At 38.5% G+C, this 54,908-nt stretch overlaps 6 protein-coding genes, 1 long non-coding RNA gene and 2 pseudogenes across 13 annotated transcripts; 4 read left to right on the plus strand and 5 right to left on the minus strand.

Annotated features, from left to right (window-relative positions):
- The first annotated feature begins 268 nt into the window (after positions 1–268).
- Positions 269–1,602, plus strand: LOC131321901 (photosystem II reaction center W protein, chloroplastic). The gene is made up of 2 exons (XM_058352917.1): positions 269–481; positions 1,151–1,602. The coding sequence occupies exons 1-2, from the start codon at positions 397–399 to the stop codon at positions 1,462–1,464; spliced, it is 399 nt and encodes a 132-aa protein (XP_058208900.1). The 5' UTR covers positions 269–396; the 3' UTR covers positions 1,465–1,602.
- A 3,980-nt stretch (positions 1,603–5,582) lies between these two features.
- On the plus strand, positions 5,583–11,272 carry LOC131321911 (glutathione reductase, chloroplastic). Its single transcript, XM_058352929.1, has 11 exons — positions 5,583–6,002; positions 7,539–7,764; positions 7,887–8,165; positions 8,259–8,435; positions 8,983–9,036; positions 9,153–9,301; positions 9,572–9,635; positions 9,713–9,883; positions 10,008–10,145; positions 10,501–10,563; positions 10,856–11,272. Exons 1-10 carry the CDS (start codon positions 5,620–5,622, stop codon positions 10,537–10,539), a joined length of 1,680 nt encoding a protein of 559 aa, XP_058208912.1. The 5' UTR covers positions 5,583–5,619; the 3' UTR covers positions 10,540–10,563; positions 10,856–11,272.
- A 594-nt stretch (positions 11,273–11,866) lies between these two features.
- Positions 11,867–14,668, minus strand: LOC131321915 (U3 small nucleolar RNA-associated protein 18 homolog; annotated as a pseudogene).
- Positions 13,923–18,281, minus strand: LOC131332234 (phospholipase A1-Igamma1, chloroplastic-like; annotated as a pseudogene).
- Positions 18,282–23,604: 5,323 nt separating this feature from the next.
- On the minus strand, positions 23,605–27,771 carry LOC131321924 (phospholipase A1-Igamma1, chloroplastic-like). Its single transcript, XM_058352952.1, has 2 exons — positions 26,287–27,771; positions 23,605–24,042 (listed from the first exon to the last, which is right to left on the minus strand). The coding sequence occupies exons 1-2, from the start codon at positions 27,666–27,668 to the stop codon at positions 23,811–23,813; spliced, it is 1,614 nt and encodes a 537-aa protein (XP_058208935.1). The 5' UTR covers positions 27,669–27,771; the 3' UTR covers positions 23,605–23,810.
- Positions 27,772–33,545: 5,774 nt separating this feature from the next.
- LOC131321928 (F-box/LRR-repeat protein 17) lies at positions 33,546–38,765 on the plus strand. 2 transcript variants are annotated; one of them, XM_058352968.1, is made up of 11 exons: positions 33,546–34,183; positions 34,698–34,799; positions 35,493–35,637; positions 35,752–35,936; positions 36,091–36,195; positions 36,470–36,567; positions 36,682–36,899; positions 36,985–37,051; positions 37,148–37,233; positions 37,492–37,590; positions 38,359–38,765. In XM_058352968.1, exons 1-11 carry the CDS (start codon positions 33,603–33,605, stop codon positions 38,422–38,424), a joined length of 1,752 nt encoding a protein of 583 aa, XP_058208951.1. In that variant the 5' UTR covers positions 33,546–33,602; the 3' UTR covers positions 38,425–38,765. The 2 variants fall into 2 exon arrangements, with proteins under 2 accessions (XP_058208951.1, XP_058208959.1); XM_058352976.1 differs by lacking the exon at positions 36,091–36,195.
- An 872-nt stretch (positions 38,766–39,637) lies between these two features.
- LOC131321937 (putative uridine kinase C227.14) lies at positions 39,638–46,831 on the plus strand. Of its 6 annotated transcripts, XM_058353005.1 has the most exons (13): positions 39,682–39,809; positions 40,034–40,155; positions 40,324–40,454; positions 40,642–40,685; positions 41,194–41,271; positions 41,858–42,050; positions 42,543–42,573; positions 42,659–42,717; positions 42,881–42,954; positions 44,030–44,116; positions 46,111–46,172; positions 46,268–46,296; positions 46,449–46,831. In XM_058353005.1, the coding sequence occupies exons 2-13, from the start codon at positions 40,059–40,061 to the stop codon at positions 46,533–46,535; spliced, it is 972 nt and encodes a 323-aa protein (XP_058208988.1). In that variant the 5' UTR covers positions 39,682–39,809; positions 40,034–40,058; the 3' UTR covers positions 46,536–46,831. The 6 variants fall into 6 exon arrangements, with proteins under 6 accessions (XP_058208980.1, XP_058209005.1, XP_058208970.1 ...); XM_058352997.1 differs by lacking the exon at positions 40,034–40,155 and having other exon boundaries at positions 39,638–39,809; positions 40,327–40,454; positions 43,964–44,116; XM_058353022.1 differs by lacking the exon at positions 40,034–40,155 and having other exon boundaries at positions 39,638–39,809; positions 40,327–40,454.
- Positions 44,289–45,470, minus strand: LOC131321978 (uncharacterized). Its single transcript, XR_009198669.1, has 3 exons — positions 44,671–45,470; positions 44,457–44,526; positions 44,289–44,420 (listed from the first exon to the last, which is right to left on the minus strand). It is a non-coding gene; the product is annotated as an uncharacterized LOC131321978 (long non-coding RNA).
- Positions 46,832–48,306: 1,475 nt separating the features above from the next.
- On the minus strand, positions 48,307–50,686 carry LOC131321970 (auxin-responsive protein IAA16-like). Its single transcript, XM_058353041.1, has 5 exons — positions 50,219–50,686; positions 49,667–49,896; positions 49,011–49,137; positions 48,506–48,567; positions 48,307–48,408 (listed from the first exon to the last, which is right to left on the minus strand). The coding sequence occupies exons 1-5, from the start codon at positions 50,491–50,493 to the stop codon at positions 48,371–48,373; spliced, it is 732 nt and encodes a 243-aa protein (XP_058209024.1). The 5' UTR covers positions 50,494–50,686; the 3' UTR covers positions 48,307–48,370.
- Positions 50,687–54,908: the final 4,222 nt, after the last annotated feature.

Consider the following 54,908-nt stretch of genomic DNA (forward strand, 5'->3'; position numbering starts at 1 on the left):
ATTGTGTACTTGCAACAGGCCTTAGACACATAATCATTCGACTTACCGTTTCCATTTTCAATCATCACTATCGCGAATTTTAGTAATTTTTGATGTTCTTGCTCTCACCAACGCATAAATTGATTATCGCAGTGGTCCCACAACCCAAACAGTCCTCCCCTTGGCCTCGGGGAGAAATCCTAGTTACAAACGATTCTACGCCACGTGGAGGAAATTGGTTGGTTCCCCACAGATGAGGTACTCTCTAGCCTATCCACGCTGTGTGGTGTACTGGATAGATTTGGATCCACAAATTCCAAAACTCCCCTTCAAATATGAAACTGACTGTTTCCAATTGCTTCAACTTTTTTCCCGGTTTAGCAGAGCAAAAACCCATTTGATTTCTTAATCAATCCAATGGCTACCATCACTGCCTGCAGTGCTCCTTCCACATCGTTTGCCCACAAGAGAATCGTAGCATCCCCTGCCTCCTCTGTTCTTGGTAAGAATCTCTTGTGTCATGATTTTACAGTGTTCAGATATGAGTGGCTGTAATGGTTTTTTTCCCTCCTTATTGTTTGATTGGAGATAAAATTGTTGGGTTTTGGATGCTTTGTTTGGTTTGGTTTGGTTTGTCACTTTGTGGACTATGCCGGGTTTAACCGCAGTGTTTATCTACCCAATTAGGCCAGGTTTCGCTAGGAGAAATAAATATTTATTAACAAATAAGTATTTATTAAAGATGATGGATTGTGAGAAAATGACCTGTTTCGTAGAATAAGGAATAAGTACTTAAAAAATAAAAACCTTAGCGGGACGCGGCGGCGTGCTAGAGAATCATGTAAATCTGTACTCTTTATAGTTTACTATGAGTAATAGCTATGTATTTTGTACTCTATTTCCTAGTTGATGTACCCGGTTTGAGAACCATGTAAGTTTTTCTTTCGTGCTTTCTTTGTTCTTTGCTTGATTTTTTAGATTTCACGCATGGCGTTTGGGTTGAATCCGCTACAAAAATAACGTTGGGAAAGTGAGGAAAAAGAGGGGAAAATGCATTTTATGACTCAATTGGAGTAGGAAGAAAATTTCAACGAAAGTTTTGGAAACCTTAAAAGTTATGACAACATTTCTTGCTAATCAGACGACTGTAACTAAATCTAAATGTTTACAGGGTTGCCGTCAATCCCTAAGAAGGGGGTAGTGAGATGTTCGATGGAGCAAATGCCTGCTGCGAAGGAGGCTATCAGCTCGAAGGCGGGGATGGGTGCCTCATTGCTAGCTGCAGCTTGTGCTGCAACCATGTCGAGCCCGGCCATGGCTTTGGTAGATGAGAGAATGAGCACGGAAGGCATGGGGCTTCCCCTTGGCTTCAGCAACAACCTTCTGTTTTGGCTCCTTTTGGGCGTGTTCGGATTGATCTGGGCGTTCTACGTAATCTATACTTCCTCCCTTGATGAGGATGAGGAGTCTGGTTTGTCTCTTTGAATTAGAAAGAAGGGTTTCACTGTCAATTGGCATTGTTGTGGATTTTGTTGAAAACATGTGGGATTGCACTCCCTTGTTTGTAATAACACTATCTTTAGTTCTGTATTTGTGTGTGTAATTCTAATATACACTTTACTACTCCTAGTTGTCCATGCTGTGATTTGCCTTGAATTTGGCTTGTCTACAGTCTAGTTGTGGACCGCAAATGTGCGGTCCAAGTGATCGCAGCCGTCGGATGAAATTTTTGAGGGTTCAGATTTGTTTTCAATTTATGACCGGTAATGAACGGTAATGACCGGTAATAAATTCAACAAATCCGTTGATTTTCATGATAAGCGGTTCAGATAGAATTGCATGCCCTTCTCTACAGTCGACTGCAGAGAACCGGGTTCTTTGCCTTTAAATTATGTTAAAGAGTAATCACACCAACTAAGGTCATATTTGACTGAACATACAATTAGGGAAGGAATGTATAATTCTGGTGGTCTTGACTTGGAATTTAGGAGTTTGCTCGCTCTTAAGATTTTAGGTTCAATTCTCCTTGCCAACAACTCTTGGGGTCAACCCCCCGTAAGCGTGTGAAATTTGAGGTGCGCGCAAACTGGTTCGGAACACTGTGCATTACAGAAAAAATTTGTACTCCGTATAAGTCTGTAATGGGGTATAGGCTATTCTGATTCTGCTCCCCACTTCTACTGGAACCACTTTTGCTAAATTTTCCTCTGCCTACTAAACAGTAAAGATCAGTTCATCAGGTTATCATTTGTCTGCCTGTAAGGTTATCCTATGTGAGAATTTCCGAAATTACATAGTACTTCTTTTTAACTTCCCGAAGCATTTTGTCGCTTACTACGCCGTTTCCTCATCTCTGGGGGCTTAGTTATCCAACAGGAATTCTACCAGGAAGCAATACCTAGACGACCTGTTGAATCACTTTTGTGTAGAAGTAGAACATTCCAGTGATTGACTGGACCCGACGTTGAATTACACTCGTCGTTGTTTCAGCTTTCGAACATTTGCGACTTTGCTGGTAGCAATCTATTGGTGAGTTCAACAGAAAAAGAGTATCACAGCATCTAACACTATACTAGTATATTAGGTGTCCTCTGGGCTCTGATTACTGGTGAAGAACCAACAGAAGCGAAAGAGCCCAGGAATGAACCTGCTCTAGCTGATTCTGAATCATATTTGTTATTTTTCAAAAAAGTTAAGGAACTCAACTTCCGGACACGATTGCGTTCGGAGTCGTCCGACATGCGTGAGCCCCCGTGCATCGAACGGCTTTGCATGCAATTGTGCCCAGAGTAGCGTTTCAAAGTTGTGCGTAGTTCTGAGGTGAAGCATAATTTTGAAGGAATACAAAGAAGATATGCAGTCGGCTATAATATGAAACAGTGGACTAGATTGCTGAGACTTTTCTTGCCTCGTGGATTGCTTAAAATGTGGCGTCGTATGATTTCCAATTGTATCCAGTTAGGCCTTTCAATGGGCCGGATCCGACAAGACCCAAATCCTATAAGACTCAAATCCGATAGTTATAATCTGGATCTGAATATGAAAAATCTGGATCCGATCCGAAACTTTTTCACTTCAAAAATTTTAGCAAAAAAAATTTTCCAAAAAAAAAATTTTAAAAAATTAAAATGAAAAGAAAAAAATAAAAATACAACTTCTTAGACATTTTTTTTTCAAAATAAAAAATTTACTGTTTTTTTTTAAAAAATTAAAAAAAATAAAGTTCGGATTCGGATCAATAACGGATTTAATCTGATCCGAATCCGATCTGTATTTGGATTACCGGATTCGGATTATCGGATCAACGTTACCGGATTCGGATCCGGATTCGGATTTTTCAAATCGGATCCGATCCATTGACAGGCTTACATCCAGTAATCTAATCCATTAATCAAACAAAGTACTTGGACTGGATTAAAACCCGAATTTTCAGCATGGAAAACAATAGAAGATATTTAAGTTATTTTGCTTTTTGCTTGTTTATTTATTCAAAAAATAAAAAAATAAAGATCATTTTTATTTCAGAAAATGGAATTAATCACGGCCTATAAATAGGATGATAAATGAGCCCAAGAGCCGAGTTTAAGTTTGGTTTGAAAATTTAACGAACTTAAAAAATATTCAAGCTTATTTTGTCCATGAGACAAACCAATTTCAAACTAGCTTCAATCAAGCCAAACATAAGTTGATATCGAGTAACTTGGCTTTGTGGCTATCATAATCCAAACAAGCTGAGTAACAACTTGTTTGGGCTTTGGTTTAGAAGCCTTGAAAAATGCGCAAATTTTGCTTGTTTATCTAACAAACTGATCATAAACAAGCATTTAACAAGCAAACACGAGCTCGAACTCAACTAATTCGATTTGCTTAGAAGTCTTATCTATATCGAATCATATATTCCTTGAGAGAAACTTATTCACAGCTCCATGCAATCTTGAATTGCACTTGGCCGTATCGAATTATTTTATTGGCCGCATCGAATTACTCTCTTGGTCGCATCGAATTACACTTGGCCGCGCCTAATTGCACTTGGCCACTCCTAATTGCACTTGGCCACATCGAATTGTACTTGGCCGCTTCGATGCCCTTAGCTGCTACGAATTGCTCTTGGACGCGTCGAATTGCACTTGGCTGCATTGTCGCAATTCGATGCGGCCAAGTGCAATTCGACGCGGCCAAGAGCAATTTGATGCGGCCAAGTGCAATTCGACGCGGCTAAGAGCAATTTGATGCGGCCAAGTACAATCCGACGAGGCCAAGTGCAATTAGACACGGCCAAGAGTTATTCGATGCGGCCAAGAGTAATTCGTGGCGGTCAAGTGCAATTCGATGGGGCCAAGTGCAATTCGATGCGGCCGAGAGTAATTCGTAGTGGCCAATTGTAATTCGATGCGACCAAAATTAATTTATCTTTAGCTTATCTCACTTGTTATAATAACTTGGATGCCCTCAACCTTAAAAATAAAGATCCTTTTTATTTCAGAAAATGGAATTAATCACGGCCTATAAATAAGATGATAAATGAGCCCAAGAGCCGAATTTAAGTTTGGTTTGAAAATTTAACGAACTTAAAAAATATTCAAGCTTATTTTGTCCGTGAGACAAACCAATTTCAAACTAGCTTCAATCAAGTCGAACACGAGTTGATATCGAGTAACTTAGCGTTGTAGTTATCATAAACCAAACAAGCTAAGTAACAACTTGTTTGGGCTTTGGTTTAGAAGCCTTGAAAAACGCTCAAATTTTGCTTGTTTATCTAACAAAACTGATCATAAACAAGCATTTAACAAGCAAACACGAGCTCGAACTCAACTAATTCGATTTGCTTAGAAGTCTTATCTATATCGAATCATATATTCCTTGAGAGAAACTTATTCACAGCTCCGTGCAATTAATCTTGAATTGCACTTGACCGCATCGAATTATTCTTGGCCGCTCTGAATTGTATTTGGCCGCGCCTAATTGCACTTGGCCGCATCGAATTGTACTTGGCCGCATCGAATTGCACTCGGCCAAATTGAATTGCACTTGGGCGCGTCGAATTGCACTTAGCCGCATCGAATTGCACTTGGCCGCGTTGAATTGCTCTTGGCCGCGCAATTTGATGTGGCCAAGAGCAATTCGACGCGGTCAAGTGCAATTAGATGCGGCTAAGGGCAATTCGTAGCGGTCAAGTGCAATTCGATGCGGCCAAATGCAATTCGACGCGGCCAAATGCAATTCCATTCGGCCGAGTGCAATTCGATGCGGCCAAAATTAATTTATCTTTAACTTATCTCACTTATTGTAATGACTTGGATGCCCTCAATCTTAAATATCCCTCTAATTTAGAATTTGGATTTGGCTTTTTAGTTGTTTGTTTGCGGAAGATTGAGCAGTGGTGCCCGTACCTATATAGAAGGGCAATTCGACGCGGTTCAGAGCAATTCGATGCGGCCAGCATTTCGATAATTAATAGTTCAAATTTATAAAAAACTTTTATAGCGAAGAGCTAAATTCTTTCAGCGAATAATTTTTTTTTAAAATCATTCAAAATACTTATGGACGCACTGAGCCAGTAAAGTGTATATTCACCCGCCGTAGGAAAGTTTTTCTCTATTTATATTCGCGAAGATTGACCAGAAACAAAAAAGGCAAAAAATGGCGACCTCTCTGAGCGCACCAAAGCTCACCACTTTCTCCTCTTCCCAAACCCTCCAATCACTCTGTAAACGCCTCCCTGTCTCTCTCTCTCCTCTCTTTCTCTCTCCTCACTCCACCGCCTCCTCTCCTCTCCTCCACTCCAAAGCCCGTATCGTTCTCTCTCCCCACCGCCCCCACCACCGTCGCTTCGCCGTTCGAGCGGCAGAGTCCGACAACGGGGCGGAGCCTCGCCAATACGACTTCGACCTCTTCACGATTGGCGCCGGAAGCGGCGGCGTTAGGGCTTCCCGTTTCGCCGCCTCTTACGGCGCTAAAGTTGCCATATGTGAGCTCCCTTTCGCCACCATATCCTCCGAAACCACCGGAGGCCTTGGTGGAACGTAAGTTTACTGACTTTGGTGTGTTTTTGTTAGTTTTGTTGCCTTACTGTCTAGGTGTATCATTTTAGGCTTTGTAGAAGAAAGTAAATTAAGTTGGGTCAATTGCAGGGGCGGCTGCAAAATTTTAGCTCAGCAGCCATAAAAATGTTTGAAAGAATTTTGTATACAAAAATTATAAAGTCAAGATATTTACTTTGGTTGGAGATTTATTGGGCTAGGTTATTTTGTTTTGTTGAATAATATTATCTACTTACTCAAAAATATTAATTTAAGTGAATTTTCATTTACTCTTGCTTCGTATGAATGTTGCAGACAGTAGCAAATCGAATTATTATATAAACCTACATAAAATTTAAGGGCATTTTTTGAACTCACGGGGTTTGCTAGGACCCGTGATACCAGAATAGAGCCGCCCCTGCTCAATTGATTGTTGGAGAGGAAAAATTAAAATCTTTATTCCCTTGCAGTTTTTAGTGTCCTTTTTACAGAAAACTTTTAGGAAATTGTTTTCTAAAACCAACATCCATCATTTTTGTGTCGTATTTCTAGCAGAAACGGTTTTTGATGTATGAAGAATCTTTTTCACTTCTTCCCGAAAAATGAATTCCATAGGAATAAATTCTCAAAAAACAAGTTTCGAGAACGCTAACCAGACACCGTTTTTTCCCCCAAGAATGGGCCTAGAAAAGTAATTCTGAAAACAGCAGGGCCTATGGTTGGTTTTAGTAATTGCAAATTCAATGGTTGGTTGTAAGAATTTTCAACTGATGGTTCTTTTTGAGTTCATTGTGTGATTCTGTTTGGAAGCATAAGTTAACTGAAAAGTGTTACTCCAAGTATTTGTATTGTCATGTTGATCCCGAAAAAGTAGATAACAAGAACATCAAAATGAAATTGCTCTGATACATTTGCCCATGTGCAAGTTTTAGAAGAACCTATAGGTCATTGGACGGTACTGAATTGTGTCTGGAAGCATAGGTATGTTTAAATTACTCCAATTCCATGTGAGTACTGAATTACTGACTGGTGTTTTTATGCCAGGCATTAGAGACTTGATTTTCCTTGTCTGTGAAGTAATTTGTTGGTTGTAATGGATGCTTTTTTACATTTAGAGCCAGTTCTCAGTTGTTAAAAAGAATGTTGAATTTGCAATATAGTGGGTTAGGTTGACGAGGAAGGCATGGATGTGTTTCAGGAGGCAAATGAATGTCAAAATGCATGCTGAGATTGGTATGGGGACCTTGCTTGAATAGTTTTACGGGTAATGGATGTTGGGATTTTGTCAAGCATGGATTCACACAAGCAATCCTGATTAAAACTATTCTTTTTTGTATGGTTACTAGTGTTGTTAAAGATGTTTGAAAAGCACGCCTGCAAGTTACTTTGCATCAATTCTAGTAACTGTTCTAAAGAGGCATAGGTTTATATTTTGTACACGTTATATGCATTACAAAACTTCAGCTTTCCATGTTCAACACTGAGATTATCTGCGAGTTGGTAAACAAGGGTTTTATTTTCTGATATAATGGCATGAAGGTGTGTGCTTCGTGGATGTGTACCTAAGAAACTACTTGTGTATGCATCCAAATTTTCTCACGAATTTGAAGAGAGTCATGGTTTTGGATGGAAATATGATGCTGAACCCAAACACGATTGGAGCACCCTGATGGCTAATAAGAATGCCGAGTTGCAGCGCCTAATTGGTATCTACGAGAACATTCTCAAAAATGCTGGTGTCACTTTAATTGAAGGGCGTGGAAAGGTTGGATGTTGTGTTGCCATTTTATCACTTCGACATAGTTTGGGATATAAATGTCATGGATGTGTATTCATATTCAAAACCTTGTTTACTGATGCCAACAATTTACATGACTCCATATACAGATTGTGGATCCACATACAGTGGATGTAGATGGAAAGCTCTACTCGGCAAGGTACATTCTAATTGCAGTAGGGGGACGCCCCTTCATTCCTGAAATTCCCGGACGTGAGTATGCGATAGATTCAGATGCAGCCCTTGATTTGCCTTCCAAGCCTGAAAAAGTTGCGATAGTTGGGGGAGGTTACATTGCACTCGAGTTTGCTGGGATTTTCAATGGATTGACAAGTGAGGCCCATGTATTCATACGACAGAAAAAGGTTTTGAGAGGTTTCGATGAGGAGGTGAGGAATAACAACCTACGTGAGTGTCTTTGTTTAGTACTTAATCAGTCGATAGTTTCCCCTCATGCACACAACTTTCTTTTATTCATGTAGGTCAGAGATTTTGTTGCAGAACAGATGTCTCTAAGAGGGATCGAGGTCCATCCAGAGGAGTCACCTCAGGCTATCCTTAAATCGGCAGATGGTTCATTGACTTTGAAGACTAGTAAAGGGGCCGTTGAAGGTTTCTCTCATGTCATGTTCGCTACGGGCCGCAAACCTAATACAAAGGTTTGATTTTTAAACTTTGGTTGGTTTTTGTTTCTACAGGCTTCTGTGAGTTTGTCACTTTACCAAATGTAGAGTTCCAAGAGCCATGGTCTTGGTTCCTCTATTATACTCCCTTGGTCCCCTACGAAACTACTTGCAAGTTTTAAACTTAAAAATAATGTATTTACTAAAATAATTTTTTTTTTTTTTTGCTCCATTCAAAAGATCTCATTGAGATCTATTAAAGAAGATCCATATTACACAAAAAATTATTTCGGTAAGTATATTATTTTTAAGCTTAAAAATTGCACGTAGTTTTGTAGAGGACTAAAATTACGGGACAGAGGGAGTAAATATTTTCCCTCTCTTTCTTCCCTATCAAGCAATGGACACTTTTCATATCTTGATTTTGTGCCCAGAAAAGGGTAACTTATCTAACATGAAGTTAATCTACCCTTTTGAAAGACATTTGTTTTAGGGCTTAAATGATTTATATGCTAAAACATGTATGCGCTGGACCCATGTTGGATTATTGATACATGAACTGATGAACTAAATTCGATTGCAGAATTTGGGATTGGAGAAGGTAGGGGTAAAAATGACCAAGGATGGAGCGGTAGAGGTAGCTTCTTTGGGTTTTTAGATGTCTCTTTTACTTTTTTATCTTTATGTCTCTATCTCTCTTATACTCCAACATGATGCCTTCAATCATTCGTTGTCTTTTCTACTTTTGTTCAGGTTGATGAATACTCCCGTACATCTGTTCCGTCCATTTTAGCTGTTGGAGATGTCACAAATAGAATAAATCTAACTCCAGTTGCTTTGATGGAGGGAGTGGCAGTGGCAAAAACTCTCTTTGGGAATGAACCTACAAAACCTGATTATAGGTACTGGTACTCTATGAGTCTGCATGTCTTGTCATAAATTAGTTGATAGCTTCAAGAAGGTGAAACAATCTCCCAATTGAGCCTTCGTAAATCCATTCTAGTAGTTTATGCATCAGTTAGTTGCTTAAAGGATTGGAGGACCATATGAGAACTCTCAAACTGTGTATTACATTCCCCTTGAGTTTCTAATGAGAAAGTTGAGTTGACTGTCTACTAAATAATGGTGATGAACAATAGCTTTCTGACCATGTTATCTGCCTTTTTTATTAGGGCTGTCCCATCTGCTGTGTTTTCCCAGCCACCTATTGGACAAGTTGGAATTTCAGAAGAACAGGTGTTGCATGTTGTGAAATGTAGATGCAACATGTCCAGTTTGCCTTTTGGTGCTCATCATTTCAAGGATTTTTGCAGGCTGTAAAAGAATATGGCGATGTTGATGTCTTCACAGCAAACTTCAGGCCCTTAAAGGCTACTCTTTCTGGGCTCCCAGACCGGATTCTCATGAAACTTATCGTATGTGCAAAGACTAGAAAAGTTCTTGGGTTGCACATGTGTGGAGAAGATTCACCAGAAATTGTGCAGGTTTTGTCCCTTCTGCGTTCAGTTTTTTGCTTCCATTGGGGGAAAAAAAATTCAGTGGTCATCTGAAATTGGTAGTTCGAGGCTTCATGCTTTCAATTGATCAGATTTGTTTATTGAATTTCAGGGATTTGCAGTTGCTGTGAAAGCTGGCTTGACAAAAGATGATTTTGATGTCACAGTGGGTATCCATCCTACAGCAGCAGAGGAACTTGTCACTATGAGGACTCCTACGCGGAAGATTCGAAGCAGCTCTCTACTGGAGGTCGTCTACTAAGAAATTAGACATATATTCTGACTAAAATTTAAATATATGTTTACATGAACATATTCATTTGATTTCTCATCTGCCAAACATATTTATGGCTTTATGCTGTTCTTTTCCTGCTAGTATTCTTACTGCTCTGCCTCTCTGACCCAAAGAAAAACACAACCCTTGGGGCACAAGTTGATTCACAAGCTTGTTAGTGTACATTGTACATGAATAGATTGATAATCCATATGGAATACAGCCTGAAAATGTGACGAGGACTATATTCTTAGTTAATTCTCGCACATAACTGTTCATTGTCTTTCGTGCTCACATTTTTATTGATTGGGCAACAATCAAACAATTGCAGGGTAAGGATTCTGAGGTTAAAGCTGCAGCTGGAGTTTAGCATCTTTCCACAGGCCATTATTAGGTGAGAACAGTCGCATAACTTCTATTTATACCCTTCATTACGATTATACTTTGTTACTGTTTCCCTTTTGTTTAAACTGTTCAAACACTGGGTAAAGATCTGCTCTGGTGGTTTCTTGAGGAGTTCATTTTGCCTGACATGATTCCTATAGAGCATTTTTGTTCTCTTATTTGCTTAAATAACTGAATCTTATAATGGTGGGGTAGGAACAGTGTAACGTCTGAAGCTCTATTATTCATTTACTAAACTTACTATAGACTTTCAGAAATTTTGATTCTACAATGTTTTGCAGGATGACTTTCTCCGGAAATTGAAGGTGGAATCCTGTTGAGAGTTGAATGGTTTACAAAAACTTGGATGTGGACCTGCAGCAGCAATGGAAGGAGCGTGAAGAGAATGGTATATGGATGAGGTCGTTGATGATCCTCATTGAAGATAGATCCCTTTAGTCTGTTTCTTCAACATGGTGTGATATTGCGGCAGTTTGAAAGCCGATGATATACATAATACATAATGCGAACTTTTAACCTTCCCTCTTTTACCCCCATACTAGTTGTGCAGGCCCTACAAGCAACGGATAAATTATTTCAATGTAAGAGTGATCATGGAGATTTTTCTCTATGTCAATTTGCTTCGAGAGAAATGATTTTCTTGTTTTCTATGTACATAACGATATTGCTATGATATTTCGTAATTTTGTTTGCTCCAATTGAGACTTGGGTGTGAATTTGTGTGGCGGCAGTTGATGTTTGTTTTGTCACATAACATTTCAATGTGGCCGCTCCATCTTCATCCATGGACTGCAATTTTATGGTTGTGGTACTGAACGTTGCTTGCTGCAGCAAGTTTTATTCCTAAGTTCTGTTGGGGGCCAATTTGCCAGTAAATTCCCCTTTAGTGCTGCATTTGGATGGACCCAAAAAGGACAATTGGGATTCAAGGGAAACATAGATCAGCAACAGAAAATGGAGGGAACTCAATTAAACAGCAAGGAACACACAGTAAGTTGGTAGGCTTTGGAAGAACACGCACTGTACAAAGGACAAAAAAAAATAATAATTTAAAGGGCACAAGACTCTGGACAATGACAAACGCAAAACTTCAATATTGGGTGGGACCATTAAATATTGTTAACTACTACGATTCTTAAAGAAATTTTAAACTTAGGTAGGGCGGTGCCCGATCTCATCTACCCCTCGTAGGTATTTGCCGTTAGAGTGCATTGAGAGCAGAAAATATCAAAAGCTGTTGGTACCAAATCAAAACTCTTAAAACAACCAAAACTAGTTTGATGCTCAAATGGAAGCTCATCAACCACCCATCATACAGCAAAATTACCAGACCCCTGTGAAAGAACCCACCAGGGCAGACACAGAGTTCTTTTAACATACAGAAATCAAAACTGTGGCGCGAGAAGGCAGGTTGAAACCCAATTTCCTCCGCTCAAAACTCAGATACAGGACTACAGAAAGTTGACGGAAAAGACTTAAAACAAAATAAGCAACCAGTGCTCTTCTGTGTTATGCATGTTGGTAGTGATGCAACTTGTATAACCCCACTTTTCCAGCAGCATCTCCCAGGGCCATGAAGCCTCCACCAGGACTAAAATCCGAACAGCGTGGATAATGCAGGTTCTGATTTGGAGGAGGCCGGTTAGAGAAAACGGTAAACGATGGTATGTGAATCAGCTTTAGACTATTCTTCTTCATTGTTGAACAGATAGCCAAAATCTGAACATCGTTATTGAATTTCATAAAATCCACCTTAGTGGTTAGATTATCAATAGTTTTGATTGGTTTCCTCTTTCCACCCAAAAACTCTTCTCTGTTGTAAATATTCACAATCCCGCTGTCTGAACCAGATGCAAACAAACTTCCACTTGGATTAGTACAAAGAGATGTACCAGTTAAGCAACCTTCGTCAATGGCCTTGTGGAAGCAAGCCCTAGTTCTCAAATCCCAGTGGTAAACATGCCCGTCGCCACCAGAGCTAAGCAAATGTTGCCCATCATTGGCGAAAGCTAATGATCGAGCGGTTCCATTCATTTTAAGTGTTCCAATTAGATCCTTTGTTTTTGTTGAAACTAACAAGATATACCCTTCATTACCCACAAAGGCAATTGTATTAGAATCCGGCGAAACCTCAAAAACTTCCAAGCTCTTCTCCTCCCTCCCAGTTAAGGGGCCAATCTTATCTACAGTTGCTTTCACTAGATCCAGACAGTAGCAGAACTTTCTTCTCCCTGCTGCTATTGCTTGAGATCCATCAGGTAAGAAACACGCCTTCCAAATAAGCAAATCCTCGAGGAAAATGCTATGTATTTCGGTGTTCCTTTTCCCATCTATCTGAAAAAATCTCAGCTTTTTATCTAGACCCCCGGTAAGAAGTAACTGAGCGTTTCTATGGAACTGAACTGAATTTATTGGACCACTAGAACGATCTTCTGCATTTGCATCAACTAAGCTTGAGTACCCAAGAAGTCGTGGCAACAACTTTGCAGTGCTTTTCACAACAAGGTCTTAGTAGATCGAAGAATGTCGTCGACACCTTCAACATTCTTATAACCCTGTGTCAAAACTGCTTCATTTTCATATTCAGGGTCGTCTTCATCAGAGCTGTAATTCCTTGACCTTGAATCCAGTTGGGCCCACTCTGTCCCCGGGTTCAGCTTCGCGTGCTGAGCCCTTAATCTGGAGACGTAGGGGGAACCAGGGACGACACTTTCATCTTCTTCCTTCCGCAGTTTCCTCAATCTGTTGACTTTAGCTATATCCATACTGGTCTTTTCCTCCTCCTCATCCACCCATACAGGTTTCCTTTGGTCAGTTCCTTCCTCATCATCACTACTTTGACTGAGACCTGCATCATCTTCATAAACACAGAGTACGCTATTCGCAGGCCTTATCTGTAAAGAAGAACGCAGAGCTTTCGTCAATTCCATACCTCAATTCCTCATCATCTTCCTTCCCAAACTCAACCGGGGAGTACAGAGAACCAAACAAATAGTTTTCCAACTTCTTCATTTCTTTTTCCTGCTCAATTTCCAACTGCTTGTCCTCCTCTTCATTGCGCTTTTCCTTTCTCTTCTTGACTTTGTAAGTATCTGCCTCATCCTCTTTTCGATCTCCAACCTCCTGGTCACCTTCCAGTACTTAAGGCTGGTCAGAAACCTTCCTTTTGATCTTCTCAATTTGGACTTTAGGAAGCGCATTTTGAGAAATCAAACTCATCTTTTCGTAATATGTTTATTTCTGCAGAAATCAAACAGTAGGCAATTTCAGTCACTCAGAACATTGACAGGCAGGACAACAATCCTCACGTTTGGAAAATAACGAAGAATCTAACAAATTGATTCTCAATCATGACCATCCATGCACAAAACAATGTGCAAACCAACTCATAAATCCTGGTTCTTCAACCAGCACAGTTAGTTCCAATTCCACTAAGACATAAAAGCCAAAAAAGGTGTAAAAATACGGGCAATTGATCAGAAATACAGAACACACTACCAGCAATTGGATAAATTATCACCATTCTAACAATTCGTTTAATGTTTATGGAAATAGCTCGATTTATGGCAAAATCAATTCACGACGATGCGTACTGAACAGTTACATAAAATTAGCTGGCCCCACCCAAAACAGGTGTGCCTTCCGTCCCAAAATGATAGTCTCATACGATAAAACATGCAATGTTTGGGTAACAAAATAAAGTACTCATGTGCATGATTTTTCGAGTTTCTCCGCATGAAATTAAAGATCACGATTAGTTCTCTAATTTGGTGCAAAAAGTTCAAAAAATAATGAACGGTACTTTATTTTTTGATCTGCAAATTGCACATATTTCGTTCAAAATGGGATGGAGGGTAGTACTAAAGTCAATTTTTTGGGAATTTCAAAAAAGGAAACGTATCTCGAGCCGTAGACCATGAAACCACACGAACTTACTGAAAGACCTCTGTAGTTCAATTCGTATTGAACAAAATCCCTATTAGAAAAATGAGCCGAGAAAAAAAAGCAAACCAACAACGCGAAAGAAGAACATATAAGAAATTCATTAAACTTCAACAAAAGAAATTTCACTATCCCACCAATATCACTAAATAGTAAATACCAGCGTATACATGTTTCAAACGCAAATGAAGGTACCCGACAGCGGTGGTCGGCGGCCGACGGTCGACGTTAGAGTAGTTGATAGTGGCGTAGGTTGGAGGCGGGGCAGAGAGAGAAGAACTAGAACATCGAAATTACGTAGAAACCCCCTTATCTATATTGCCCTTTCTCACTTAACCATCCTCATCTAAAAATCCCTCAACGAACCCCTTCAACTATGAAAGCTTTCAGTTTAATTTTAAAAAAAAAAAAACTATGAAAAGTTTCGAGGCTTAAAATGTCCTTGTACGTTTACCAAAATGTCCTTGGCATTTGGGAGGGGTAGAAACCAAACATAGGCATATCTCCTTGTAACGAGGCTTTTCTTCTGGCATCATATCATCATCACTCAAGACAACGCTGTCGTCCTATTTTTAAGTTGAGATTCGGCATTGCTTCATCTTCCAAGGTCTACTCTCACTCATGACCACAAATGTACTCCGTCACTCTATTGGTTGGTGAGACTTAGAATATTAAAAAAAAAAATTCATATAGTGGGAAAAAAAAATTCACTTCTAATTTGTATCAACCAAAGAAATTTAACAAAATCATAAAATATTTTTCCATTTCACCCTTTTGGTTGGGTTGTTCATCATATAGGTTAGACGAAACTTTACCTTGGAATTTTAAAATGGTTCTCAACTGCAGCTAGGCTTAATTTTTGGGTCAGTATGTATTAGAAATTATAGGTCAACTTGGTGGCGGATAGAAGTGGAGGCATGTATCAAATTTTATTTATGAGTGTATAAGATTGGTCAACTGAATGTAACAAAGGACGTTAAGCCAAGAAAATTACATATATAATCTCGACTTGTGCATAGTTTTGTGAAAGTATATATGTATGAGTTTAATGAAAAATATCGAATAGGTCAGTAAACAAATTGGCTTAACAATACTTTTAAAGAAAGATAAAATCTTCAATCAAGATTAAAACAACTCAGGCTTTACTCAATTCATTAATGGTCCTAATAACAACGTTGCATTCATTTATCTAATTAGGATGCATAAACCTCAAGTCATTCAATTTCTTAGCCTTCTTATTGGAAACAATTGTAATGATAAATTCTTCTGCATATATACAAGTTGTTCCTCAATTTCATTTGCTTAAGACATGTACTAGTACTCCGACCCTCCCCATTAAGGACAAGAGAGAAAAACACTAGTTTGGGCCGTTGAGGACCGTCTCAGGTCCCCTCTACTCAAAGTGTTTGAACCTATGTTATTGTGTAGTGTCAGTCGTAAGATGTACAAAAGACTCTTTTCGAGAAGGGATTATTGTGTAATCTTGCGGTTGACGTTACACGGAAACATAGGTACATACACACATCTTTTTCGGTACAAAATATTTGAGCTCGTTAAGGAGGTATCCAACGACCATCCTTGTTTTTTACATCCCTTTGTCCTTATCTTGCCTCCATTTTGGTGGAATCATGTAGTCGTCCTCGAGAGATTCAGAGTAATTGTTCGTGAGAAAGTCGCAGCTCTTGTTCACCAGTGCAACGTCCCTCCCACTTGATAGTTTAAATCCAAGCCCTCTGCCATGGTACCTGCATGTAAATAGTTACCAGTTGAGAAATGCAAATCAAATACTGTATACTAATGAAGAAAAGTTCTGGAGCTAAGACTTTTTTTTTTGGTCGTCCAAAAATATTTTTAGTAGTTCAAAATTAAAATAAACTCTTCCCAAGAAGAGACTACTCTTCCTGGTAGAGCCTTTTCTAAGGATCATTGATTGCTGAGATGAACGATTGGGATGACACCCAGGCACTTCAGGATCCCTCGGATGGCTAAATGATGATGTTTCCAACACTACCCTTAGAGTCCTGCTAGAGGGACCGACCGGTCCCCTACCGAAATTGTTCTGACGGACGCGCCGGGCTGTCTCCGGCCACCAGACGGCTGATCCGAGCCATCCAAAAATTATATATAAAAAAAAATAAGGGGGCTCACGCGGGAATCAGCAGCATCCGATGTGTGTAGGGTGCTTGATCCAAACACCCTAATTTTCGTGTAGGCCCCCTCATTTTTTTTTTTTTAGAATTTTTGGACGGTTTGGATCGGCCGTCCGGTTGCCGGAGAAGTTCCGGTACAACCGTCGGTACGATTTTGGTAGGGGACCGGTCAGTCCCTATAGCTTTATGGCTACACTTATGCTTCTACTTCTGGAAATGGATCTTCTACTATTCGCTCATTAAGGTTTTTGACGTGATTAAAAAAATAGTGTAATTTTTTATGTGATTAAAAAAGCATTACATTACTGGATCAAAACTCATTTTTATTGTGTTCTAAAAAGATACATTAAGTATCAAATACTAACCGATCAATAAGAATTTTGACGTGATAGGAATTATTTAATGAGGTCTAAAAGTCGAACACTCTCTATCATTGACTGAAATTTGTTTAGAAAAGGACAAACAAATCGGACTGGAACGTCTAATCCCTCGAAGGGGCTTCAGAGAACCCAATACCTCTATTTTTGTGGTGTGAAGGTTACATGTATCTAACCAACCAAACAAAAATAACGACAAGCCTATGAGTACATACATCGCGTATATTTTGGACCCGAGTTCTACAAAATGATCCGAGCTATGCTCATTTTATTCAAAATAGTTTATTTAAAATTCCTGTAAAAATACCTCTATTTTTGTGGTGCAAAGGTGAAATGTAACTAACCAACCAAACAAAATACTAATGAATCGGGATGTGACAAACCCGTCAAGCAAGTGAAGGTAAGCCTCCAAGTTATGCCTGGTACCCTCGTACCTGCCGCGTTTTAAAAACGGCGACTTCTCGTTATCCAACGCCAGCTCAACTCCAACGTGCCAGAAGCACCACGGCAACCACTCCACCGCCTTCAACACCGGCGGCGGCGGCAAGCCCTCGTTGAGAATCAACCCCGGCGATTTTGGCACCACGTCGGGAGCATTCACCAACCTCAAAACCTTCAACCCCACCGTCTCCGCCCTCTCTTTAAACCTCACGTTCCCGACCCGAGGACCCGTAAACGAATAAACACAAATGGGCGCGGCCCGGCGCGGCCCGACCTTCGTGCCTCACATTTGTGCCCGTTTCAAGGATCTCGTACCCGCTTACTATGCCAACGCGCCGCCCAAACTGTGTCCCGTTATCGTGACGCTCATTTCCTCGTCAGGGTACATTTGCATTAACCGTTTTACCTTGGTTAAAATCTGCTCCCTCGCCGAGTATTTACAAAAACGGCACCCCTCGTTTTTATCCGTATATAGATCCCGGAACCCTGATACGATCTTGACGAGATTTTGTCGTCGAGTGGATCCGGCGGAGCAAGTCCTTGAAATCCTCTGCCAGTTCGAGTCGGGTCTTGGTGCCCCGCCACGCGATGGTGATGTCGCGGCGTCCTAGAACTGCGGATTTCTCGTCGTCTGAAACAGCGACGTACCCTATCCCGTAGGTGTTTTCGCTCCGGAGCCGCACTGATTTCTCGAGGAAGCCGGGTAAGTTGACGTTGGCCGTCGCGTGGAGGTAATGCACGATCTCGTAGCCGGAGTTTTCCATTCCGAGGCGGGCGAAGAACTCACGGCTCGTGTATCACAACTCCGGGCAAATTGGGTCCGGAGCTATTTAATGCATATGTTCACATACATTGAACGGTTCCGAAAACAATTATATTGGGTATTGTATTTAAATTTGTGTTTGTAGATTTTTTGATTATGAGGAATGCAAAATCAAGGGATCATCTACTTGTCCAATATTAGACAATACAAAATTAAAATTAACAAAGTACGCCAATCAATACCTGAATCTCCTTAGGAATCTCAGGCCAGTGCATGCAAGAACACCCCGTGCTCCTCCTCCACCTCCGCCTCCAATCCACCGGAACAATTCCGCTTGGTCTGCAGAAGCTGAATCACCAGCGGCCGCCGAAAGCAGATATCCGAGCCCCTGGGCAGGAAGTCGCGGATTCGCGGCCTGCCAGAGACTTGAGGACGCTCGATTTTTGGCCTACCCAAGTTAGACGAATATTTACGTTGGGTTTTAAAATGGTGATCAATTGCACTAAGGCTTAATTTTATGGTCTGTTTGTATTCTACGGAGTATTAGCGTCCTCAAACAAAGAGACTTTTGAAGGTGACAGTCCATGGCTACCCTCGAGTTTGTCAGCACATTTCGTTTCTGTTTTTGCATTACAAGTTTTAAGAAAATTTTCTTTTTCAAGCGATGGTACACATGGTATACCGAATGTCTAAATTACAACAATTCGTGATTTTCATTATGTCGATTTTTGATTTTCTAATGCATATTTATGATGCTAGTTACGACTCGTACTTTAAAATTTACTTGTTGAACAAATCATCAGCAGGTTATCCATAGTTATAAAATATTGTTATTGTGTAACCATAATTATTCGTACCAAAATTCATAATACTTGTATCCCAACCAAATATATACATACAATATCAAAAATTAAATAATGCTATCCAAAAATATTATAACACCATAAATTGATATTATCTTACCACAATGAGTTGTACCAAAAATTCTTTAACTTGTATGATATTCCGTAACAAAATCAAAAATTATCGTACCAGAATCAACAATTGTTATACCCAAGTCAAAAATATTTGTAAAATATCACAAATTTTATAAAATAACCACAATTGTTATGAAAATACCTAAAATTGTCATTTTCTTACCATAATGTATCGTATCAAAAGAAAACATATGTAATTATGTAAATACCACAGATTATATAACAAACGACAATTGTTATGACAATACCATAAATTGACGTTTTCTTACCACAGTGTGTTGTACCAAAGGAAATTAATTAAAATATTTCATAATAAGACATGTCTAAAATACCACAAATTCAGTAATATAACCAAATTTGTTATAATAACACCATAAATTGACGTTTTCATACCACGTGTCGTATCAAAAAATTCAATTAGCTTGTTCAGTTAACGATAGTTATAATCTGCAAAATACCACACCATAATTAAATATATAACCACGATTGTTATAATAAAATTATAAAGTGGCGTTACCTTTCCACAACCTATCGTATATTTTTTTTTGTGCTAATATATTTCATAACAAAATAAAAACGTGTCGTAAAAAATCCATAATACATAGGTATACTGAAGCAAAATATATACGTAAATTAAATACCAAATATTGAATAAAATAATTACAAATATTATAACAATACCATATATTGTCGTAACCTTAGCACAATGTATTGTGCGAAACTTAACCTAATTATTTTTAATTCCCACCACATAATTTTTTTAAATTTTGAAAATTTTCACCATATTATCTTGATTTTCAATTCCATCCACACTATTTTTTCAAATTTTAATTTTTTCTACACAATACCTCAATAATTTAAACTAAAAATGAAGTTCTCGCTCAAAATTTTCATTCAAAAAATTCACCAAAAAGTAAGTACTATACCCAAATTTTCGAATACAACTACAATTTCCTCTCAAAATATTAGTCTAAATCAAATTCTTTCTTTACAAAATTTAATTCAAAAAATCAAAATTCCTTAGTGGAAAAATGAGATGTCACTAAAAAAAATAATTATCTAACTATCTCAAATACATACACTTTCGACACTAAAATAGAGTATAAAAAAAATTATGTGTGAATATCAAAAAATATAGTGTAAAAATTACTCTCTTTTTTGTAATTGGTGAAATTAATTATATTACTACCCATCTTATCAATATTCAGGGCGGTGCATTTAACAATTGGCACTATATATTTGACACGTGGATCGGTGCCAAACCTTCACCCTATGCATACCAATCCAACTTTAATGGTAGTCCTTGAAACTAGGTCGTATAAGTACAATCTAAATAATTTTGTAAATTTATTATCATTGTTCTTTCTTTCAAAAAAAATTATTATAGTCAACATATTGATTTGCACCAATGACATAGGCTATAATATGATCTACAAATGCAGGCCCAGCATTAAGACAGAGGCATTCGAGGCCACTGTCTTCTCAAATTTTCAGCCAGAAAATAAGGCCCCTACGTACAAAAAAGTATTATATAATTAATAGCTTTTAGTATAACAAATTCTCAATTATGTACCATAGTAATAAGGTGGTGGAGTTTGAATATTGATCTAAAAGATCTGGAGTTCAAGTCTTACATCCATCATTCCTATTTTTTTTAAAAGAACGTAGTTATTTTTTGGGATAAATTACATAATTAGTTCTTGAAGTTTCATACTTCAACAAATCTCGTCGTTCAATTTCAATACAACATTAAAATCTAATAATGCACCATCTGAGACCCATGTAAGGTGTTTTTTTTTATTATCAAAATCGTCTATCTTTTACAATTTACATAATATCAATTAGGTCATTCGTATTAAGAATGAAATTGATGGCTTATAGAAGGACACTTAATTGAAAAGAAAATATCATTCTATTATTCAATCGCGTGCCGATAATGGAGCTTGCTAAACTTGATCGAGGCAAAAATTTGCGTAGGTGAGTTAATCAACAAACATAAAAAATTCAACAGATTTAATTGTTATTATTGTGTCGCGGTTGCATGGCTACCGTACATTCAACTACAACAGAGAACTAGGTTTCATATCAAATATAAATTGAATGTACAATCTAAATGTCGTTAGTGAGTGTATTTTTAGAATGATCGATCATGGTTGTTAGGATGTTAAGTTATACGGTATTTAATTTGTGATATTTTAGACATGTATCTTGTTTGGGTATAATAATTATTGATCGTGCTACGACATATTTGGTCTTGTATCTAGTATCTTTTGATCGATTTCTTTTGGTACGATACATTGTGGTAAGAAAATGTCAATTTTTTGTGTTGTCATAACAATTGGGGTTATGTTATATAATTTGTAGTATTTTTCATATGAGGAAAAGGGAGAGAAAGTCAAGGAAGAGAGAACAATATATTACTTGCTAAGTCCTTTTTTATTTTATTAATTAATTTAATAAATGGGTGATTCGAATTATTCACATTGAAATCAAAAGCTTTAAAATTATAGTGCGTACGGTACACCTTCTAATAAGGGGTGTGTACCATAGGACTATCCCCACTTATTACATTAAAAAAAATTTCCAAAACACAAAACCAATTGGGAATGGATCACTTCGTAATGTTACGAATCGTATTGCTAAAAAATTATAAATCGTAAAAATGTTACGAATCATTGTGCTGAAAGATTATGAATTCTAAAACAAAAGTTACGAAATACATTAAAATTTTATGAATGAACCATAAAATATGTGCATATAGTATACTCTTTTAAGGGGTGTGTATTATAGACTTTTCCTGAATCTACTGTGCGCAACCCATAAAAAAGGTATATTATATGCACCCAGCCTCATCACCATTGGATTGAACAAAAACTCATCCTAACCATTCAATATTTAATTGCCCTTTATTCCTTGTGACTGGCTACCGGTTCTCTCTCTCTCTCTCTCCATCAGCTGCATTCGAGAGAAGTTCGTCAACTGCTTTCTCAAATCAATCATTCTATCACTACATTCATTTACACATTCAATTACACACTCACATTCACAATAAGAGTGGAGCCCGTACATACTACACATCCAATATATGTGGATCCCACCCTTATTGTAAGTGAAAATGTGTAAATGAATGTGTAAATGAGTGTGGTGTTATAATTTTCCTTCTCAAATTATAACTAACAAATTACTCTTCTATTTTCCAGATGTCCTATTTGCCATTCTTGGAGTTGCCCTGCGCAAGCCAGCAAATCACTCACATCTTATGGATGTTTGTGTTATTGACCAAAGGTTAAAAAAGAAGAAGTAGAAAAACTGCCTTATTCTCTTTGCTATTTGAAAAGAATTTTTCAAGAAATTCTCCTTAGATTCTTCCTACTTTTAACATTTCTCTCTCTATCCCTTTCCATTTATTATCCCTACTATTTTTCAAAAAACTTTTTAAAATACAAACCAAACACAGCAAATTAATGAAACTAATAGTATATAATACTACAACTTAACAATTCTCTGCTTGCAACTAAAGCTGCAAACGAACCGAGTAGCTCGCGAGTGGCTCGCAGCTCAACTCGATAGTGGCTCGTTCAAGTTTGGCTCGGAAGTTAAACAAACGAGTTCGAGCCGATTTTTTCAGCTCGTTTTGTAAACGAGCCGTTTTGTAAACGAGCTGAGCTCGAGCTAGGATAAGCTCGGCTCGAGTCGGTTCGCGAGCCGGGGTATATATACTTAAGTTTAGAATTTTTATTATTATTTCATATTTTGTTCTTTTCTTTTTCACTTTCTAGTCAACCAAGGGAGGCGAGAGCACACGCATACCAATACACCCCCGCTCCATAGGAAAATAAAAGATATATACATTCACAATCAAAATATTTTTGTTTGTATTAGGCTAATGTGAGGATATATATACATTTTTCGTTGGTCCGTTGAGGCTCGTGAACAAGCTCGAGCTCGAGTTAAGCTAAGGCCGGCTCGGCTCGAGCTCGACTCGTTAAGTTTTTACTGAGCTCAAGCACGAGCTCGTGTTCGTTAAAAACTTAATAAACAAGCTTGAACATTGTAAAGCTCGGCTCGGTTCGTTTGCAGCCCTACTTGCAACCAACAATCATCAATTTAGTGATTATGAAGCACCAACAATGGCAAGTTTACCGGGCACTTTCCCAGTTGCAGTTGGACACAGGCAAAATCTATAACTACCACAAACTTTACTGCAATTATGCTACTGTAGCATCTGTAAATAAATTACGCACTATCGGAACATTTATAAATAGACTATGCAATATATAAACTGTACGTAAAAAAAATTGATGCCTTTGCTGCTTTAATCAATCAATGTAATAGAGGAGTATTACGCAATATATAATCTGTACGGAAAAAAATGATGCCCTGCTTTAATCAATCAATGTAATGTACCTTCATAGCTATTTCCATATCTTTCTTTCAGTTCCAATTATACCATTAAAACCAAAAAAAAAATACTATCCTAAATCATAACTTATTCCCTTCAACTGCCATAACATTCGATGCCTTGCACGAAGGTCGAATCTAGTACTCGCATAAATAAAATCTTTCGCATACAAGCTTTTCCTCGTTCAAAGGCCCAATTGGCTGAGTTGAAGGTACATGCCGTTGGGGTGGTCATCTAATTTGGGCCGTTCAGGCTGTATCCAACGGCCATCCTCACCTCTTACCATCCCTTTGTTCTCATCTTGCCTCCAATTAGGTGGGACCATGTAGTCGTCCTTTAGAAAATCACAGCCCTTGTTCACCAGTGCATGGTCCCTCCCACTTGACAGCCCAAATCCATGCCCCTTGCCATGGTACCTGCAGCAATTAACCAAAAATTGTGAGCTACTCCCTCCGTTCCAATTTGTTGTCCAATTGTCGAAATACGTGTCTTTCAAAAATATTATTATATGTTACATTTTATAATATTTTTTATGATTTTGAAGATTTTGTACAATAAAACTAATTGAGATCTATCAAACAAGATCCATATTGCATATTAAAAACATTACGAATTGAAAATTATAACCAATTCTTTAAGAGGTCAAACGCTATCAAAAAGTCAAAAAGTGGACAAACAAACCGGGACGGAGGGAGTAAATAATACTATATCCTGACAACTGTAGCTAGCTTTCTTAATTTTGATGACAAGAATAATGGAGTGAATTATTGAAGAATAAATTTTTACAGCAGGCACATGCAACATATCGTTTGCGCATGGTCGATCGTCACCGGCCACTAGATTCGCAAACTTAAACAAGAAAACTACTCTTTTTGTCTAGTAGGAATTTTTCTATTCTTTTTTTTAAAGAGATTGAAATGAAAGAAACAGGTTAGAACTTAGAACCGCTACTTTGAGTTAGGTTATCAATGCGAGATTATTAATTTAATTATTGCATATCGCTAAAAACGTTAATGAATAAGAATTTAGACTTACATTTTACCCCTCTAAACTGTCACATATTCTCAAATTACTCAATGAACTATATAAATCTGGCACTTGACCACCTAGACTATCTAAAGAGACCACCTTAAACTACATAAACTTTTCAAATTGGGCCCATTTTTCACTCATATAATAGCCGTCAAAGAGGCCGAATAACGTGAGCTTAATTTTCCCACTAGCAATACTATAATAGTGATCTTTCTTGGTATTTATTTAATTCTCAACTGAGAGCTTATCCCACTAGCCATGTTACCATAATAAAAGCTTGCCAGCTATCAAAAGTAGCAAATTTACAAGAACGATGCCAACTTGTGCCAGAGGGTTTGTTTGCATTTTCATTTTACTATAGTTTTTATTTAATTTTATGACAAGTATATTTCTTTCTTCTTTCAAATAGTTCGTAGTCGTTTTCTGATATTAAATTATCAAAACAATCGATCTAAAATTAAGCCCCTCGCAAACAGAAAATAAAAACACGAAGTAAACTAAGATATTAATTCTCATAATACAAGAAACCCCATGAAAAAGCTAATAATTCAACGAATCCAAATCAAACCTTGAGCCATAAGTTTTCTTTACGTCAAAAAAAAAAAAAACTATTATTTGCGTGTGTGACCATCTTCATCTTCATTGAAAAACAGAAAATCAATATATATAGTTGCATGAATGTGGGACCCTGGCAAGATCATCACCTCGGGCCTAAGAGCATCCACAGTGTAATAATTAAAACCAAAAGGTTGTTAAAGTTAGCAATGTGTGCTCAAAAAAGTGCTCACATTATAATAACCAAACTTAGCAACCTCTTAGCAACTCATCAAATTTTGGCCTTTGAATAATCAAAACTAGCAACTTTTTGCCAATAACCAAATTTATTGGACCCTACATCTTCTCAATCAAGTACACCCATCATGGGAGAGTAAAACTCACTCTTCATAAAGCAAACGCTTTATTGGTAGGTGAAACTCACTCTCCACTTTGGCAAGTGATTGTGCATTTGACAATATTGACCACTTTATGAATCTTAAAAAATACTCTCTACTTTCCCCACTTTCTCATAATACAAGAAACCCCATGAAAAAGCTAATAATACAACGGATCCAAATCAAACCTTGAGCCATAAGTTTTCTTTACGTCGAAAAAAAAAAAAAACTATTATTTGCGTGTGTGACCATCTTCATCTTCATTGAAAAACAGAAAATCAATATATATAGTTGCATGAATGTGGGACCCTGGCAAGATCATCACCTCGTGCCTAATAACGTAGGCTTATTGCATTTGGAACCCTTCTCGCCTAGCTAAACAATGATGCTAACACTGCCCTTGTCGTTTATGGTGTGTGAGTGAAATGCAACTGACCAATCAAACAAAACACTCCCTCCGTCCCAAATTTTTTGTCCGGTCAGTGAAACGAAGTGTTAAAAATAATATCATTTTTACAAGAAAAAATCAAAAGTTTTTTAATAACTTACTAGATATCAATGAGTATTTTTAATTTGTCAAAAAAATTTGAATTTTTTTTAAAAAAAATTGTATTATTTTTAACATTTCATTTTGTGGACCGAACAAAAAATTTGGGACGGAGAGAGTAATGAAATGGGGGAAGGGATATGACTAACCCATCAAGCAAGTGAAGGTGAGCCTCCAAGTTGTGGGCACAAACCGCGTCCGCATCAGGTTTCAAAAACGGCGAGCTCTTGTGATCCAACGCCAACTCGACTCCGACGTGCGAGTAACACCACGGCAAACCCGCCGCTGCCTTCATCACCGCCCTCGGCACGCCCTCGTTGAAAAACCACCCCGGCGATTTCGGCACCATGTCGTGAACGTTCACCACTCTCAGCACCTTCAACCCCAACATCTCCACCCTCTCCTTGAACCTCGCGTTCCCGACCCGGGGACCCGAAAACGAATAAACACAAACAGGCACAACCCGACTATCATCCATCACGTTTATACCGGTTTCAACGATATCGTACCCGCTTACGATAGCCAACGCGCTTCCCAAACTGTGCCCCGTTATCGTAATGCTCATTTCCTCGTCAGGGTACAATTCCATTAACCGTTTTACCTCGGTTAAAACCTGCTCCCTCGCCGAGTATTTACAAAAACGACACTCCTCGTTTTTATCCGTATATAGACCCAGGAAACCCGATTCGACCTTGACCGTCGGATCGGGACATGGGATCTTATCCGCCAAGATCGGGCGGAGGAAGTCCATTAAATCCGCGACCCACTCGAGCAGGGTCACGGTGCCCCGCCACGCAATGGTGACGTCGCGACGTCCCAGAACCCGCGACTTCTCGTCGTTCGAAACCGCGACGTACCCGATCCAGTTGGCGTTCTTGCTCCAGACCTGGGGCCAGCGTGACCTCTTGAAGAAGTTGGGCAGGTTGATGTCGGCGGTCGCGTAGAGGTAACGCGTGACCTCGTAGCCGGAGCTGCCCATCCCGAGGCGCGCGAGGAACTCGCGAGGCGTGAACCTGCAGCTACCGCAGTACTTGGAGAACGGGTCGAAGTCGAAGGCGTCGTAGCAGGCTTGGGCCATCTCGCCGTACCGGATCAGCTCGGATCGGAATAGCGGGTCCATCGGGTCGAGCAGCCCGGCCCAGTCGTTCTCGCCGTGGAAGTCTCGCCAGCAGTCGGATAATCTACTCGGTTCGTGTATTTCGTGTTCCGTTGGTGTTGCTGTATCTGTTTTGACGTCGGTTATTGGTTTGGATAGGACGTGTGGGGTGGTGAGTGATTTGGTGGTGTGACGAGGTTCGTAGAGGTGTGTGTGAGCTGGTCTGGACACGTCAAGCACTTTCAGTCCCTTGCCCCAGCTTCGCGGCGTCCTCCAAGTCTTCTGTGGTCGTTGGACAGGGACCTGGTCATTGAAAAAATGGAGCCGAGATTTTTGGGTGAAAAATGGGAGGGAAAATTGGGTATGGGATTGAAGGGGAGAGTTGTGAAGGTGGGATTTGAAGGGAAGAATGGTGTTGTATTGAGAAATGGCCATGGGAGCTAGTTTTGTGAGCTAGGTAGGGTTTGGTGGGGATCAATGGAATAGGGATGGAGTTGGAAGCCAATTAGAGGAGAGAGAGAGACTTAAGAAAGAGAGACTTTGGAATTGGGAATTTGGAAGTCAACCTAGGAGGGTTCATCTTCGGAGACCTTCATGGGTGAGCTCATTATGTTTATGGTTTCGATGTGATGGTTGGACTCTGGAGTTGAACAATAATAATTCCGCCGTCCTTCATCTCTTTTTTAACTTAAATATATTTCAAATTAATCGTCCAATTTTAAAATTAATGGACTAGATTATATAAATTATCATATCAATAGATTAGATTTTGTTTTCTTAATAAATTGAAAACGCGAGATTTGACAAACAAATTGGGATGAAATGAGTACTATTTCAGGAGTATGGAATACGTACACAGTTTGTGGGAAAATTCATAGAACATCTATTTTAATAATGCCTTTTTAAGTAATCTAAATAGTATTATTTGGGAGAAAGCTATGGTACACAAGGTATACCGTATGTTTAAATTATAACAATTTGTGATTTTCATTATGTTGATTTTTGGTTTCCTAATGCATATTTATGATTCTAGTTACGACTTGTACTTTAAAATTTACCTGTTGAACAAGTTGTTAACAGGTTACCCATAATTAAAAAATATTATTATTATGCAACCATAATTATTCGTACCAGAATCCATAATACTCCCTCCGTCCCAAATTCTTTGTCCAGTCCGCAAAACGAAGTGTTAAAAATAATACAAATTTTTCAAGAAAAAATTCAAACATTTTTCATAAATTAAAAATACTCATTGATATCTACTAAGTTGTTGAAAAACTTTTGATTTTTTCTTGCAAAAATTGTATTATTTTTAACACTCCGTTTTGCGGACCGGACAAAGAATTTGGGAAGGAGGGAGTACTTGTACCCTAACTAAATATATGCGTACAATATCAAAAATTAAATAATTATACCCATAAATGTTATAACAACACCATAAATTGGCATTATCTTACCGCAATAAGTCGTACCAAAAATACTTTGACTCATATAATATTCCGTAACATAATCAAAATATGTTGTACTAGAATCAACAATTGTTATACCCAAGCCAAAAATATTTGTAAAATGCCACAAATTTTATAAAATAACCACAATTGTTATGACAACACATAAAATTGTCATTTTCTTACGACAACGTGTCGTATCAAAAAAACATATGTAAATACCACAAATTATATAACAAACCACAATTATTATGACAATACCATAAATTGACGTTTTCTTACGACAATGTGTCGTAACAAATGAAATTGATGAAAATATTCCATAATAAGACATGTCTAAATACCACAAATTCAGTAATATAACCAAATTTGTTATGATAACATCATAAATTGACGTTTTCATACCCACAATGTATCGTATAAAAAAATTTCAATCAGAATATTCAGTTGACGATAGTTATAATTGGCAAAATACCATACCATAATTAAATAATATAACCACAATTGTTATATGTCTCTAATTTGATCATTTGTTTATATTTCTTTCTAATTTTTATATATTTTTTTATTTTTTTAGTATAAAATACATAGTTAGTCATTGAAGTTTCATACTTTGGCAAATTCAGTTGTTTAAGTTCAATACAACATTAAAATATATTAATGCACCATTCGAGCGCCACCTTAGGTATTTTTTTTTATCAGAATGGTCTATCTTTTACACAATATCTATTAGATTATTCGAACCAAGAATGAATTTGATCGCTTATAACTAGACACTTAATCAGATGAAAAATGTCATTTTTATTGTTAAATTTGAGTGCCAATGATGGAGCTTGCAAAACCTGATCGAGCCATAAATTTACGTGAATGACTTTATTCAACAAACATAACTAATCAACAGTTTTGATCGTTACTATTGTGTCACTGCGCATGGCAAGGCTACATCCAACTATAGAAGAGGACTAAGTTTCATATCAAATATAAATTGAATGTGCATTCTAAATGTCGTTAGTGAGTATATTTCTAGAATGATTGATCAAAACTGTTAGAATATAGTTATACGATCTTTAGTATTGTCACCAAAATCAGAGATCATCAAATATCGACAACTGCATAATCGAAAAACATTTAAGGTATTCAGATGCATTAAAATCAAGGGAAAATGACAGCTCAGGACATGTTTTGATAATTAATACCTGCTAAGGACAACCTAAGAACATTTGTAAAGCTGAAAATGTCCTTGACGGGTATTAATTATTAAAACACGTCATTGGCCGTCATTTTCCCTAAAATCTAATAATGCACCACTCGAGCCCCATCTAAAGCATTTTTTTCCCAACCAGAACCGTCTCTATTTTACATAATGTGAATAAATCATATGCACCAAGAATGAAGTTGATCACTTATCGTTAGACTCTTAATCAAACGAAAAAATTATTTTATGGTTGAATTCGGGTGCCGATGAAAGAACTTTCTAAACCCGTTTGAGCAAAAAATTTACGTGAATTCTTTAATCAACAAGCATAATGAAATCAATGATTTTGATTGTTATTATTGTGTCGCGGTCACAAGTCTACCGTATATTCAGTTACAACAGAGAAATTGGTTTCATATAAAGTATATTGAATGTACAAATTCTAAATATTGTTATCGAGTATATTTATAAAATGATCGATCAAAACCGTTAGAATGTAAAGTCCTACAATATTCAACATTGTCACCTAAATTTAAAATCATGGGATATCGATAAATATTTAACCAAGCGACATTTAACGTGTCCGAATGCATTAAAGTCTATCGTTAATTGTGTTACGACATATTTTAGTCTTGCTACAGGATATTTGAATTAATTTCTTTTGGTATGACATATTGTGGTAAGCAAATGCCAATTTTTGGTGTCGTCATAAAAAATTATGGTTATGTTATATAATTTGTGGTCTTTTTTGGAGAGGGAGAGGGAGAGAGAGTGAGGGAGGAGAGAACAACCGGTTACCTGCTCAATCATTTTTTCATTTTATTAGTTGATTTAATAAATGGGTGGTTCAGATCATTCACTTTTAATCCGATGGTTTAAAATCATGGTGTGTATGGTACACCTCTTAATGAGGGGTGTGTGCCATATGACTTCCCTTACATTTGTCTCAAAATAAATATCTAGTCCGCAAAATGAGAATTTAAAAATAGTACGTTTTCTACAAGAAAAAAAATCTAACTTTTTCCATAAATTAAAATAACTCATGGATATCTAGTAAATTGTTGATTTTTTTTAAAAATATGTTCAAGTTCTCTTTTTGCATATCAGACATTTATTTTGAGACGGAACGAATACTTTTAAGTCCTTTTTCCTTACTCTTTTCTTCCCTGTCGAGCTTCTATTTCCTTCATTCAACGGTCCCCCTTACTCCATTCCCTTCTTAAGTCAAGAATGGCGGGTGGGAAAGGTAATAGGAGTAGCTCTTTCCCGGACCCTTGTGAGCGTAAATAGTCCGTGCTGGCGGGTGGGAAAGGTAATAGGAGTAGCTCTTTCCCGGACCCTTGTGAGCGTAAATAGTCCGTGCGCGCGCACCTCATGGGTTTTATTGGTTATTTCTTAAAAAAAGCTGTACGGTACACCCTTTTTTTATGGTACGTGTTACATTCAGCTCGTTTACAGCGGACCCGAGTTCAAACACAATAAAATTCGGCACAGCTTGGCTCATTTTAGCCCTATAACTCAGTATTGAAGAAGAATGACATAATCATGATTCTCTACGAGAAATATAAGTAATGTCGCCTCCTTCTCATGACAGTGCTAGCTAGCAAGAACAATTCTATTCAACACAACCTGTTTTTTTGATAAATCATGTCACCATCTGTGTGCAATCATGTATGGTTATAGAAACTTTTCTAAATATTGGATTAGAAAATAACTTTGACTCAGTAGATTTGTTTGGGTGAGGGGATTAAGTAATAGCACTCGAATGATCTCGAAATTTCACTTGGGTCGATCTTTTTAAACATCTCTTTTAGCACGGTTTCAATAATTATTTCTCCATCTATCTATTTTCAATTATTACCAAAAAAAAAAAAACTCATCAAAACCTAAACCGAACAAAAGATTATCCCAAGCAGTGTCTCAAATTTTCTTCTTTTAGTTATAGATTTTCACATTTTGATCCGACCATCCTAGTTTTTTGACGTTCGACTATGCATGTGAATGATGGCATGAAGCAATGATACCAATTTTGTTTGGGGTGGATTCTCTCTCGTTCACTCGCGTTGGAATCATCTTCCAATGCATTATATGCATACTAGCTCAATGAGTTGTAACCTTGTTATTAACTAGAAAATGTCAAGTTTCCCAAGTTAGGTAGAAGACTTTAGACAGCCTTTAATTATAAAGGGGAGATCCAAAACAGCCATTTATTTACTGGCACTTCACACAAAAGGAAGGGTGAAAAAGGACCAAAACCATGATAACCTAATTTCAAGTTCCTTCACACACCATATATAAGGTCCATAAAATAGTGCTAGGTAGTGTGAACGCAACTAAAGTCTTTGTAATGGGGATGCAGTAGTCAAGTCTACCGCGCGCTAAACAACAAATGAGTTTCTAATTTCATGCCAAGACTCATTAAATATATGAATTCAACAAACTCGGATCCGTGCAATGAGCTGGTAAATATTAACCGATTGTCCTAATGTTGCGACATAGATTAAATCATGAAAAATCCGAAATAATGACTAGCATTAAGGATACAGATTTTGGGAAAAAAGAGTTTATGAACTTGTAAATATCCTGCAATGAAACAATTAAATACACAGGATAGGAATGGTATTGCCACAAATAGCAAGTTGTAACAAAAATCAAATCCCTAATTGTATTTGAATTATTTATAAACCCCGCAGAGTAATAAAATATTTGTTCCAAATAGTAATAGTTTTATCGATTCACGCAGACACGTCTCGCCTCTATTATGATTCAAAATTTGTCGTTTACTTTGAGAAAATGTTTAGAACGGAAAATAGAAAACCCGAATACAACACAATGATTCTCTAAACTTTTTTTTTTTAATTGCATTTCTCTAAACATTTAGGAGCAAAAAAATCGACCCGTAAAAACATATCCAAGAAATTTTTTTATGCCGGATTCACTCTCCGAGGAGATCATCACAAAAAAGAGAATTCGTAAGTTCACTATCTAGAGCAATTTGGTGGATTTTTATAGCAGAAATTTGATGACCCACGCTCCCCATCACCATCCTGAAATAGTGAAATTCATCACTAGTTGGTACCGATAGCTTTTATACCAAGGATGAATCAACGGACACACAAGGCTCACTCTAGGTCTCGTACGAATAATTCGAGTCGTTTAATATTTAAAAAGAAAAACCAAGTGGGCCCAACAAAAAATAAGCCCAATCCGATATGTGTAGGTACTCGATCTAATCTTCCGTTTTTTCATTCAGATTACAGGATCTTGAAATCTAAATGAAAAAGGGAAAGACTGGATCGAGTTCCTACACATTTCGGATTGAACTAATTTTTCATGAGATCTACTCATTTGTTTCTTTAAAATTATTGAACGGATTGGATCATTTGTACAGAATCCAAAGTAGGCCCCAGGTGCCTATTGGTTCGTCATCAGTATAAAATCCATAGGTACCAATATCATTAGGGAAAAGGGAAACCGAGGGCAGAAATGGACTTTCAGGTAGTTTACCCACGCTCCTCACATTTTCTAAGTACTATACTTTCGAAACCAAGGCGCGAAAATATCTCAATCTCCCGCGCCCAAATCTCCCCCTTTTCCACACTCCCTCTCTCTCTCCAGTCTCCACACACCTATATATCCGTCTCTCTCTCTATCCCTCCCTCCCTCGGTCCCTCCCCCCTCTCTCCCTCACTGTCCAAACCCCAGTACACCACCCTACCCATTAAAATGCACACCCGCCAACCCCACCCGGTCACCCCAAACGGCGTCGCCTCCCCCCTCTCCTTCCCCGATCCAAAGCGCGGCAAGAAGCGCGGCGGCTACAACTGCGGCCGCTGCGGCCTCCCCAAAAGAGGCCACACGTGCCACATCCCCGCCGCCTCCACGACGCCAACCGAATCCAACTCCAACTCCTCCTCCGCCGCCGTCGCCGCTTCCCCCGTCTCCGTCGTCAGGCCGCCGTCGCCGCCGCGCCGGAGCGCGGAGACCTACTCCGTGCTCCGGCGGGCGCTCTCGTTCGACCACATCGACGTACGAGACTCTGTGTCTTCGGACGACGAGGAGGAGGTGGAGGAGGAGGAGGAGAGTGCGTTGGATCCGATTCTATGGGATGTTTTGAGGAGGTTGCCGCCGCCGGCGCTGTTGTCGGCGGCGAAGGTGTGTAAGGGGTGGAGGGACACGGCGAGGAGGATTTGGAGGGCGGCGGAGGAGCTTAGGCTTAGGGTTCCGGCGAGTGCTCAGGTCGGATCCGTCGGATCGGTGTTGCAGAAGTGTTCGGGGCTTGTCAGGCTCTCGCTTAGAATGGAAAGGTTCGGTTTTTCTAGGGTTTTTGATCAGATCTAGTGTTTTGTTGGGTGGATCGGTCGGAGTGAGTTTGAACCGGATTAACAAGAACCGGATTATGGAGATTAATTAGGATCTGACATTAAAAGTAATAGGATGAAAATACAGACCGGATCCTTGAGGGAATATACTTGAATTCAATGAGGGACCGGTTAGTAATGTGTTACAAGTTATTAATCCATAATGCAGTAGGTATAATTAGTAAATCAACCGTTCAAGGCCATATTCATGAGCTTAATCTGAACAAATCAGGAGTATTCAATGGATAATGGATTTAGTGCTCATGGTGGTAGGATTATTTTTAGATTTGAAGAAATTAGAATAGCAGTTTCAGGAGGAGATAGAAATCATAACAAATTTACCAGAACTGAAACTCAGAAGTTACATGAATATACATATATATATATATATATATATATTTTACTATTATATCTTCTATGCAATTGAGTTTTGATATATTTTTCTACCTGGGTGTTGCAGCGACGTGGATGCAACAATGCTGGCCTGCATTGCATTCTCTTGTCCCAACTTGCAATCTATGGAGATCTTTACTTCTAACACTTCAACCAATCGGATAACTGGGTAAGATTTATGTTCTGCATTTACAACCTATAGTATGCATTAAATTGATGATTGATATATATTGTTGAACTTGGAAACTTAGTCGATGTTGAGCTTCTGGAGGGTTAGATGTCGTGATACATTAGTGCATAAAACAAGTACGATGAGAAATGATTGACATAATGTTGTTTGTGCAACCAATATTTGAAGTAAATAAGGGTATTGTTTTATGAGGGGTTGAGTTTAAAATGAGGCAGTAAAGTTAGATCCTTGTACTGATACAAGACACATTTGTCGTAGTTTGTATCTTTGTCTTATAGGTCATATGAGTTCATGTTTGTTTGTGTTTTGCACACAGGCACAAATATGCGCCGGAGTTGGATTTTTAACTCACAGTGTTTGTGGTTATAGATCATTTCTGATTCATTACTAGAGGCCGTTGAACAAGTACTTTGTTGATGCCTTTTGCACTTCATGAGTATGGTAACTTCTTAGTGTATGTTACTTGGGACTCCCTTCTGATCTTCGGAAGTGCAGCAATTATATCCTAGACTCCTAGTGGTTTTTGTTAATCAATTTAAAAATTATATTCAAGTAATCCCTGTTTGTGAAATGGACGTATTACTTTACTTGTTATTGAAAGTTGAAATATGGTTTCGACACATTTTGAATTATCTCAAAATAAATTGGATTAGCCTAACGATCTTAATGCAGGGATGAACTTTGTCGTTTTGTTGCTGAGAAAAGATGTCTTACAAGCCTTAAGATGGAAGGTTGTTCTAACCTTGGGGGTTTCAATCTTTGTTCATCAAGTATTTCTACACTTTGGCTTTCGGACCTTCACTGTCTTTCTAAGATGGTTAGTTCTATTATGCCCGTCATGGTGTGTTTATGGTTTTGCTTTTGATATTCCTGTACTCCTATCATGTAGTGCACTAGATTAACTAATCCCATCCATTTTCCTGATTTGTAGGTTTTCAACTGTCCCAAATTGAAGGAGATTTCACTGGATTTTTCTCGTCAAGAAAATGATAACACTGATCTTACTGCCATGGTGGATGGTCTGGGTAGGAGCTGCCCACGGCTACAAAATATACACATTGCATCAGTTCGACTTTCTCACGCTGCTGTGCTCGCTCTTACCGCTTCAAATTTGAGGTTTGTTAAATGCTTCGGTTATGCAATTGATGCTAGATTTTGTTCTTTGGTGGGCGCTGCCTGTAAGTGCCAGAGCACTGTAAATGTTTTACTTGGTTAAGATATTTCCCAAAGTACTTGTCTGACATTGTTGTACTATTTCTTCAACTTTCAGAGGGTTGCGAATGCTTTCTCTTGTGCTTGGATCAGAGATCACTGATGCATCTGTTGCTGCAATTGCTTCAACCTACTCAAAGCTGGAGTTGTTAGATCTAAGTGGGTATGTTTCTCATTTTAGTTCCAATTACATTTGAGTCTAGAGGAAAAAAATGGAACTTGAAAGCCTGGTATTATTAAGTCTGTGAGGTTCCACTATTTTATAGCATCTTCAAGACTTGAGCACTTAATGAAATAGTGACACCTCCATAAATGGAAGATGGGGAACGTATACAGCCTATGCAGGACTTGGGGGAGGGCTGGATTTGTTAGGAATAATTACTCGTTGCTTAGGTTTCTCTTCAAGGTTGTAATTCCGGTACCACATTGCGTTTCAGGTCTACAATCAGTGACAGTGGCATTGGTATGATCTGCAATGTGTTCCCGGAAACTCTATCAAAGCTACTCCTTGCTCTATGTCCCAACATCACTTCAAGTATATATCAAGCCAATCTCTGATGCTAATGTGATGTTGATTCTATTTTACGAATCTATTTTGACTTTTGGTTTCTGATATATATATTTTTGGTTTGCTTCTTGTATCTTTTAGGTGGAATCCAATTTGCTGCCGCTCAGCTACCGCTGCTTGAACTCATGGACTGCGGGATGACCATCTGTGATCCCAATTCCCAAAGTTCAATATCTCCAGAAAATGATTGGGAGTTGCAGAACACAGCCAACAGCAAACTAAACCTTATTTACCAAAAGCTAATTATCAAGCATGGGAAGCTCAAAAAACTAAGTTTATGGGGTTGTTCTGGCTTAGATGTAAGATTTTATAGTCTAAATAGATTGTGTGCATTGTTGACGAATTTTTCAGACTGGATCACTGAATGCACGACTTCACGTGCAGGCTTTATATTTGAACTGCCCCCAACTCGATGATTTGAATCTAAACTCCTGTAGAAATTTGCATCCAGGTATGTTCTCTGATTGGTCTTCAAGCTGATGCCTTATTGATTTCCACTAGGTGTACACTTTTTTAACCGTGAATTACATTGTTCTGAAATCTCCAGAGAGGTTACTACTTCAGTGCCCAAATTTGGGTAGTGTGCATGCGTCAGGTTGCCAAGATATGTTGGTCGAGACCATTCAAAACCAGGTACACAACCATCTTAAATTCAATTTTACATTGACCTTCTACCCAGTTCTCTGATTAGTTGCTAATCCAATTACTGGAACCAGAAACAGGAAAACTAGACTGTTTTCAACGAATGACTGATGTTACCGCTTGAACAGTTTTAAATTCTTAGGGCAATATCAAAATTACTTACCTTATGCTGTTTTAATGGGTTGAAGTGTACGGCACCAGTACTTTTTTCAGTAATTTTAACATCTGCATTTTCCTTGGTTTTTGCAGGTCCGTAGCGAATCTGCTGCTCTGGAAAACCATTTTACTTCTAAGAGATCAGCTGATGGCTCCAAGAGGGTTCGTGTCCCACATTTTCTCAGCTATCAGGTAATCATTACAGAATGAACCACAAGCAACTGTCTGCAGTATATAAAGATGCAGTAACACTAATTGCTGAAAGTTAATGTGGGGTGGTGGCTTGAGATCACTCTACGGGTAGATCCACACACCTCCTTCCTCCTAGAGCTAGCCTGCAAAAGTAACAACCGTTAGTGCCACCCGGCTGGAGTTAGCTGGGTGGCACTCCAATGCCTAAGTATTTGGAGGTGGGAGCAATGAACAGTAGATCTATGATTAGGAGCGGCGTACCTCTCTTAGCATTTATCCTTTTGTATATATATAAACAGTTTGTACTTGCTCCCCAAGTTACTCGTGCATGGCACATGCCTGATGTCACGCGGCACATGCCTGACGTCACGCGTAACCGCCTTGGTTAGTGACGTCATTGTGACGTTCCGCTGATGCGTGGTCAGTTCCACATGCTCGGAACGTGACTCCATGAATATCTCCGACTGACTCCCGGGTCTTAATGCTTGGGCATACCGTCGGTCCGGACCGACCCTACTGAATATGGGCCTCGGGTTGTCCATTTCATGTTACCAATTTACTTCAACAAGATGGCTTATAATTGATATGAACGATATTCAGAACAGAACACAACCATCAACTTCAAAAATTTGAGTTGCCTAAAGAATCGCAGACAGTTCCGCGTAGAATTTTACTACCGGAACGTCTTGCGACTCTTTGAATTCAACCCCATGAGGTGCTTTCTGTTGGAAACTTAGCTTATTACTTATTAGCTTCTGCTTCTTGCAGGCATCTTATGATGATAAGAAGCAAAGGAGGGTTTCGAAACGGCAGTGTACTGTGATTGTGGATTAGGGAAGATTTGCCCTTCGGCATTGTGTTGTTGCTGTAGGCACATGGTTGCCATTTCTTGTTTGTTGTCACTTTTTAGGTTCCAAGGGCATGTATCCTTGATGGCCGAAATAGTTTTATTTTTCACATGATTGTCACAGATTCAGAAGCTAATTGCCTGGTGGATGATGCCTTCTCCTTGATCACATTCACGACATTTCATTTCTTTCTTGAAATTCTCAGAATTGTTCTAATGAATGAACATCTGGGAGTTGTCAATTCATCTTTGGTGAACATCTGCCATTTATGTTCATTAATTCCTCTGGTTTCCGAAATAAAAACTTGACCATCCTTTCAAGTTTCAACTATCTCTATCTTCAATCTGCCTTTTTGTGTTTTTCTTGCTGATGGTATTATGCTGGAGATGAAAGTGTGGCTGTCCTAATTTGTGCTGTCTGCGTGGATTCATCTTTATATCGTACCCTTTCATTTCTATGTTCTGAAACTTATTTGAAAATTCACTTTGAAAGTTCTGATTGACAAATTAAAAGACCTCTAGAAAAGAAAAGTGCAGGTAAAATAAAAAAGTTAAATCTTTAGTTGAATTAGATAAATACAAGAAACATGATCAATAGGTCACTTAGGTTGTAGTTGATATAGTAGTATTTTAGAATTTGTTGCCAAACACAACCTTTAGAAAGTAGTTTTTTCCTTTTTAATTACCATGAATCACATTTAAACTTCGATTTACTAGAAGTTTGTCTTAACTGTAGAATTCCGTAATTAGTTGATAGTAAGTGTTTGGATTCCCAAAATTATTAAAAAGAAATTGAAGTTTCAAACTGTGGTGGTAATAAGTTGAACACCATTCAACTAGGAGTGTAAATAAGCCGAGCTGAGTTGAGTTTTATAGTGTTCGAGTTCGAGCTTGACTCGGTTGTATCGATCCAGGTTAATTTACTTAACTAGCCTCTTTAAACGATCAGAATCTATACAAACGAGTCGAACTTTCGCAAGTCGAGCCGAATTTTAAAGTGTTAAACTTGAATCATTTATTAAATGAGCCTAAAATTCGAATTCGGTTCGATTATTAAACGATCCGAGCCACGAGCAGGTCGGTTTGTTTGCATCCCCGGTCCCCACATACAACAGGTCCCGGACCAACTAATCCGCAATTAGCTAGTTCTTAGCTGCACACGTGGCACGTTTGCAAAGAGCATCACGAACTCTTCAACCGCGAGTTGTTAACCATCATCATTAGGCTAACGCTAACTGTCGAAGAATGAATCATCGCGCTCTCTCTCTCTCTCTCTCTCTCTCTCTCTCTCTCTCCCCGTGTGTCTGAATCGAGGCAATGGAGGTCTCTTTGTTTTCTACAACCTCAACTGGATTATTCGGTTCTTCATCAGGTCTCCCTCCATTGTTATTCAATGAAAGAAATATACACTAGTTATCCAATCGTGTGATTATATTATATGTAGGCAGTAGTTATCTGAATTCTGAAGTGAGTTTGTTGTAATGATCGATTACTCGAATCTCAATTGACACAGAATCGTTGATTATTTTGTTTATACAGCTTTTCCACCACTAATTTACTTCAAATCGTGATTATTTACTTTCTTTAACCCCGCAGAAACCCTAATTCGGGATAGATTTCAATGTCGAATGTCGTTCGTACTGTACAGCGGTTTTTCCCCATCCTATATGCAGTTTACTATATTGATGCAGCACAGTCATTAACACAGAGTTTGCAAAGTACTGGATTTATTTGATTACAAAATACGAATGATTACATTTTGTTCTTTCTCTTGTTACTTCCCACGAATGACTAAATATGCTACTGTTTAAAGTTGAGCAGACATTCTAAAGTACACACAGATACGTGAAGATTGTTGGAAGTAATCGATGTTCTTGTATATATAGCAGAGATATCGTTTCCCCAAAGAAAAAGGCTTCTGACTTGGAACCGAGTTTCTGTCTCCATTTCGCCAAGTAAAGGAGCTGAGCGATTGGGTCGAACGGAATTTCACCTTCTAAAGAGACACAGCCTGCAGGTTCACTTTTGTAATTGTATAATTGAGTTTCTTACTCTGTTTATTGATTCAGGAGAAATTTTTCATATGTTGTTTTCATTATGCCTTACACGTTTATCCTTTCTGTTGAACTTATCACTAGTGCATTCTTTCTGTTTAACTTATGATAGTACGCTCTTTGTGTTGATCATACATTATTATATTTCAGGTGGCATGTAGCCAAAAGAAGGAAGTTCATGTGGTAGAGGCCAGGTATACCACTTTGCACGATGAGATTACATGAAATGGAAATTTAATGGTGTTGCAAATCCATGTGACATCCAAGTTGTGATTAGGAAAATAATCTACTTTTGAGATAGATTTCTTGCACTTTTCTTCTATGAGGTGGTCGAGTACGAAGAAGTGGATTAGATTTAATTTCTGTTGTATTTACATGAAATTCTGGCATTAGTGAAGGGGACAAGTATTCCAATGTCATAATTGTAGTGCTAATTTTCCGAGGAGCAATTTCATATTTCTAAGTGCCATACTTATGGTTTTTGATACACCTTATTTGCCAAGTTGTCATGTCTTTGGTTCATTCTACACTTAATTAAAGTGTACAAGAGAAAAGGCCACTTATTGGATTTAGGAATCTCTCTACCTGTGTAACTATGTCATTGATTTTACCTGGGGCTTGTGTGCCTCCGTATATATAGTTGTCTGTTGGTTTAGTTGCGTGCTATATCTATTAATTGCTCTTTTTTTCTATCCATTAAAGCTGCATGGATGACATATACAATGCTTTGGCTGAACGTCTTGTTCCAACAGCAGCAGTAGCTTCAAATCCTAATTTCAAGTAAGTTACAGCTTCTTGAATAGGGAAACAGCATTTTATGGGTTTTCTCATTTTCTGCATGATTTGATGTTGCCGTTGAGCATATGTAGTCTCAAGTAGTTTTCAGTGCTTTATTTAAAGTTCATGTCAAGTCTCATACAGCGATTTCGTTGTGTGACAATACAATATTTACTTGTCTTATAACTGAATCCATAAGGAACTTGAACCGAAAGAACAAAAAGACTGTAGGAGAGCAAAATTTGATTCAACGATTTGATCCATGGTTTATTAACTACATACATTTGTATGACATTTCTTGGGCCTTGTCCAAATTCTTTAATTGAACCTTCTCTTGCATGTGAACTAGTACAATTTGAAAAAAAATACGAATTCCTTTCCTTATCGTGGTTCCCTTCTGTCCATCTGCATGGTTCTTCCGTGGACTGCAGCCTGCAGGGACCAGAAACTGGACAAGAAATGAATAGTTAAGAATCGCCAACACATAAATTTTTGCAACTCTTTCACCAGTATCACTGTAAAGCGTTTCTTTTTGCTGCTCCTTTGGTTGACAAATTGTATGAAACTATCTGCCTACTGTGTTGTGCAGGCACATTGTGGGTTTGGCTGGTCCTCCTGGTGCTGGGAAGAGCACTATTGCAAATGAAATAGTTCGGCGAGTAAATAAGTTATGGCCTGAAAAGTCATGTTCTTTCGATTCACAAGTCGATCCACCAGAAGTGGCTGCAGTCCTTCCAATGGATGGGTTCCACCTTTATCGTCATCAACTGGATGCAATGGAGGTTGTCATTCCTCTGTTTATGACATTGCTAATGTCTGTATGTTATGGGTAGCAGCTGTTCTTGCGTTTTGTCATGGTGGGTGTAACAGTAGCCTTGATCGAAAGCAGTATTTTAAACGTAAGAGGAAAACTTAAACCACAGTTTATTTACGTAGCTGCACACATAGTAAAACTTAAACCACAGTTTTTTTTTTTGTTGTTGTTGTTGCTGTTTGGTGATTTCCAATTATCTGAAGAGAGCTAGTGATTTCAGAACATATATTCCCATTTTTTATCGTGATACACATTGTTTGGAGAGCTAGCGATTTCAGAACATATATTCCTATTTTTCGTCGTGATACACATATTGTTTGATTGCTATGGGAATATAGTCATGTTTTTGTATGTGTAATATGTGCATGTGCATTCCTGGGAATGCACACACTCAAAACGAATGAGCAGGCTTGTGGTATTGAAATTTCTTATTCTTAGACGTACTTTTTCCCAAACGTAGGATCCAGAGGAAGCTCACGCGAGAAGGGGTGGTGAGTTTCTTTTGTCTTGTAATTCTTTGTTTTTAGTTTTAGATGATTAGTGTTTGAAGCATTACTTGTTTTTTTGGTGAACCAGCTCCATGGACATTTGATCCTGAACTACTGCTCAAGTGTCTCAATACTTTAAGAGTTCAGGTGAGCTGCTACTTGTGTTGATGGTCATTCTTTTAGGAGTTATCTTCTATATTTGTCTTTCATACTCTGTTGCCTCAGGCAAGAAAGGGAGAATTTCGGAGCCACTCTGTACACGTGTTCTCTCCTCATGTTGAGTTCTGATGAGTAATGATGGCTCTTTCAGGGATCAGTTTATGCTCCTTCATTTGACCATGGCGTTGGAGATCCAGTGAAAGATGACATTTTTGTGAACCTGCAGTATGTTTTTGTTCTCTTTCTTATTGCAGAAAAGATTCTTGTTCAAATTCTCCTTCTCTAGGAAAGGGATTAAAAATTTGTCTTGCATGTGAATGCAATGGTAAACACCTCGCCCTTGAAATACTAAACACTCCAAAGGCTGACTATGGTGATGCAGATCCCACCATACTCAAAGAGTCTCTTTTACACTGTTCCAATGATGGACTTGATAAAATAGCTTGTACGGATACAAAGTTTGAACTTAGGAATTGGTTTGTAAGGGATGATACACCTTTGTGGCATTAGTATCTATATTGTGAACTCAAAAAAGGCATGGCCTAATATGAAGTGGAGGGTTCAATAAGATTTAAAGTGCTTATCCCTGAGATATGTACAAGGCCATTATCCCTGATGGCTGATACACTGGAGAGTATGAACTATGAAGTTATGTCCGGCTTATAAGGGCTTTATCTTTGAAGATGATAAAATTTGGAATTGCCTCTTATCTACTCACCAGAATATCCCTAAAAGTGAAAAGGCTACTCATAGTAACTTCTGTGCTTTAAACCCTGCACGATGTCAGCTTTGTAACCTTTGTAGTCACTAATAATGACTTCTTATTCTGAAACTAGCGGATGAAAATTGCTATGACCTTTGAAATAAATTGTTTCTGAGATGTTTCCTTGTGGTTGTGGAGTATAATTTATGTTTCCATATGGTTACTACTCCAGCATGAATATGAGGCTAAATCTCGTTACATTCTGCTTTTAGCCCCTCTCCCCAGCCTCTGAAACAAAGAGTCAATACTTCTGGCTGGAGTTCCTGTTCCAAGATTCTCGAGTGATTTGATCGAATTTTGAAAAGTCTTTCTCACTATTCAGAACTGTGGAGCTTTCGATCAAGATGTTCTCACCTCCATGAGAGCATCAGAAATTTCTTGAGCAGATAGCATTCCATTGTTCTTTTTGGCAATATATATCCGATTGTTCCATTCATTCTGTTTCATTCGGTGTTTGGTTTGTGTTTGTAGCACCTTGAAATGGTTGAACTATGACTTTATCCATCTATCGTGCATCATCTTTTACCCTGGTTGCAGACACAAGGTGGTGATAGTGGAAGGTAATTATCTGCTGTTGGACAAAGGGGTTTGGAAGGATATATCATCTGTTTTTGATGAGAAGTGGTAAGCAATAGACACTTCCATGAAATTTTTACTATGTTTAATTAATATTTGACGACAAAAACATGTGGAATTAGCTACAAAATAAGGATTTCGAAGAAGACTGTTGGTAACTACTGCTGGACCCCTCTCCCCATATATATGTAGGACTACCAACCTAGGAACTATATGTGGCTTCATTTATGTTTAAGGTTCTATGCATTTAGCTCACAACTTTTCATCATCTTTCAAAAGATATGTGAGGTGTGGGTATACAATATATCCCGCAACCAGATGCACCTTCTCCAAGAACCCCGCCGATGACCACCTCCGGGAGGAGCAATGCCTCCTCCACAATAGTCACCTCTAGGAGGAGCAGGCCTCCTCTGCAAGATCTACCTCTAGGAGGAGCAGGCCTCCTCCACAAGATCCAACTCTAGGAGGAGCAAGGCCTCCTCCACAAGATCCACCTCCAGGAAGAGTAAGGCCTCCCCCACAAAGTTCACCTCCAGGAGGAGCAAGGCCTCCTCCACAATGTTCACCTCCAAGAGGAGCAAGGCCTTCTCCACAATACTAACTCCCAGGAGGAGCAAGCCTTCCTCCACGATCCTCACCTTCGGGAGAAGCAAGGCTTCCTCCATGATACTCACCTCCGGCGGAGCAAGGCTTCCTCAACGAACCTTGCCTCCGCCAAAGTGAAGCTTTCTACAAATTATACATTCCGCCCAGGAGGAGACTTCCTCCACAAACTATGTCTTCGGAGGAGCAATACCTCCTCCACGAACCTTGCCTCCGCCGAAGCAAGCTTCCTCCACAAACTCCGCATCCGGAGAAGCAAGGCCTCCTCCAGGAACTCCCCACCCATGGAGGAGTGAGGTCACCTCCGGGTACCTCACCTCCTACTCAACACTTCGAAGACTCCGGAATACTTAAAGGCGACTCTATACACTATCCTAGGCCGGGAGCAGGGCTTAGGTACTTCGCTCAGGACCTAAGGAGGAATGTGGTTTGGAGGCTAGAGCAAGGGGTTTGTTAAGGAGGACGAGCTTGCCTCCGGCGAGCTCTAACTTGATCGGTCCTAGAGAGAGAAGGGGAATTGACCACCATCTGACATCTCGAAAGAAGTATCATACCTACCGCCTGGCGCCTCGGAGCCCGTATCATACCTCGCCTGACTCGGCAGATGATACGGGTCTCCATGTATCACCGAAATAGCCTCTGTTGGTTCCTTGATTACAAGCTCCAAGGCCTGACTTGGGACTAAAAGATGAAACAATGTCAACCTCCACTCTGCCCACCAATGGGGGGGAGCCTCACACCTGGCTCTCTCTCATCTCCAAGGCTCATATATAACAAGTATCCAACAAGCATTCAATACACCTACTCTTTACTGCCATCCCTCTCTTTCTCTAAGTCCGCCCCGAGCTCTCGAGCACCATTGTAGCAACCGCCATATACCCGGAGGGCGACCTCAAGTACTCTTCCCACTCCTACCTCCCACATTATACTCTTCCCACTCCTACCTCCCACATGAGGCATACTTTTACCGAAATATATTGATGGAATTAGACAATTTTAATAGAAACGGGCAATACAGTTAAAAGAAACACTTTTGTTTGAAAGCCGGCTGGGTTTCATAAAAAAGAAGTTTCTATTTGAATATCACAACTTTTGGAAATGAAATGAAATGAAAATCCTCATCAATGCTATGTGTGGAAGCTTTTTCCTTTTAATACTACATTTTCTTCCTCTCTTGGCTCTTGCTTCCGTTCTAGTGCCCTTGTACCAAACAGAGTTTAACTAGCAGATGTATATAGGATGAGACACCAGAAACATGTAACATTCTGCAGACTAATGTTGAGTGCTCGCTGCTTCAAATATATTACCTTTGACGGTGGTAGCTAAATGTTTTTGGCTGCTTTACAGGCAATTTCGTATGGGGTTATAATATAGTTGATATCTCATGTTCATCACCCCCTCCACTGTGTTTTACTGACCAATAAAATATAACTTCAAAGGTTCATCGAGGTTGACATTGAGACAACAATGCAACGGGTTTTAAAGAGACATATATTGACTGGTATGCACTCCTAGACCAATCACTTGTCTAAAAACGTTACATGTATGATGAAACGGAGGCTTATTGGTTTCGTCGTATTTGTCTGTCCATTATAGGAAAGCCTCCGGATGTTGCTAAATGGCGGGTAAGTTTGACATCGACCTCGTGGTGTTTTTAACTTCCATAATTTCCGTTGGTACTTTTCTTGATTCTTATCTGTTTAGCTAGTTCCTTTGGCTTTTTTATTCACTTTAAGATTCGGATTTTTGTATCTTCTATAAGTAAATCACCATGCAGATAGAACACAATGACCAGCCTAATGCAGAGCTCATAATGAAGTCGAAGAAAAATGCAGATTTGATTATCAAGTCGGTTGATCTCTGAATTTGAATCCACACCTGTAACCAGAAGATAGACAATGGTCAATTCAGTTCAATCCTGTTATAATAAGGAGAAACAGTCTAATAATGGAGAAGGCATAAACAAGTTGACCAAAAGTGAAAATGTAGCCATCTTTTCAACTGAATCGGATCCGGCTTCAAGGTTGGTGAATCCATTTTGCTCTCAAGTTATTATAGTACAAAATAAAGGTAGCAGTTAGAACTTTCTCGTTTCATTGTATGATACTAGTAACTCTCTACTTCATTCAGTTTAATTCATTTTTTCACAAAGGTTTGATACACTGCCCTGGTCTCTAGTGCTGTCATAGTCTGTCAAGCTCGAGGCCTGTAAGTCATTTGAGAAAATATTCCAAGTATAAAATTCTTTGCGCAGGTGATTTTCCTTTGTATCATCAGGATATACTAACACATTGACTCTCTTTTCCCCGTATAGTCTCGCGCACGCGCGCACACACACATTAGGTGAGATGTTTCCAAAGAATTGTCAGCAACCTCAGATCTATAGAGTGATTGCATAGTACAATTTGCCAGCAATAACTATGACCCTCTAAATAAATAGGAGTACGACCTCATCAACTAAACTCACCAACCTTGTTGGTCGAGGCTTTATCCCCATTGGGTTTGGGTGATCCAGGAGGTCTCGAGTTCGAGTCGTGCTAACGACGCCCTCTCAAATTTGGTCCTCTTGAGCAGCCCGGCTTTGGCCCGCTAGCCCTTGGCGGGGAGGTAGTTGCTATGGCTCTTTGGTCTCTCCCGGGATCCGCCACGGGTCTGGAGTTTCTATGGTCACACTCACGAGAGGGTTGCTATGTTCGGTCGCCCCCTCCTCTACCCTTTTTGCTTAGTAGAAAAAAAAAAAACTCACCAACGACCTTGTTAGTTGTTACCCCTATGTTTTTACATAAGAATAAACGCACCAACCATACAGATGGGCACGAATAAATGCCCTATCGACACCCACATGATCTTGTTCCCTCCTTGTACAAAGGTAATGGAACAGAACACGTTGATACTTCAATCCCCATATCCAAAAATTGGAATGGATCTTCAAATATTTCTTCACTTTTCCTAAAATTTCCCATTTTAAATAATTTTTTGCGATTCCATAATTCAGACATACCCTTCAGACATGCTTGCTTGACAATTATCGAGAAACGGGGAATCGATAATAGGTTATTGAAGGAACAAAGATAAATGTGTAAAACTAATCAAACTAATCGATAATAGGTTCTAAGCTCAACGGTGGCTTGTGTAGCGTCTAGCAGAAGCTCTTTCAATACGCTGCCTCCGGCTTTTGCGCTTCCTCTATTTCAGATTCAAGCAAGAGAGAATGTTTCTGGATCTTTCTCTTCCTTCGACCGCCCTCCGGATAAAGGGAATGAAAAATGCATTCAAGAATAATTTAACCTACCCAATTTGGCTAGATTAAAACTTGTTCGTCGGCTCGATTCATTGAAAAATCGAACTAATCTGGCTAGTTTACAGCACTAAACAAAGACAAATAGTAACCACATTATTATGGCTCTTATCAAGCAAGCCTTTAGTTCAGGCAAAATCAAACAAGACATGCAAAGCCAAATTCTTGAAACACACGTACGGCCGGGTTATCGTTTTCCCGATAACATGCAAATACTTACACAAGAAGTACGTATTATGTGGAGTAGCTCACACTAAATACAAAGCATAATACAGATCAACCCAGATTAAGCACCCTGCTCAATCGATCTCCGCAGTTCATTCCCCTCTTTTTATTCTTGATTTGTGTTTCACAAAGATCAAGGGAGCAGGAGGCTGCATGCTGGGGTCTTGATTACTGCTTCAATCTCTGTTCTTGCATTTTCCCATGGCCCTTGGTTCTGAAATAATAGTATCCAAATTAAAATGGTGAATTAGTGTACGTTGATAACATAAATATGCCCCGGAATATACTTTTGTAGGAATAAATGTACTAACCGAGTCCTTTGGCCTCCGTTCCTTTCATTATGCGTAGGCGCTTGCAAGAATTAACAAACATCCTGTTTGATGTGGAAAGGGGAAAGGAATTAGAATAAGAGATATGAAGTGAACAATGCCAACTTCGTTTCATTAGTTTCGTGTCATGTTCTTTAGCCTTGCTAGCTTGTACTATTTTTCTTGATCCAAACACATAGCTGATTTTGAGGCTATGAGATATTAATCACCTGTAAATGGCTGTAATATTGTGGTGACCATATCTAGAAATGATATTATCGTATTATTTGATATGTCATCTTATATATATAGCCCAATCAGTGAACCCCATACGATATGTCTCTATTATTATGTAAAAAAGTATTTTATTTTTTGATTAAAAAAGTAATACGACTTTTCGTTGTAGTACGTGGTGAATGGAGTACTTATTCTATTTTTTTTTTCCCATTTAAATCTACTCTATCTCAAGGGAGTTATTCTAATTAATGAGTGAGAATTTTGGACTTACTCCCAAGGGACATCGCCGACGAGCATCCAATCACCATCCTTGTCTTCATAAGTTGGAACAAAATCAGAACCACTCAAAAGATCCATCAGTTTGCTTTCATTCATGAAATCCTTCATCCCGCAGTTACCTTCGAGAAAAATCATTCCATATTGATGATCATACAAATATGGAGAAACTAATAAATGCATGACAGACCTGTTAGTTGTGTTTTTTGAATTAAAATTTCATGGTTGGATGTGAGGAAAAATTAAATTGAAATCTTTACCTTTTTTCCCCTACATAAATCCGCAAATTCATGATCCAAACACACCTCTAGTTTTACTTATTAGTCGGGAGAAAAAGAGAGAGAAGAAGAGCAAGTTTTATTCTATTCACAATTTCGATCTCTAAAAGCAAAAATAAACACGATAGAAATGCTAGGTGCACAGAATTGACACCGAATCCACGCTATGGATAAAAAAAACATCTATAGAATAAGAATCAAAAAAAAGTATGCAAATGATAAATGTTGGAACGCTCCGATTTTTTGAAATTTGGGTCGTTACAAATATTCTGTGTGATTTAACCTCGGTATAGTTTATGTCAAATTTAGCGAATCTCTAGCTAGGCCAAAAAATGAAACTTTCTGTGACAATTTTTCTAGGTCTTGAGCTTACCAACGGTGAAGGAACTAAACAAGTCGCCCAATGCATCAGAGAGCTCTTTGTAAGTCTTGTACGTTTTCAAGTCCACTTTACGCAAGTAAGGTGCACCATGTAGGCTAACCTTCACAAAAGCTGCTACTCCGCTAGTTAATTTCTCTTTCTCCTCGTCGCCGCCGCTCTTTTGGACGGTCAGTATGTTCTTACGGAAGGATCGGACCGGCGGCCAACCCACTACTTGTGCCCTGAAAAACCCAAGGGAGATTTTTTGAATAAACTTGAAGAAAATACTATGGAAGTTCAGAAAAAAAAAAATTCAACATTTAAATTGTAATCTCTCTCTCTCTCTCTCTCTCTCTCTCTCTCTCTCTCTCTCTCTCTCTCTCTCTCCAAATGAATCTATATTATTGTGAAAAGATACTTTAGCGAACCCTAGATCATCAACATGAACATGTACTGTGAATCTAAATAAATCTACCAAAAATAAAAGAACATGAGCATGCACCAAAGAGTAAATTCTAAAACAACAAATCAGTAACAAAAGAACAAGTACGGTGGATCGCATACTTGGCCGGAGGCTTTGGCGGATCGTTGGAGGGATTGATCTTCACCTTCTCAATCGGTACCTTAGACGAAAGGTTGAGCTTCAAATCCACAATTTCCTCAAAACCTCTCTTCCCGTTGTTGTTATTAGTATTATTACTATTCTTCACCCCATGAATATCTCCTTCCACTCCTCCTCCTCCTCCCCCGCCACCCGGCAACCCTAGCCGCAGCTCCGTCTCCTCGAACTTCATGTTAGCTTTATCATGATCGTTTTCCATTTTCCGGCCAACCTCCATCACTCTCTCTCTCTCTCTCTCTCTCTCTCTCCTGTTGTTTGCTTTGAGTGCTTTGTTTATGGGAGAAAGTTTTTTTTTTTTTTTTTTTTCAAGAAACCAAAATTTATGGGAGAATTAAAGTGGAAGTTTAGTAAATGCTATAGGTGTAGGCTAGCAATAATAGAGGGACGTTGAAAGGGAGAGGGGTGTGTTGGGGCCAAATGGGTTAATCAACTTGCGGATGATCATATGCTTGCATGCCTCTTTTAGTTCTTTTTTAATTTTTAATTTTTAATTTTTCGTCTTTTAGGTTTTTATTTATTTTTTATTTTTTCAATGTTCGACCGGTGAGAGAATCCCACTTATAGAAGATAACATCAATATTGTGAGACTTGCAATAATTAAACCTAGCTCAATATATATAGAATACGCTAAGATCGATTGCTAGCCCAATACGAGGAAAAAAAAAAAACGAACATCGAAAGAAATCTATATGTAAGATAGCCCCATAAGAGAAAAAAATAAATCTATATTGAAGATAGCCCCATACGAGAAAAAAAAATAAACGAACATCGAAAAAAATCTATATGTAAGATATAGTAATCAATTCTTGCCGTGAAGAGTGTACAAAACTGACCAACTAATTGTATTTGGCTTTTTTTAAAATTTTTTTATAGCTCTGTTTGTTTTACATTTTATGAATTTGATATGGCATACATAGTGGGTGAGGTGGCCCTTCCAAATTGGGAAACATATGTGACGGCACTATAACTCTTTTGTTCATTTCTTTTGCAAGTTAAATAGAAATGATTTATTACCCTCTTGACCTTCATCAAAAAAAAAAAATAGAAATGATTTATTGAAAAATACACATTCATTTTGGCTTTTTTTTTTTTCCAATCCTACGAAATAGAACAAAAAAGCAAAAGAATATCCCCAAATATGTATTCTTTCCCCCCCTTATATTTGCTCTAAAAAAAAAAAATTACAAAGCTCATTGTTTAATTCCTGTTCGATCCTATTTGACCCACTACTGGTTTTTACTTCATTTTTTTTAGAGAAATTCTGGGTGCAAATAGGGTACGACTGATATGCATGGTACCGTTCGTGCACATCCGGACCGTCCAAGAATGCAACCGACAATCCGGATTGAAACACACCTTTTCATTTTTTTCAAAACCATTCGGTACTTTCAATCTGGACCTTCAGTTGCATTTTTGGACGTTCCGGATCATGCGCGCGAAGGGTACCACGTGGTGCCCCATTTGCAACCAAGAATTTCTCCATTTTTTATCCCAACACTTCCTTTAACACAGTACTACATAATCTCCGATAAATAGCAGTTTATAATGAGATGTTTAAGAAAACCAAAAATATCACAAACATTTCACGTGTTCTTAATTAATAGTATAGGTAATATATATATATATATATATATATATATATATATATATATATATATACACACACACACACACACACATCAGAAGTGCAAGAAAGAACATGGTGACATTGTATGCTGGCCTTGTTCCCCGCTTATTAATTTTCTGGCATTTATGTGACAGCCAAATCTCAAAATGTCCTTGTATTTATGAAAAACACTTTTTTAGCGCATGTGTTTTTTTTTTTTTTTTTATCCGCATTTTTGCATGTGCTTTTTTTTGATCGGCAAAAATGAATTTTATTGAAAACGGGGAAAAGGGAAGGAGATCCAACAAATAGTTGGATAATACACCACACGGGCAAGCCCAAAACACCTAAAGGTCTATCATGGTCCACAAAAGAAAAAACATTAAGCTCAACCCAAATCCAAATTAACCATTTTTGCATGTGCTTTGATCGATCGGGCAAATATCTAGCTAGTCATTTTTTTTTAAACTTTCCAACTACCTAGTCGAGCGATGCTTATATAACATATATACATCAAACACGATTAACCTTTGACGAAAAAAATGAACGGCCTACAAAATCTTTCTGTATAACGAATAGTAATTTTATTCGTCGAACGTAATTTTTTTTTGCTCGGCAAAGGAAATTTTATTTTATTGGCTCGAAAAAGGTACATCGATAGAGGAACTCACTAAGCACACTTGTTTACCGAGAGAGGAAAACAAAGCGGGAAGACAGGAGAAAAAACAGAAGACCATCCGACAAAAAATTGGATTGCCCCCATCCGCATTGCAAGTTACACTTGCTACACTTTTACCGAGCGAACGAGATACTCTTCTCTCTTTTAGTGAAACAAGTAAGAGCAGCATTCTTTGTTCACCCACTTTTAGTACATGTGAATGGAATGAGACTTTTTTGGAGAATTTTTTCTGGCTTTTTTTTTTTACCCACATTATCCAACTATTTGGTCCCCAATGTATTAGTAAAATGTTAATTTGATTCCTAATATATAAATTGTGTCTATTTAATCCCCAATATTCACAATACGTGTTTAAATGGTCCCTTAGTCTAATTCCATCTGCGTTCACTGTCAAGTGTAAGGGTATTTTTGGAGAATTTTTTCTTCTTGTTACTACTAATAAAAAAAACCCAAAATAATTTTGATAATTTTTTCATTAAAAAAAGAAAGGGATAGGGAGGTGGGACCCAATTGTTGCGGGAGATATGGCATGTGAATGGTTTGATGGAGTAGAGGAGTGGGGCCATGTGAAGTTGGGGAGGAGTCGTCGGAGGGGCAGCCAGCGTCAAACCCTATTCCATGTGCGCCGCTGCAGGGCATCCCATGCACTTTCCTTTTTATTGCCATACTGTGTCCTGTCTTTTTAGGAAAAGTTTTTGGCGCAAACTGGGTACCATATGGCGGTATTCGGCGCGCATCTGAGCCGTCCAAACGTCTTTTGAACGGCCTAGATCCGATCACTCTCCCTCCTCCTCAGCCGACCGGTACTCTCTCTGCTCTTTCTCTCTCTTCTCCTTTTATAGTCGTAATAAAGCTTTAGAATGTTTGCGCTCTTGGTCTCACCTCTCGTACTGCGCTCCCGCTTTTGATCTTCACGGATTTATGTAGTTCGGAATGTGTCAGAGGAGGTTTTACGCTCGCACTAGCGCTTCCGTACATGTGCCCACACGCGAATTATGTGACTTAAGTATTGTCTATTTCCGTGCATTAAAGACATGATACCATACGTATGGCCTTTTTATTGCCATCCCGTGTCCTGTCTTTTATAGTCACGTAATAAACCTTTAAAATGTTTGAGCTCCCGGTCTCCCCTCTCGTATTGCGCTCCCGCTTTTGATATTCACTTTCGCAGATTTAAGCAGTTTGGGATGAGTAACATGTTTCAAAGGAGGTTTTACGCTCGCCCTAGCGCTTCCTCTTTTTTTTTTTTTTTTTTTTTTGATACTTCGAAATATTATAAAACAGTCAAACGAAAGAGTTATGCTCTAGCACTTCCGTTCATGAGCCTACACGCGAATTATTGTCTATTTACGTAATGGCATAAAATATTCTGAAAATTGATTTCCAAATTATTACTCCCTTTTCCTTCATGTCCAAAGCTTATTCTCTTCCGTTTCAATTTTTTTTTCTGTTCTTAATTAGTAGTCGTGTTATTTTTAGTTGAAAACTAAAATTCTTCTGTGCATGATTTTTTTTTACGTTAATTCGATCTTTACACCAATTTGAAAATCAAATTATATATACTGTTGTAATATGCATACAAAAACCATGATACCATACGTACGTATGGCATTTAAAATTTGTTACTAACACGATTTTTTTAATAATTCAAATTGTTCGTATCAACTTACTCAAGTAACATGAGATCACAAACTCAAAGTATCGGGTTACTACTTTATAAAGTCTCGTATCGCTTAGCTCTAGCCATAACTATCGTTCGGCAAATCAGTGTGCAGATCACCTTGTAGTTCTGGCCGAAATGCCTATTTCCATTAGGGGGAGTTTGTTATCATCGGAGATAGCATTAACAATAGGCAAGTGTTAGACTAGGCTAGCTAGCCAGGCCAGTTAGACTTTGCTGTTGTTTTGTTTGTTATGTATGCTGCGACTATGTGCACCCGTGTGATGCGGAACTCTCTTTCTTAGTTTATGTGATGAATATTGAACTCTCTTTCTTTCTTAGTATCCCTATCCCTAGCTAGTTTGATTGTCTACGCCAGCCAGACCCTAGAATTTAGTCAAGCTTGTGTGGGGGTCCAAACTATCTAAATTAGGACTTGTATCAGTGGGTATACCTTCAATTTCAGAACGTTGGGTGAAAGAACATTTCTGGTTAGATTCTTCAGTGAAATGGAATTCCACATAAGGTACCCGTGACCCGTCACATCAGCCGAGAGTACTACCTTGCCACATCACACCACACCATAATTTGTAGAAGATTTCACCGCACCTACGTTCGGATCGAAGCTAAAGCGCCACCACTTACTGGCTGTGTACCAAGTATATATATATACACACACTCTATATG

Source organism: Rhododendron vialii, chromosome 1a (assembly GCF_030253575.1).
Source record: "Rhododendron vialii isolate Sample 1 chromosome 1a, ASM3025357v1".
In the NCBI taxonomy this organism is placed as follows: Eukaryota; Viridiplantae; Streptophyta; class Magnoliopsida; order Ericales; family Ericaceae; genus Rhododendron; species Rhododendron vialii.

What these genes read in the sequence shown, in the direction of transcription:
- LOC131321911 (XM_058352929.1), top strand. Translation starts at nt 5,620, where the DNA reads ATGGCGACCTCTCTGAGCGCACCAAAGCTCACCACTTTCTCCTCTTCC. An exon ending in TGAGAGGTTTCGATGAGGAG is followed by an intron (nt 8,166 to 8,258) that starts GTGAGGAATAAC and finishes TTATTCATGTAG; the next exon opens with GTCAGAGATTTTGTTGCAGA. An exon ending in CCAAGGATGGAGCGGTAGAG is followed by an intron (nt 9,037 to 9,152) that starts GTAGCTTCTTTG and finishes ACTTTTGTTCAG; the next exon opens with GTTGATGAATACTCCCGTAC.
- LOC131321924 (XM_058352952.1), bottom strand. Translation starts at nt 27,668, where the DNA reads ATGGCCATTTCTCAATACAACACCATTCTTCCCTTCAAATCCCACCTT. An exon ending in CACCTTCACTTGCTTGATGG is followed by an intron (nt 24,043 to 26,286) that starts GTTAGTCATATC and finishes TAATTGCTGCAG; the next exon opens with GTACCATGGCAAGGGGCATG.
- LOC131321937 (XM_058352987.1), top strand. Translation starts at nt 39,755, where the DNA reads ATGGAGGTCTCTTTGTTTTCTACAACCTCAACTGGATTATTCGGTTCT. An exon ending in AGCTCACGCGAGAAGGGGTG is followed by an intron (nt 42,574 to 42,658) that starts GTGAGTTTCTTT and finishes TTGGTGAACCAG; the next exon opens with CTCCATGGACATTTGATCCT. An exon ending in AAAGAGACATATATTGACTG is followed by an intron (nt 46,173 to 46,267) that starts GTATGCACTCCT and finishes TGTCCATTATAG; the next exon opens with GAAAGCCTCCGGATGTTGCT.
- LOC131321928 (XM_058352968.1), top strand. Translation starts at nt 33,603, where the DNA reads ATGCACACCCGCCAACCCCACCCGGTCACCCCAAACGGCGTCGCCTCC. An exon ending in CTTACCGCTTCAAATTTGAG is followed by an intron (nt 35,937 to 36,090) that starts GTTTGTTAAATG and finishes TTCAACTTTCAG; the next exon opens with AGGGTTGCGAATGCTTTCTC. An exon ending in CTGTAGAAATTTGCATCCAG is followed by an intron (nt 37,052 to 37,147) that starts GTATGTTCTCTG and finishes TGAAATCTCCAG; the next exon opens with AGAGGTTACTACTTCAGTGC.
- LOC131321970 (XM_058353041.1), bottom strand. Translation starts at nt 50,493, where the DNA reads ATGGAGGTTGGCCGGAAAATGGAAAACGATCATGATAAAGCTAACATG. An exon ending in GTTTAGTTCCTTCACCGTTG is followed by an intron (nt 49,138 to 49,666) that starts GTAAGCTCAAGA and finishes TTTTTCTCGAAG; the next exon opens with GTAACTGCGGGATGAAGGAT. An exon ending in AACGGAGGCCAAAGGACTCG is followed by an intron (nt 48,409 to 48,505) that starts GTTAGTACATTT and finishes CTATTATTTCAG; the next exon opens with AACCAAGGGCCATGGGAAAA.
- LOC131321901 (XM_058352917.1), top strand. Translation starts at nt 397, where the DNA reads ATGGCTACCATCACTGCCTGCAGTGCTCCTTCCACATCGTTTGCCCAC. An exon ending in CCCTGCCTCCTCTGTTCTTG is followed by an intron (nt 482 to 1,150) that starts GTAAGAATCTCT and finishes AAATGTTTACAG; the next exon opens with GGTTGCCGTCAATCCCTAAG.